Genomic DNA, 69,387 nt, shown 5'->3' on the forward strand with positions numbered 1-69,387 from the left:
CAACATTTTAAAGTAAAAAAAAACTCTTTAGGAGGCCTTTAATCAGAGAGAAGAAATGCATTCCCATGAAATTATTTTGGAAATGTTATTTTAAGGTTGAAAAAAACTCTTTAGGAGGTCTTTAATCAGAGAGAAGAAATGCATTTCCATGTATAGTCGTCAGTACAATGATGAAGGGATCTTTGACGAGTCAAACACAACATGAGTGAAGTTGAGTGAATGATTAAAGTATGTACACAGACCTCTGTCTCTGAACAACGTTTCATCATGGGGCAGAGTAGAGGGACATGAGCTTTTGCGGTGCTTCACTCTGTGTTTACTGATATATTTGATGAATAGGCCATGTCTGTTTCTTGATGTACAGTAGTATCTATCTAATAATGCTAGGTTCTTTGTTTCTGTTGGATGTCTGTTATTGTATGGTATTAAGGTGTTTTCCATATGTGAAGATGATTTTATTATTACTTCTTCATAACTTAAGTCACACTTTGGACACTTCATACTTAAGTCAGTCGAAAATCCCCTTGGCATAGTCCCCTTGGTTGTATCACAAATTAATTGTGTGAGAAGCAGTCACATGAGTGACAATTTGGTCAGTGACTCTTCTGCTTTTGATATTGATGTCTCCAAGGTCAAATCATTATTTAAACAAACCAAGGTTAGGAAAAGTCCTGGCCCTGATAACATCAGTGGTCGAATTCTCAAGTCTTGTGCTGGTCAGTTAAGTGAGATCTTCAAAGTGATTTTCATTCAATCTCTCCAGACTCAAACAGTGCCAAAGATTTGGAAACACTCTACAATCATTCCTGTGGCTAAGTGTAAGAACCCCACATTTAGTGTGTGCAGGATGACTTTGTTTTACCGGTGTTTTATTGAATCAGTCTTGACATTTTGTATTGTGGTGTGGTACAGTACAGTGGTCTTTCAATGACCAGCAAATGACTGTAGGAGTAAGTATGAGAATAGGCACTGCATGGAACAAAGCTGGTTAATGAGGTGGGGCATGGTCCTAAGGTGGTTGGGGTCAACAAGACTGAGAACACAGCACAATGCTCATTCAACATTTATATGATAATAGGGTCAGGGGTGTAAAAAAGGCTGACCACATGTGCAGGTATACGGTGTTTTATTGAATAATAGGGTCAGGGGTCTTTCAATGACCAGGCTGACCACATGTATATTTGATAATAGGGTCAGGCTGACCACATGTATATGATAATAGGCTAAGGCTGACCACATGTATATGATAATAGGGTCAGGGGTAAGGCTGACCAAATGTATATGATAATAGGGTCAGGGGTAAGGCTGACCACATGTATATGATAATAGGGTCAGGGGTAAGGCTCCAACATGTATATGATAAAAGGGTCAGGGGTAAGGCTGACCACATGTATATGATAATAGGGTCAGGGGTAAGGCTCCAACATGTATATGATAATAGGGTCAGGGGTAAGGCTGACCACATGTATATGATAATAGGGTCAGGGGTAAGGCTCCAACATGTATATGATAAAAGGGTCAGGGGTAAGGCTGACCACATGTATATGATAACAGGGTCAGGGGTAAGGCTCCAACATGGATATGATAATAGGGTCAGGGGTAAGGCTGACCACATGTATATGATAATAGGGTCAGGGGTCAGGGCTGACCACATGTATATGATAATAGGGTCAGGGGTAAGGCTAACCACATGTATATGATAATAGGGTCAGGGGTAAGGCTGACCACATGTATATGATAATAGGGTCAGGGGTAAGGCTCCAACATGTATATGATAATAGGGTCAGGGGTAAGGCTCCAACATGTATATGATAATAGGGTCAGGGGTAAGGCTGACCACATGTATATGATAATAGGGTCAGGGGTAAGGCTGACCACATGTATATGATAATAGGGTCAGGGGTAAGGCTCCAACATGTATATGATAAAAGGGTCAGGGGTAAGGCTGACCACATGTATATGATAATAGGGTCAGGGGTAAGGCTCCAACATGTATATGATAATAGGGTCAGGGGTAAGGCTGACCACATGTATATGATAATAGGGTCAGGGGTCAGGGCTGACCACATGTATATGATAATAGGGTCAGGGGTAAGGCTAACCACATGTATATGATAATAGGGTCAGGGGTAAGGCTCCAACATGTAAATGATAATAGGGTCAGGGGTAAGGCTGACCACATGTATATGATAATAGGGTCAGGGGTAAGGCTCCAACATGTATATGATAATAGGGTCAGGGGTAAGGCTGACCACATGTATATGATAATAGGGTCAGGGGTAAGGCTGACCACATGTATATGATAATAGGGTCAGGGGTCAGGGGTCAGGGCTGACCACATGTTAAACTGCCCTGATCACCCACTTTATGGGGAATTTAATCTGCTCCCCTCAGGGCGCCGTTTTAGGTTCCCTCTATTAAGAACTAGACGTGGCAGGGATTATTTTATTCCTGTGGCTATCAGGAACCTAAATTCACTTGACTGATTTCTTGTATCTTTTATACATTATGTGATTATTTATTTAATTATGTATCCTGTCCATGCTGATAACGACAGATGTACCTGTGTAAGCTACTGTCCAATTGGATTCGGTCATTGTTTTTTTTAGGGGAAGGAGTGTCTTTATTGTTGTTGTGTGTCCTGTGCTGTGCTGTCAATGTTGTTGGCATCTGCCGGTGCTTTTACTGTGTAGGCCTATGTGTTTTAGACACCCTGCTGCACACTAAATTTCCTTTTCTAAGGATAAATAAAATGAAAACTTGAACTTGAAAACAAAGCTTTGGTTCTCTGATGTCAGCTGTCTTTGTTATTTACATGATACAAGGATACAAGGATACAAGGAAGTTTATTGTCACATGCATATAGTTACTGGAAGTAAGAAATGCAATGAAATTATGTCTGGTGTCAGCCTATTTGTGCATTTATGGGGGGTAAAAAGTGCAGTAGAAGGGGTTTAGTAGATTAAGTGGCAAGGGCTGCATAAAAAAGGTGGGGGAGGATTGGGATTGGGCGGGGGGCACCAACAAGGAGCACCCAAGAGCAACAGGGGCAAGGAAAAACTCCCTCCCAAGAAACCTTGGGCAGATCCACGGCTCAAGGGGCTAACCCAACTGCCAGGGGTCTTGGTGTGTGTGTTGGGGGGATGACAGGGGAGATGGGATAGTGTGCTGTGTATGTGTGTTGGAGAATGATGATGTTCATGTAATAATTCCATTGGTAGGACATCCCACCATCCCTTTAAGTTTAACTTAAATGACAAGGGGGCGGGGGAGGGGGGGGGGGCAGTTGACTACTTTAAACAGGGGCTGTAGGCATCACTCCAAAATGTGCCCCCAACTCAGTAATACAAAGACAAGACTCTTTACATATTGATGATCACATCAAAAAGGAAAGTATATCTTCATGAAACAACAAAAGGAATAAAATTACATTCACATCTTGAATTCAACCTACACATGGCACATATGTATCATCGAAGTGAGGTCTAATTCTTCTCGGTTTGGTTACAAATGTATTCATTTATTAATGCTGGTTCACTATCAAGCACGTTATATTGCATTGCATTTCACACATGTAATTGGTACCATGGTAGGCTATACATGGACTAAGCATAGCATTCTGATAGGCACTCTGTAGAGTGTAGAGATTTTCCTTTCACACCAATCACATGTTGGGTAGACCATGGATGGGCTCCTCTTGAATCTGACAAGAAAGAAAGACATGTGTTGTATAAACATATTAGTGGTGTAAAAGTTGGTATGTGCTGTCCCTCACAGTTGTAATTCACATTGAATATTCAAATATTTTAAAAAGCTAGCTAGGCTACCCACAAAAAGAGAGCATAAAGCATTCATAATAATAAATAGTTTTATTAAACATTTAAAATGGTTTTATTTTTCAGCATTCAAGAATGGAATCTACTGTAAGTGAAAGATCTGCTAACTCCAACCTTGTGTTCAGACCAGAAGAGATAGGCCTACTCACCCATGTAAGGACTTTCATTCTCTTCTTCAACTAGTCTGATACTGTAAGAGAAGAGAACTTATTTATTGCTGAAGGAGAGAAGGAAGCAATTGCAGCCTTTTCCAAACATACCTATCACAGGTTTAGGTCTGGGTAGGCTACTGTTAGTGTAAACCTTAAAAAATGGTGGCATTTTGGTGGCAGCCGTGGCCTACTGGTTAGCGCTTCGGACTTGTAACCGTAGGCACGGCTGAAGTGCCCTTGAGCAAGGCACCAAACCCCTCACTGCTCCCCAACCGCCGCTGTTGTTGCAGGCAGCTCACTGCGCCGGGATTCGTGTGTGCTACTATGGCAAGCCATTTTAACATTTACCCGCTAGACTGGATATGTAGGCCTATTGCAGATATCTGTAATTCAGTTTTGCCTAGTCAAAACGAACATTTTAGATATCCGCAACTACATTCTTCCTATCCATAATTGTCATTTCAGATATCCACAAAGACATTCTTCCTAGGACAAATGATGCCACATTTGCCATTCATTTCTATGGGATTTATCATTACGGATATCTACAATTCAGTTGCAGATATCCACTATGTGAATTACGGATATCTGCAATTGAATTGTAGATATCCGTAATTCCAGTTAGAGATATCTACAATTTAATTCTGACTAGCCATAAAGATATCTTTAATTCACCTCAATTCAAGATATCTACATGTTCCTTTTCAGATATCTTGAATTAACTTTTGACTAGGCAAAATTACATTGTAGATATCTTGAATTAGAGTTTTGACTAGGCGAAATGACTTGATGAACAATGTTGTTGTTCAAATCATTAAATCACATAGCACCTGTTAACTGTTAACTTTGTAATTAGCACTAATTAGCCCTCTGGCTGCTCTGACATGGTGCTAATTACAACCCGGTCTCACGGCTTATCGTGAAGTCATCACGAAAATGAATGTATTCAAACGTGCTGCGATCACGATAAAGGCCCTTACAGTATTTCGTGATAGGACAACGGTTCCCTGCTATATGTATTTTAATGGGCAGTGTGTAACACCGCCCCTATCGACGCTATCTGTGGTGACTGAGGGACAGATGTATGAGATAAATTTGTGGCCTAAAAGAGATATTTTCACCGTCTTTGCATCAATTTAATGCGAATTTGCGTCGTAAAAATCTACCAGTGGTTTTGTACTTCGCCTCTGCAGCGGTTTTGGCCTGTTTTAAGCCATTTCTGCAGGCCTAGGCCTGCATGCAGATTGTGCCTTTAGTTGCCTTGTTGACGCTTTTTTATTGTGAAAATAGGCCTACACATTTCCGCTATAAGTACAATAATAATGGCTTGATTCCTTGTCGTTTTTGTTTGCTCAGCTTAGGGTTGAAACAGGTCGAAAAAGCCGTGAGACGGAGAAAAGTCGTGACCTGATAACGCTGGTTATGATGTCGCAACAGTGCATGTGATTTTCACTTCAGTTGTAGTCTATGAATGAATAAATGAGTGAATGTATGCAATAGGCCTATTAGAAAATCTTCATCGTTTGCAAAGGTGGGCATGACATGTTCGTTGCGTGATGGTGGTAACGTTAGCTATCACGAAAATGAATCTATTCTATCGTGATACCATCACATTATTTCGCAGATTTTGCTGACTAAACGCTCACTAATCTTAAATAAACAACTGTATTTGCTTATTGTATTTTCTTACTGTGTTAGACTGTTACATTCATTGGTGCGGTGACCTTCTTAGGGTACATTTTCGTGGGACAGAAACTCTTGTCTGAATCAACTTGAAAAAAAAAAATATATATAGGCTATAAATCATTTTAGGCTACATTAAAATGACATTATAGGAGTTACAGGACTGCATATTTGTGTAGGCTTTAAACATGCCTTAATTTAGGAAGGATATTTTATAATTGTCGATAGTATTTAAATTTACAATGGCAAGTTTGCCTTTCTGTACTTGGTTGTGTCTCTAACGTTCTCATCCAACCAGCAATGTATAGCAACCGTCGCTATGGGTAAACAAAACCTCATGGTGCGTTAATGAGCAACTGGGAAGTGGGAGGTTATCTAATTATTATTAGCTTATCTAATATTTTTTTGTGTAGTTATGTTTTGTAACTGCAACTCAAACCAGCTGCAACTGCAAGGATATAAAATATTAAGACAGTACTTTTTCATTATGATTGATATTTTGGCGCAATTTTGTGCCACGCGTCACTGACGATCCCAGAAACCATTGCCCAGCATGACTCCACGGTAAGTACAGCCAGTGAATGTCTAATAAGGGGAGAACTGTCACTCTCGGAAAAGGAGCTGTAGCTTGTTGAGGTAAGACAATACCGAAATAAGAGTGCTTAAGAAACTCTTGGCCTTTTCTCATTTAGCCTAGCCTACCCTACAAGAATAAAATAGGCCTACAAATCAATGAACTCTCTGGGCTTATTTTGTTCCAACAGTAGACCTAATGCAGAAACCTATAATGCCACAAGTCTGAGTGAATATGAACAAAATAATTGGCTAATAATTTGTGCATCGTTTTAGCAGCAAGGGCCAAATTATTATTTAACATTAAGGAAATCCCTTCATCAAAGGTAAGGCTACTCTACAGACTATCGTTGCTGTTTAGGAACGCTATAAGCAGAGAATGTCTAATAAGGGGAGAACTGCCACTCTCGGAAAACTTCCGGTTTCTGAACTGGTTGCAGTTCCTTCTGTTGTTCCACAAGAGGGCGCTCGTCCACGAGTGCAGAATGCATGGAGGTCTATGGAGCTGTACCCCTCAAAATCCACTTTTCTCGGGATATAATTTTTTTTCAAGTAATTTGAATATTGTATTCGAAAGGGGAGGCAAAGAAAAGACACTTGGTTGAGTATTATATTTTTTAAAGTCACTTAATTGTTCTAAAAAGCCTTTCAAACGTGTCAGTGACGTCATTCATTAGCACAATGCTAGCGTGTTATGGGCAACAACGACCCAACCTGTAAGAAAGCAAAAGGACATAAGTACTCGTTCATTCAACTTTTGACCTATAACCCATGTTGAAGTTATACAAACTACAATCAAATCTGAGATTTGTCAACGACAATCAGGTGAAAGAGACAAATCTAGCCGTCTAGCTCCATTGATTCCCATTCATTCTGCACTCATGGTGATCGCCCCCAGTGGAACTCTGGTGGAACTGCAACCAAAATTCGGTACAATGGGACTTAATACGGAGTGGTCAGGCTCTCCGTAGACGGGCTCTGGTACAGCAGTCAAATAAGCAAGAGAAATGAATAAGCATTTATGTCCAAAATGACGAAGTTATGGGCAAAAAACTCTCCCAAACATGTCGTATTTGTTGATTTCGACCCCCACTGTAAGAGCTGTATTAGTAAGAGACTGAGATAACACAACTTTGTTGCATCAAAATGAAATGCAAAGTAGCTAGCCAGAGCCTTTGTTAGCTAGCTAGAATAGCTAATTCGGAGCTCTTGGTTTATTGATGTTGATTTGGACATGTACTTTTGGCATTGGCAGATATTACATACATATATATATGTGTGTGTAACACATTTGCACCTCATTTCTGCGCCAGTGTTTAGGGCTCAACATGAACTCTTTGAAGTGGTTGCCAACTGGACAACCAGGCATGGGCTTTTGCTAAATGGTTGACATCCTGTTCATGTACTACTTAGTTAAACGCTTTAAGTCTGGAAAGGTAAAGTACTCTGATTACCTTCTATGTTGTTCCTGTTCGTTCATCAATTTGAATCATCCAGACCAAAAGGATGTGTTCAAAATATTATGATAGAACCCCTGCTCACACAATGACTTCATTTTAAAGTCATTTTGTATGATATTGTGATTGCCTGAATGAACAAGAGCAGCATTTACTTAATTTCTTAGCCTAGTATTCATATTCTAATATGTAGTTTGGTGATCTATTCTATTTTTATTTGTTCTTCTCTTTCTCTGCAGCTTCCTTAACCCTTGATCTTTTCAAATACTTATTAGTCACATCTACATAACATAAAAATATAGTACTTAATATAGTTGTAGCCTATAGTAGCTCGAATTAAATGTAAATGTCTCACTTTGGCCTATAGGACACTGACTGGATCTGCTCCTAGTTATTTTAACTCAAAAATGAAGGCGTATATCCCCAACTGCCCACTGCGGCCTTCTGATGAGCGTCTGTTATGTCGACCAGTCTTAAACACTAGGTCTAATTCAAGACTCTTTTCCTTAGTGGTTCCATTTTGGTGGAATGAGTTGCCCAGTGCTCTCCGTTCCTGTGGTAGTTTTGGGTCGTTTAAGAGGGGTCTAAAGACATTCCTGTTCAACATGCACTTAGTTCTTATGTGTTATGGTTTGTTAAATATTGTTTTATTTCCTTTAGGCTGTTGATTAACTTGACATTATTGTTTATTATTGATATTCTCCCTAATGTAGTCTTACCATGTTCTTGTTTTTTTTATATTATTGATTGAATGGACATTATTGTTTATTATTGCTTTTCCCCCTCATTTTCATTGCTTACTTTATTAGGCTATTGATTGAATCGACATATTATGTTGTTTTTTGTATTTGTGTGTCGCTTTGGACAAAGGTGTCTGCAAAATCCCATAACCACAAAGACTTGTTTTAGAGCCATGTTTGTCTTGTATGTTGTTACTCTTTTTACTGTTGTATTGTGTCCTCTCTCTCTCTCCTGCTGTCTTAAACGTCCCACATACTCGACGCACCTGACCTGTAGCGCGACAATGTGACGTCACAGAAACCCCATAACCATTTATACTCGCGCGTGGTGGTCGCGACACTAGTTACAATATTCTCCTGAACAGAGGTGTCGCTAAAAGACTAACGCTAACTACCTTACACAGCAGAAGAAGCTGCAGTAAGAAACACTGGTAGCTACCTAGCTAGCCCCTGTGATGGTACTTCAGACTTTGGTTGCTACTATTCACAACTACCATCATCATTATTAGGGCTTTGACTTTTGCCCAAAAATCATATCGATTTGTTTATTAATATTAAAATTAGAATATATTCGAATATGTATTAACAATATTTTAACCATTAAATGTCTTCAGTAAGACCGATATTGGTATCAAATTTAAGTTCTATTTGTTCTGTCCACCAGAGGGCAGTGTATCAGTCAATGTCAATAGACTACGTGCACGAAAGGCTGAGTATTTATGCGTGTGTCAAAATTGTTATTATTGAGCATAGGGCTGGGCAATAAAACGATAGCGATATGTATCCCACATGTAATCGATATCAATAAAAAATACGTTCGATAGAACATTCATAATTAAAAGCAACACACACCTCCTGCCTATGTTGTCCATAAATAAAATAGGCTAAATATATCTTGCATTGTAGTATGTCAAACTCTACCAGAGTAGGCGGTAGAAGTAGGCCTAATGTTACCTCAACACAGACTCTCCTTGCCCCGTGCACTCTCTCTCTCTCTCTCCCTCTCAACAGGCGCATCCCTCCTCAGCATGCACATGTAATCCAAACATTAATCGTGCAAGACGACTGGCTAAATTGCTATTAAATCCGGTTAGCATCATTAGCACGCTGCTTAATTTGTTCAAAACTACTGCATTCAAATTGACTGCTAAATTCTAATCATCTCAATCCCAATGCAAATGGAAAAGTATTTTCCAAGACTCAAACGGGCCTGTCCCAAGGAGAAAAAGTATTCAATTGAAACTTAAACACACGTGGGGAAACTGAACAGTCTAACCATAGACTATGATAAACTAGCAAATTAAGCTAACGTTACTTTGTTTACAATATTTCCAGGCTTCAACCAGTGCTGCTTTTCATTCAGACTTATCTGCACATTTATTTATTTGAATGTTTTTAATGATTGTGTTGCCATTTCTTTTCCCTGTTTGCTTTGATTGATAACTAAGGTGATTAAAATCAGAGGAAGGTTAAGTTTAAAATAAAAATGTCTATGTGGGAGCTGAGCTCACTAAGCGCGAACCAGCCAGGATGCTAACCTACAGGAGCCCAGATGGCCAATAATAGCCTTGCTAATGAGCTCGCGATTTCACTTCAGAAGGCGTGAAAAAACCTCGGAATCTGAATTGAAAACAACGTTTAGGCTACAACCAAATACATTTACAAAAAAATATTTCCATAGGCTACAGGTTCGAATATTAAGAGATACCTAAAATTCGTTCGAATATCTTTCATTTTTAAAATAATCAAATTATATTCGAATAACGAAGTTCGGAGTCAAAGCCCTAATCATTATCATCTAGTTTCCAAGGTGTGTGCACAGGTAGATAGATAGATAGATAGATGGATATATATATAGATATCTTTGTCATCCCGAGGGAAATTTTAATAATTTAAACAGTGTAGTTAGCTGGCTAGCTAGCTAGCAGCTGGCTGAGTTTGTTTAATTTCCTGAAGTGGAAAGAGATTTTGTTCAGGCCTTAATAGATATCCTTTGTTTGAAAATAAATCGTTTCTATTACAGTATTTCCTCTTAATTCCATGTGTTGCAACTCTCACTAGTAACTTTGTTAACTTATCCAGCAAACTATTAACAAATCACGACTGCAACTCTCACTTGCCCTCGAACTAGTCCATCTTCCTGTTTCCGCCTTGTCGCGCTCGTCTGAAAAAAAATGAGTGGTGCGCTACCTCGCGCTACCTGGCTTCAACCCTGGCGCGCCAGCAAGATTTACATCATTTTGACGTCACGTTGTCGCGCTACCGGTCGGGTGCGTCAGGTATGTAGAAGCCCTTACTCTCTCTCTCACCCCCTCTCTCCCTCCCTCCCTCCCTTCCCCCCTCCTCTCTGTCTTGTCTTTTGTCTGTCCCTGTGTGTTTGTAATGTGTTTATATTGTGTGCCATGTCTGGTGGACTGTCTCCTGAAGGTGCAGTGCAGTCCAGTGTCATCGCAGGACAGTCCATAGTTGTGGTTACAATGAATGGTAAGAAGAACACTGTAGAAGTGGCTGCAGAATTTCATCCACAGCTGTTTGCTGATCACACCCCATATCTACAGTACTCCCTCTCACTTTCTGTCCCAACTATGCACATATATAAATCATGATTATGTTACATTCATACATGTTACATTGTGGAACACATCCAGAAGTTTTATTTATCATAGCTGGAAATCCAGAGGTGTCAATAGGTTGTGTGTTGATTAGATTGGCTGGGCCCACCCATGAACCATTGTTTGAATAGAGATAGTTAATTTGCCTGACAAAAGTGTGACTTCCAATGAGTGCCTTACAAAAATGTTTGTAGGAATGTCCTCCTGATCCATCCTTAAGTCAAAGGTTCCCATATTAGTGTCCCTCAGTCACCACAGATAGCGCCGATAGGGGCGGTGTTACGCACTGCCCATTAAAATACATATAGCAGGGAACCCTTGTCCTACCCTTGTCTCCCATGAAAGAAGGGCCTTTATCGTGATCGCAGCACGTTTGAATACATTCATTTTCGTGATGACTTCACGATAAGCCGTGAGACCGGGTTGCAACTAGCACCATGTCAGAGCAGCCAGAGGGCGAAGGAGTTTTTAATCGTCTTTTTAATGCTGCAGCCTATGCAAGACAGGAGCTGGCAGCAAGAATTGATGATTCAATGTTGCTTTGATTTTTTCAATTACAGCCAAGTAAGTTTCCTGTAGATGGTGCTGGTGCAATTAGTAGCCTAGGCCTACTAATTTATGTAGGCTACGAAACAGAGATCAAGCCAGTTGATAACGTGAGAGTCCAATAAACCACACGGTGTCCCTGAGTTTTAGTTATTTTAGATGTCAACAAGACATTACAGCCATGACTGCTTCTTCTTCTTCCATTCATAGAAATAAGGAAATAAGCCCACTTCTTCTTCGATTATGTTGGGGAGGGGAAATTAGCCTACGGACAGATAATGTCAAATAAGTAGACGGGCTCTGCTACGGATCTAAAGAGCAACGTCTTGCACAATAATTTGCACTAGTCATAATGACATTTGAGATCTTCACCTTTCATTCTGCCTATAGTCAAAACTGAATTAAAGATATCTGCAATTGTCATTTAAGATGTGTGACGAGTTGAATGTTGTTTTCAATGACGTGATGACAGATATCTGTAATTCAGTTTTGCCTAGTCAAAACTAAATTACAGATATCTCTATCTGACGTTTCGACTAGTCACAATTACGTTACAGATATCTTGAATGACAATTCCAACTATCCAAAATGTAATTGCGACTAGTTAAAAAGACGTTGTTGATATCTACAATGTTAATTCCGGATAGTCAAACTTAGCGGGTAAATGTTAAAATGGCTTGCCATAGTGCTTCACCTCATTGTGTGCTGAGTGTGTTTCACTAATTCACGGATTGGGATAAATGCAGAGACCAAAGTTCCCTCACAGGATCAAAAGAATAGGCTATATATAGGCTACTTATATACTTAAAATCCACGAGAGGGTGCTCTTCGTGTAGCAGGATAATGACGTCATAAATAAACAACTTTCCTTGCTTTCGAACCTCTATTAGGCCTAATATTTAATAATTATAAGTCCTGTCTGTTTTCCCCTTTTGATTACTTTCTGTGTTTATGGGCATATTCGTCATGTTATGTCATATTCAACTTTTTCACGGCATAAGCATGATACACTTTTTCAAGAGCGTTTTACAATGTCTTTTCTATACAAATGGGCCGAACATTAGCCTATACATTTACAATCAGTCGTGTAGCATAGCCTATTATTAGGAAATAGATGCGGGAGAGTTACTTAGGCTATCGCAAACATAATTTCACATAACGCACATAACGGTGGAAGTGCCCCTGGGTGTCAACTATACAGACCTTGGCAAACTCCAAACACGTCCACTCTAAACGAGTGGAAGGGCGGGTACACGCACTTGAGCCCCTGGTCGCATATCCCGCGCAGATCCAATTGGCCGCCACAGTCCTCTCCCTTCACCTTGGCGCAAACATTGCAGCACCCGCAAATACTACGCACCAGCCCCCCTTTGCAATCCTCTGGATCCTTGCATGTCACTTTATGACAAGGAATGCATAACAGAGTCTGGCAGGTTGTCACAAAAAGGATAATAATTTGGAGGATGAGAATGTATTTCGCAAAAAGATGCATGCTGGAGGAGGCCGGAGCAAGCTGTTATAATCCCGGAGATCCAATTTTGTTTTCCGACACAACTTGAACTTCAAAATGCGTGTGTCTCTCTCCCTGTCTATCCGTTTAAATGCAATATGATTGCACAATCCGTCCCTGCCCCCGCCCCGCCTCGCCCCCACCACTTCAGTATTGTCTTGCTTAGTAGAGGAAAAGCCTTTAAGAGTTTAGAGGTAGGCTATAGCCTACTCAAAACAAACATGTTTTTACATTCTTGTCTATTTTATGAAATAAGGCGCTCTATAAAATATTGGTAACACCCACTTTCTATAAATCAACCAGCAGGCCTATGCATAAGCCATTATAAACACATTAATAAAGATGTATATGGCATTCATTAAGCCTGACATGATAGGTCACACATCAGGGACGTCGTTAGGCCTATTTTTTATTTATTATTATTTTATTTATTTTTTTATTTTTTTTTTTTTTTTTTTTTTGGGGGTGAAAATTAACGTTGGACATACATGACACCCATTACTCTTAGTGGTATATCTCACGAACTCAACACATGGTAAATCATATACATGCTATCAGAATAAACAGCAGACCTTACCGGACACGATGATATGAAGCATTCTTCTGTACAGTAGCCTTAAGCCGTTTCCGAGTTTTGAAATTGCAGCAAACTTCTACATGGTATGACTTTGGGCTGAAATTCTAATGTAGCCTAATAGCAGCCCAAAATAATGAACTTGGTTTCCATATCAAAGAATCAAAAGTTGATCATGGCATGCACAAATCAGCTTTTGAATATATATTTCAACCATCATGCTTTAGGTGACATGAATGCAACAATCACGAGACATAACTTATTTTTCCTTGACATAAAGGCTGACATAAGATATATGCACATCATACTTTCCCAGATATGGGTAGCCTATATTGTCTTGAAAACGATATAGCCTAACATAATAGATGGCCCTTACAATGACCCTAATAGTAAAATTACTCTGAAAATAGGCTTCAAATGACTAATATATGACTTATCTGGTTAAAACGTCTCATAGCTTAGTCAAGGGTGCAATTATTTTGGTTTCAATATTGTTTGATGATTGTTTGATTATTGAATGATCACATAAGTTGACAGTAGTTTGTAGTAGCTTTAGTTAAGCACTACCCTAGTTCAACTTAAAGAGAGCACTAATCCAATGCTACTGGAGAGAAAGGGCGGAGAGAGAAGGCAGCGCGTAATTTCTCAATCTGTACATCTGCTTTGTGTTCAATAGTAGCCTATTCAGCAATTTACACATGGATTCCAGTAAGCGATGGCTAAAGAGATGATTATTGTGTAAGTCACGTCAGTGTTCTGTAATCAGGTTTCACTTCACTTAACTGAGATTATCTCACCTTTGCACTCCCTTTCTCGGTCAGATATGTAACCGCATACAATTTTCCACTCTGTAACAAGTAGGGATGTAACAATGCACCGTGAATTGGCTAAAAATCGGTAAAGACCAGGGATGAAAATTAAATATTTTGTCCACCTGCCACTGTGGCTGGTGGATTCCAAAAATCTACCAGCCAGTCAACATGTTTACCAGCCACTAGAGATACGGTATGAAAATATGATATGATTATAGTAACCAAAATGATCACGGTTGTCAGCATTATTGCGATACAATTAAAATGTGCTGAATTTTTCTCTAAACCTACCACCAATGTTGGACAGAACTCATAATTGGCCTGTCCTCCATGTACAGTAGCAACAAAACTAAAGGTCAACGGAACAGCATTCATATGCCATAGTGTCTTGTCTTAAAAGTGGTGTGGCTCCGTGTGAGTTTTGGAGCATCCTATAATCCAACTATCCAACTTGATCAGTTATCTACAGTAGGTGAGATATTTAACATTTACCTTGTATTTGGCATTTTATGAAATCAGCCCAATGTTGGAGACCATGTAGATTTGCTACAATTTCAAAGTCAGATTACTCTGGAACGGCTAATTGTTCAGGGGAATGCTTTACACCTTTGTGTTCAGTAAGGTCTGCTGTTTATTCTGCTATATGGTTGTAATGTGTTAAGTGAAGAGTTTGTGGGATATTCCACCACGATGAATGAGTATGGAGATGTGCGTCCGTCTGTCTGCCTCATAGGTCTAAATCCTCCATCTTCCATCTTAATCAGTGTTCCAAGTGCGGTCTGGGGACCACTGGTGGCCTGCAAGCTATTCCAAGTGGTCCGCGAGTAGACGTGGTAAAACATAATATAGATGAGTTGTTTGCAATATCGAACCAACTTGTATGTAAATCCAAACAGTTCTATAACATTGCCTATGCCTATATATATATATATACGCAAGCATACTTTCCCAGATATGGGTAGCCCCGTCTTTCAATCCGACGTCCCTGTCACACATACAGTACTTACATGCTAAATTACACACACTTATGTGCACGGAGCACACACACCCATATGGAGAACATACACATGCACACAGACACAGCATAGCACACAGATATACCACGAGCACACATGCACACACACTATGTGTGTCTCATACTCTCATATTCCATCACAACCTACTAGCTATCGTAAATGAATCATGATTCCTGCATAGCAACCTTGGAAGTAAAGTCCAATAGTGTGAATTCTCTCCAGTGTACTGCTGTGCACTCTCCCTCTTTCTGTCTCTGTGATAGACTAATTCCATCTCCTCCTGATGAGAGCCTCTCTGAAGACTATTTTGCCGCCTTTTAAGGCCTAAGTGTTTTCCAAACGCACAAGTTCTCCTCGGTGATAGTTAAAAGTGTGAGAGATCTGTTAAGCATGTTTTAATGAGCTCTCCAGGGAAACAGTCCTTCTGAGGAAGGAACTACTTTCGCAATCATCTGCAGAGCAACCAACCCGTGCAAGACAACCCACTTGGTTTCTTCATCTTGTGAACATGAGATATGTGTGTGTGTGTGTGTGTGTGTGTGTGTATGTGTGTGCGTGTGTGTGCATGGGCGTCGGAGCCATTATGTGACGGTGGGACTGGGACGTGTCCCACACACTTTTTATAACTGTTAGTTTGGACCCCTCTTTTTTTGTCAGGCGAAATATTAGTGCTGTTTTAAAACTGTTCATATCATAGCTCCGACGACCATGTCAAATCCATTCCACTTCATTACAAATGCTAAAATGACTCCATCTCACTCTCAGGTTTTCATTGCTACCTGCTTCACTCAACACGGATTTATGCACACACACACACACACGAGCGGTGGTCAAATTGTAGCTACTCAGGTTGGAATATTACATACAGCTCAAAACACTTTGCCTTCTCGTTTTGATTACAGGGGCACTACACAATGCTAGGTAACGTTAAAACTGTATTTAAATTAATAAAACACTGCTAACATTATTGAACAGTTTTTGTGAGTGCTACTTTTTGTTAATATTTGTGAAACTGCGAGTAAGGGGCTACGACCGCACTACCTAGACCAAAACGTTAACGTCTCTCAAAGCTCCCGATTAGCCTCTCCGGGCCTGCATTCAAAACATTAAATAAATTAATTTAACAGATATTTCAACTGCATGCAAGGTTAACTACAGTATGCATATATCATGAGGTTATTAAAGCTGGTTCCGAATTAGTCATTGAGTCAATAGTTTTACTTTGTTAGATAGAAGTAGGCACAACCTGTTAAAATGTACCAGAATTCAGGAAATATCGACTAGTTCACACATTTTTTTATGGGGGAGGACCCCCAGACCCCCTCTAAGTGTCCCACCCACTTTGAAAAACCCTCCGACGCCTGTGTGTGTGTGTGTGTGTGTGTGTGTGTGCAGAGAGGAAAGCTGTAAATAGATGGGTCTACATGGTCTACATGTGCCAGTGTACATGTATCCAAATGTATGCATTCATAGAACTTGAAACAAGTGGAGAAGTAGTTTTCATTATTGCAATATAATTCCACTTAAAAAAACATGCATGTTTAGGCCAGATGGATTGTTTAACATATCCAAGTAAAATAATTATTTCAATCTAATGTCTACATAGTTATTGTTCTGCAGATCCTAGGGTTGTTCTGTTTTGCTACACCACACAGGAAATGAAAGAACTGACAACATGCTCAACAGAGCAGGGGGTAGATACACATCCAGGAGCAGGGGGTAGATACACATCCAGGAGCAGGGGGTAGATACACATCCAGAGCAGGGGGTAGAGACACCCTGAAGCACTGCTGATTCTCCAGACTGAAAAAAGTTCAACACAAGTTCAAGATCCAATTTAACAAATCACTTGCTCTCAACCTTTGTATTGCACAGGGTTTCCTGTGAAGTGATACTCCTGTAGTCCTGCACTGTATATGACTCTAAACATACACACACACATTCTTAAATCTTTACATTGGCTCCCAGTTAATTTCAGAATTGATTTCAAGGTTCTACTCCTAATACAGTATGTCACTGAATGGACTTGGCCCCAAATATACACCAGGTAGAGAGCTTACAGTAGATCTACAGGAACTGGTCAATTAATAGAGTTAAAACCAAGCAAGGAGAAATGGCATTTGGCTATTATGTCACACAGCGCTGGAATCAGCTTCCAATGGATATTTTCCCCAGTGAGTGTTTTAAAAAGATACTCAAAACTGAACTTTTTCATTTTGCATTTATTGATGAATGAATTCACTTCAGATGGGCTACAGTATGTTACTTGATAAAATGACTGCGACATAGTTTTAGGTTTATTTTTATTTTATTTATTTTTATTTTACCTACTATTTATTCGGTCATATTTTCCCCTTAATCTATTTTATTATTTTTACAATTTTAGTATTATTATTTTTATATTATTATTACTGTTATTCTTTTATTTTTAAGCACATTGAGTGACATTCTATGTATGATAATGTGTTATATAAATAAACTTGAACACACACACACACACACACACACACACACACACACACAGGTATTCAAAACGTGGATGTTTATTTCAATACAGATAAGGGAGCTTGTCAAACAAAAACAAAACAAAACCAAAAGCATAGTAGAAGAACAAAACTATTTTAGTTAGAAAAAGTTCCCCCATGAGCCATAATATGGGACAAGGTCAAAAGAACAAACTGGAGGGCAAATAATTACTCAGTATTGTGTGCAGGGCCGGAGTGGGGCCACTTTTCAGCCCGGGAGTTTCAGGCCCAAGACCGGCACACTTTTTTAGTGGTGGTGGAAATTGGATAAATAAGGCAACATTTCAGCTCTTACTATCATGTAGTTTTTATTATAGGCTACCAATATTCCACTATTCCACAAGGATAGGTTGATAAGTTAACAAAAACAGGAAGGAAGAAATAAAGCATTTGAAATGTATCCCACAATTCCACTAAGAGGCATATTGAACTACTGTATTGTTTACATGTTTTTTTCTGCATGGGTCAGCTATCATGTTGTTTGGTGATTTTCTCCTTTACTACACCCACTTCTGAGCAAACAAGGCATATAGGTTGATCATGTAGCCTACTGCTGTCATAGCCTACTGTTCTTACATAAAATAACTTTAATTCATATGGTTAACTCTATTAAGCTTTCTACTTGTCCCTAGTCATAGCTAATTTCGGGCTCATCATTTTTAGCGGGGGACTGGCTGATATGCTGCTCAGAGGCTACTTTTGTTTTTGCCTAGGCTACTGCACACAGATCAAGCTTGAGTTTTGTTATCAATATTTGCATAATATTTGCAAAGTCTATGAATCGCCATATGGGATGATATAAAAAAGCTAATAATTTAATTAAATATGTTGCTTGCGAAGACAACGCTACAACGTCCATAGGCCTATTAGCCCAATAATTATGCCGCTATAATAAGGCTATCTCTCTTTAACAGATGCCACTTATGTCTTCTTCAAAGCAAAAGCTGGAAGCTTGGCATATTTGGCAGCAATACTTTTCGTATTTTTTACCTGGCCTTTTCAGTCCCTCATGGCCTCTTTCTACCACCCACCTCCCTGACGCTTAGGGCCGGCCCGGCTGGTAACTGAGAATTTTTTTTTTTAGAAAAAACGGGCTATATGGACCCAACCAATTAACTCTTCTTGGGAGGGGAGAACAACCCATGCAAACGCTGCGGTGTTAGGCATAGAATGCGAACGTGTGTAGCCAACTTTAAGACAAGATAGATTAACGCGGCAAATGTCAATATTTTTCCATCGACCGGCCCAGAAGTGAAGCGGCCCACCGGGAATTCTCCCGATTCTCCCGATTACCCACTCCGGGCCTGATTGTGTGAGGTAAATGTAATTTTCTCTCCTCGACTTATGATAATAAATTACATAGGAAAAATAGAGTAATACCATACATTATGGGAACTTGGGAAGGGTTTATTGATGTCTGTTAATAATAATGATACAGTAATAGCCTACTAACAACGCAATACAAGTTACAGTTAAATGTTTGCCATCGAGTAAGTTTAACCTGTCCTCAGTGATAGATGAACTATGAAAGGTTAGGCTACGTCAGGATTTGGGAGACTGAAGAGGAAAATAAATGTAAACACTGTCTGCTCCAAAAATGATTAGGCAACGTGTCACTCACTACAATGGGCATTTTATAGGTATTTAAGATAAAGAAGGTAAATATACACTGGAATATTTCTGTACAGGCCTTTTACCTATTTACAAACATTGATAATAATATTTATATGCCTGTTAAGGGTGAAAATAAGCAATTTACTTCAAAATAGCATATTTGCCCCCCAGGGTTACGCTGTAGAGTCATCTGATGTTGGTCTCCAACATGGCGCCCATGATTTGAGTTGGCCAAACTCAACTTTGCTCCTCTCTGTACAGTTTTGTTATAATCCTCACCTGTGACTTATTGATAGTTTTCAAGCTTTGATTGCTCAGAGAACGTGACATCTATGATTGTTTTAACATTATGTCAATGTAGGAAGACCATAGGCAAAATAGTGTAAATAGTAGACACCAATGTGTTCCGTTTTCTTTGAAGTGTATTATTAAATTGCAAACTGAGGGTAAAGCAGTGAGTTGTGTTTACAGTTGTTGAAATAAGGGTCTACAAAATAAAATAAAAAATGACAAAATGTAAAGCAGTAAATGTGCATTCAGTTTGGCAAACTTGGTGAGTGGATTGGCTACAAGTATTAATGGTTTCAGAAATTTTGCTTTAGGAATAACTGTCAGTGTTTAACATTCATAAGAAACTTAAGGTTACTCACGTAACCCCGGTTCTCTGATAGCATGAGTGAGGTATCTCACTATGGGACACGCCCCCTCGCGAGTTCCCCAGAAGCCATTATTTCATTACGCCAGCCATCATTGGCTGGACGACTGACGTATGCAACGTGGAGGAGGTACTTCCTCCTCCCTTATATTCTACGGCGCAACGTCATTGCTTCAGTCTAGCTAACCAACCTCTTCTCGCCACCGGCAAGGAGGGTGGTCTGGTGAGATACCTCACTCATGCTATCAGAGAACCGGGGTTACGTGAGTAACCTTAAGTTCTCTTTCAAGCATTCATTCGGTATCTCACTATGGGATATCGTGACTCCCGGATTGCCAGACAAGCTTGCGATCCCCAACAACATCAGTGCGCCCCCGGCGTCCCAGTGCCTAACACTGAATGTGCCAAAGTCGGGGCAGTGACATCAAGTCTGTAAAACCTGACAAACGTTGTCGGGTTTGCCCAACACGCTGCCAAGCATACATCCTCTATGGGGAAGCCCTGAAATAAAGCCCATGATGTCGACATTCCTCGAGTGGAATGGGCTCGTAAACCGACTGGGGGTTGTAACCCCTTAGTCGTATAGGCCAGGGCAATAGCCGCCACAATCCATTGTGATAGACGCTGCTTAGTGAGCGGTCTACCCAGATGTGACTTTGCACAAGACACAAACAGCTGTTCCGTTTTCCTTAACTCCGCTGTTTTGTCCACGTACGCACGCAACGCCCTGACCGGACAGAGCGCATTCAGCCGCTCCTGCTTCGGGGAGGCGAAAGGCGGTGGGTTAAACACAAATAGTTCAATCGGCCGACACGACAGTGACGGGTTGAAAACCTTCGGAATGAACGCTGGGTTGGGTTTTAATACAACCCTCGAGTCACCCGGGAAAAATGGCATACAGGCTGTATTCACAGATAGGGCATGAATATCGCTTACGCGTTTAGCCGTAGCCAAAACCACCAACAAAGCCGTCTTGAGTGAGAGCACTTTAAGATCCAACTGTTGTAATGGCTCGAAGGGAGGGCGAGACAGAACATCCAAAACCATCGGCAGATCCCATGAAGGGGCCAGTGGTTTAGAAACCGGGCGGAGGCGTCGAGCCCCTTTCATAAATTGACGGATGAGAGGGTGCTGGCCCGCTGTTTTGTCCCCAAAGCCTACATGGCAGGCCGAGATGGCAGCCAGGTAAACTTTGACAGTGGAGAAGGACTTGTTTTTATCCAGTAAGTCTTGCAGAAACGTAAGGATAACGTCCACAGAGTACTGGAAGGCTATCGTCCCTGTTTTAATACACCAGTCATTAAAAACACGCCATTTGCTATCATACAACGTCCTAGTTGATGACGCCCTAGCGCTCTGAATGGTCGCTATGACATTGCAGGGCAGTCCTGCAGCTGTCAGATTCAGCCTTTCACGGGCCAGACCCAGAGGGCCAGGCGCTCTGGATGAGGGTGAAATATTTCCCCGTTCGCTTGGGACAGCAGGTCCCTGCGGGGGGGCAGCGGCCACGGTGGGGAGTGGAGTAACGGGATTATTTCTGCTAGACAGGGTTTCCCTGGCCAGCGCGGGGCTACGAGAATGAGTGAGAGGCTCTGTTCCCGCACCCTGGCGAGCGTTGGAGTGATCAGTTCCAACGGAGGGAAGACATAGAGCAGGACGTGTGGCCACTGGTGTGCCAAAGCATCTATCCCTAACGGGGCTTTCTGATCGCGCAGGGAGAAAAACACCGGACATTGCGCATTCTCCTCTGAGGCGAATAAGTCCACTTTCGCTCGACCCGTTCGCAACCAGATTTGAGCCACAACATCGCTGTGGAGTTTCCAGTCTCCGTAGCGGGGGTTGCCCCTGGAAAATAAATCTGCACCCAAATTCAATACACCGGGGACGTGTGTGGCTCCACGACAGGAGCCGTGTGCTGCTCCATAAGATCAGTCTGTGTGCCAACGTGTGCATATGACGAGACCTCAGTACCCCCTGCTTGTTGACATAAGCCACCACAGTGGTGTTGTCTGTTCTGACCAAGACATGATGCCCTCTCAGGATGGACAGAAAATGTCTGAGTGTGAGCCAAACCGCCATTAGTTTTAGACGGTTTATGTGCAAAGATTGCATGTGTGAGTCCCACACCCCGTTTATCGACCTGCCCTCGTGAGTAGCTCCCCAGCCGCTCAGCGAGGCATCCGTCGTCACTACTTTCCTGTGTAGGACAGCACCCATCGTAGTTCCCTCTGTGAGGAAGAGTGGGCGTTTCCAGGGCCTTAGCGCAGCGCAGCAGGCTGCTGAGATTGTGACAGGGCGATGGCAGTGACGCGAGGGATTCAATCCCAGCGACGCCACCCATCGCTGAACAGCCCTCATGTATAAACGGCCGAGGGGAACGACCACCAAGGCTGACGCCATGAGGCCCAGGAGTCTGAGGCAGACCCTGAATTTCACAGTAGCCCCCCTGCGGAAAAGCGCGAGGCATGCGCGGAACGCTTTGACTCGTTCCGCTGACAGGCGTGCTCTGAATGAGACGGAGTTTAGAGACAGCCCTATGAAGGTGGTGATCTGACACGGGCGCAGCACGCTTTTCTCCCAGTTTATTCTGAAGCCTAGTAACAACAGGTGCTCCGTTAGGAGAGCCGTGTGCTGCTGCGCTTCCTGGTATGAGTACGCGGCCACCAGCCAGTCGTCGATAAAAGTAGCCAGACATAAACCTTTTTCCCGGAGCGGCGCGATAGCTGCTTCGGTGATCTTGACGAAGACTCTGGGGCTGAGCGCAAGGCCAAATGGGAGGGCAAGCCACTCAAAGGCCACACCTCGAAAGGCAAACCTGAGGAACTTTCTGTGGGGCGGATAGATCGGGACGTGTAGGAACGCATCGGTCAGATCCACTGAGGTGAACCAATCGCCCGGGCGCACGAAGCGCATTAATGCGTCGTTGGTTAGCATCCTGAACCTGTACTTTCTTAGGTATCTGTTCAGTGCACGCTGGTCCAATATCGGGCGCAAGCCCCCCCCTTTCTTTGGGACCAGAAAATACCTCGAGTAAAAACCGTGACGGCTTTGCTCGATGGGGACTACCCTGATCGCTTGTTTGGGAACAGGGAAATTATTTCCCCCTGTAGAACACGGGCAGATTCCCCTGTAGTGTGGGATTGTACAATCCCATTGAGCGGGTGGGGGGTGTAGCTTAACTGTAGGCGGTAGCCTTTCGCTATAATCTTTATTATCCAGTCTGACTTCACGTGCATCCGTCAGTACTGGATGCGCTCGGTCAGTGGCGAAATGACGCCATCTAGTGGTGCTAACTGGCGCGACCGAGCTGGCGTGGGCTGCAACGCTAGCGTGCTTATGTTGCCCATCGCCCCCGGTGGAGCTTTGGCTCCGCCTGGTTGTGTTATTAGGGAGTGATTGCACGCCATTGCCACTGAACATGGCTCGTGACTTTTTGTGAGAGCTTTTTGGTTCATTTGACAATTTTTTGCATTCTTTTGACGGATACGCCCTCGGCCCTCGGCCTGGCTGCGCACCGAAACATTTATTTTTGAAGGGGGGCACAGGCACCTTTGAGCTCGGGGGTCTTACCAAGGCTCTGAGTGGCAGTCTGGGTCGGGAGCTGACGTCTCGGTATCCGGTACTGCGGTGGGCGTGCCGCTGCCTCGGAGAACGTCTGTCTGGGTGCTTTGGGAGTGGGGGCTTGTGCCTTTCTGGGGAGGCACAGCTGCAGCGCTTCACCGTCCCGTTTCTTTTCCTCACACCGCTTTTGCATAGTGGCCACGGCTGGTCCAAAGAGGCCTTTGGGGTCCACGGGCACATCTAGCAGCTGGGTCTTCTCCTTGTGGGAGAGGCTGGAGAGGTTGAGCCAGCTCTCTCTCTCTTGAGAGACCATGAGGGCCATAGCCCGTCCCGCCGTTTGCACCGCACACCTGTGTAGCCGTAGGCAGAGATCTGTGACCACACACATTTCGTCCCACACAGCTGGCTGGTTGGGGGCGGACGAGAAGTCTTCCTCCAGCTCGGCTTGGTAGGCCATGAGCAGAGATGAGGCGTTGAGAGCTCTCACCACCGACGCCACTGCTTTGTAGCTTTTTTCAGTCACGGCGGACTGGAAATTGTCGGCTTTGAAGGGGAATGCGGGTCCCGAGGGGGTCATCGCAGACTTCTGGGTGGGGTGGAGATGGGAGGCCAGGAGTGGTTCGACAGGGGGCAGATGAGAGAATCCACTGCTTTCCATGTCTGGCCATTCCAACGCCGCGAGCCCTTGAGCCGGGTTTTTCGCTGAGAATGGGCTGCTCCATGAGCGCAGTGGCTTCCCTCGAGGCACTCGGGAAGACGGGCAGTAGTTGTCTGGTGGAGCTTTTAGCCTTAGGGAGCCTCTTTCCCTCGTAGCGAGAGGACACGGTCTCCTTCTGGGCCTCAGGCCAGGGAACGCCGAGCTTTGCAGCTGCTCTCTTGCAGACGTCGTGAAGGCCCACGCTTGCGGCTTCATCAGCCTCAGTGGCGGTGCTATCACTTCTCCGCCGCCGGGCGCAGCAGCCTGAGTGGCTGGGGAGGAATAAGTCGTCGCCATCTTCATCCCCCAGGGATAGTAGGCCGACGGAGTCATCCTCTGAGATGTGTTCAGCTTCGCCAGTCGCACCTAGCATCCCCATTGGGCTGTCTTCGGTGTCGGATATAGGTGATAGAGCGTCGAGCTGGTCGCCCCAGCTAGCGCCCAGTTCTCCAGCGCCGGCCGTCCTGGGAAAGGGTTGCTGACTCAAGGGGAGGGAGGTCATCCGCTCCTAGCATGGGGTCGTCGTCGGTGAGACTAGCTAGGCGTGCTAGCCTACGTCGGCGAGACCGGAGGGAAAGTCGGGCGCAGTGTTCACACTCTTCCGGGGATGTTAACGCGGTCTGGGCGTGTTGCAGCCCCAGACACGCGGCACACACCTGGTGGGTGTCAGCGGCCGAAATCTTGTTCCCACACAAACACATCCTAGCCGGGGCTTCGCACTTCCTCATGGGGAGGGGGGGCACTGGCGTCGGCATGTTGTTTCGCTACTGTTTGAGGACAGGCTAGCGGTTGCTACTGTTTGGTGACAGACTAGCTTTGGAGCTACTGTATGGAGACAGACTAGCTTTGGGGTTTGGAGGCTACTGTTTGGAGACAGGCTAGCGGGCTACTGTTTGGAGACAGGCTAGCAAGGGAGAGGCTACTGTTTGGCGACAGGCTAGCCAAGTCCAAACCAGTGCTCTTCGAAGATGAAGCGGCGTTAAGGTAGCGTTCGGGGACCGAGTTGTTACCTCGCTCAATGAACAGTTAAGCCACCAAGCCACAGCACCTGTATACGAGAGAGCAAGCCTCTGGGGGCGAGAAGAGGTTTTAGACTGAAGCAATGACATTGCGCCGTAGAATATAAGGGAGGAGGAAGTACCTCCTCCACGTCGCATACGTCAGTCGTCCAGCCAATGGTGGCTGGCGTAATGAAATAATGGCTTCTGGGGAACTCACGAGGGGGCATGTCCCATAGTGAGATACCAAATGAATGCTTGAAAGAGAACTGTATAGGTAAATGCAGTGGATTAGTGCTGTGTGTTGTACACAGATGAGCCACTAGAGGGCAGAGTTAGTACAGAAACAGCTGCATCAGACATGTACTTTATGGTCATGTCACAGTGTCTCTCTCTAACACACACACACACTAGCATGTACAGTATGTATTGGAAAGAAGCCCTTCATTGCCTGATACTGTCTAGAGTCACACTAGAGTGCCAAAGAGAAGAGTTTTGAGTGTGGAGTAGAAAACCTTCAGGGTGTGGACAGGCTATCTGGTTACTCCAAACTCCAAGAGGAAGAGAAGGTCAGAGAAAAACAAACTAACTGGTGTTGTGCGGCTGAGCGACAAGAGTCATAATGTAAGGCTAAGTGTCATGAGTCGACTGGACTGTGGACCTTCCAGTTATCGAGGAGTTTTGTGACATATATAGATATATAGACTTTACTTTACTATTTCTGCATTGTTGCACTGTTGGACTTACTCATTTGCACCATCACCATTGCACTACCACCATGACACTCATTCACACAGAGCACCTTACCATACCTTACTATGCACAGAGAATCACAGGCTCAGTCCCGGCCTCAGTCATTGCAAGCGCCTCTGATTGATTAATCACCACTATGTGGATACTGTTTTTATTATTGATTTAGATTAAGTGTTAGTTAGTATAATTTGTATTTTAGTATATTTAGCATATTCTTTATCTTCTACGGTCCTTATTGCTTAGTTGTGTTTTTATATTATATACATTAATTACTCTGTCTGCTGTTAAAGAATGTGTTTGTGTTGTCTGTATGCTGCTGAGACCTTGAATTTCCCCTGGGGATCAATAAAGTATCTATCTATATCTATATATTATTAATATATCAATCTATGTATCAATCTATTGGTCAATAAATAACATTTCTATAACATCAAAGTTTTTATTTAAGAAATGACTCCCTCGCAAGCATGCTGAGTCTCACTACACATAGTGAGAAGTTTTCATAAATGCAGCTAGTGTCTCTGATTACTAAAAGAATACAAAGGCTCGAAATCAACCAAGTTGTCTTTTTTATTTGAAAGTCCAGCATGAAAAAAAACTACATACATTGACTGCTTTACCAGTGTGAAAGTATTATTGTATAAAAAGGCAAGGAAAAAGCACACACCAATGCAGCCAAATCACACCACATTCTCCCCCACATAAAACTGCAGGCTTCGCAGCTAAAGTTAAAGTTCAATCTAACGAAGAAGGTGGGATTCTTGGGGTCAAAGTTCATGACTGTAATACCAATGAGAGCTAAGTGTACTCGCACGTCTCGAACAGGAAACTTCCCCTTCCCACAGTACACACTCCCATGGTGTTCTCAAGCAGACTTACTCTTATGAGGAAACACACAGATATGCGCGCGCGCACACACACACACACGCCTACACAGATTACACATACACACAGACACATAGTAGTCACACACACATGCACAGATGGTGTTCATGTATCTAATACAAATAGAGAAGAGTTGCATGACACACCCTCAAACACACAGACACAGACACACACACAAACACACTCACTCACACACACAAGCTATTTTGAATAGCTTTGAATGTTTGAGTAGATGATCATCTTGGGACTGAGTGACAATTATTTGATCATGATTTATTCCTTCCCTTCTCTGGAGAAAGCACTAATAAAGAGTCATTAAAGTCAGTAAGTCACATAATATCATTCACATGGGGAAAAAAACAGTAAAAGGTACACTCAAAACAACTTTATGCTTTCTTACTCTTTCTCTCTATCCTCTTGTTCATTGACTCACACTTACAGATACACACACACACACACACAAGCAAGTAGTTTGAGGAGGCAGCCTGTTGAATCCAGTGTGTGTCAGCATGTTGGTTAGAAAGCGTCCCGATATCTCTCTCGCGGTGACATCACTCCTCTCTGACCTCCGCAGTCGTTTTCCGTGAAAACAGACGCCTCATCTGTTTCTCATCATCATGCACTCCCTCGTTCCCTTCCTCCAACTCATTCCCTCTGCTCCCTTCCTCCGACACCCTCTCTCCTCACTCTTCCTCCTCGTCGTCGGCCGTGCGTGTGCAGGCGTGTGCCAGAAGGCGGAACTTAGGACCCAGCGTGTCCAAGAAGTCCAGGGAGTCCTCCTCGATGCCCATCAGGCTCAAGCAGTCCAGCGACCCCACCGACGAGCCCTCCCCCTCGTACCCATAATCCTTCAGCAGATCATCCGCATACCGCCCGTCTGCCTCCTCATAGAAGTAGACCAGTTTCTGCCGGACAACATCAACAACAAAGACAAACATCAACAAAGACAATCAACAAAACAGGGCATTTATTTAGGACTTTTTTGCCCATTGACCCAGTGTCATTGTCCATGATTCATTTTTGTATATTTATTTACGTGAAAGGGGACCTATTTGCAAAAACAATAATGAACACTTTTAAATAGGATAATTAGAATTGACCCAGTCAGAGAAGATAGAATCTTGCCAAGTCAAAACTGTGTCCATTAGAGAATTGAAAGGTCAGTTTTGCCCTCTCAGGCATCATAGAGAGCAAAGAAAGACACTGTTATTGTCGACTTCATCAAACTTGTGACATCAGTCAGTCAACCTCTTATCAACTTTATCACAGTCTGTTTTAAAGGGGAAATCCGGTGTAAAATGGATTTTGGACATGCTTAGCATGATTAGCATCAGCTAAAAACATGCTAGTTTAGAAAGCATCGGATTAGTGTTTTATTGCTCCCCAATGAATGTTCACATCGGATTTCCCTTTTAAATGAGTATGGGATGAGTATTTGTATTAACTGTACAAAATTGTTACTGGAGACTGCAACGTACAGCATGTGAAAGTTTTGCTCACCTTGTCCAGGTAAAGCTCGTTGCTCCTCCACATATCAAGCGCCCCAGAGTAGTTGACGAAGCCTGCATCCCCATAGAACCCCTGGCCATATTGTCCAGAGGTGTAGATGTTGGTATGTCCCTCGGTCACAAACTCCCGGTTGGAGGTCTGGAAAGCGTTCTCCTGGTACATGTGCTGCTGATCCAGACCCCCACCCATACCTCCACCCATACCCCCACCCATACCTCCGCCTATTCCCCCGCCCAGGCCGACCCCCTGCCCCTTTAACTGGCTGTCCACCGCCTCCACGGGACTGGGGCACACCAGCAGAAATGGGTCTGTCTTCTGTTGAATGTGTAAACAACAACAACAGCACAGTTAACAGTCATCAGATAGAAGATAGTGAAGAAGTGATATGACAAAACAGAAAATGTTAATTGTTTTAAAGGATGCGCTTTCCCACATTTTGGTGCTAGACCCAAATTATGATTACAGATTCTTTAACACCAATCACCTGTCAGTACCTACACCTACACCTTCCAGATTCTTTAAAACCAAGAATGTGTGTGTGTGTGTGTGTGTGTGTGTGTGTGAGTGCACGTGTGTGTGTGTTTGTGTGTGTGTGTGTGTTTGTGCATGTGTAAGTGCATGTGTGTGTGTGTGTGTGTGTGTGTGTGTGTGTGTTTGTGCATGTGTAAGTGCATGTGTGTGTGTGTGTGTAAGTGTGTGAGTTCTCTCACCACTTCCTCTCCTGGGGCTTCTATGTTAGACTTTAGCAGCATGCCTCCGCTACCATCATCGATGTACAGCTTCTCCCTCTTAGTGGAACAGATGAAGACGAAGAGCAGGACTACAACATGGAACAATCAGACTGATCATTTACAGTTTTTTTTCAACTGCTTGTGATATAAATCTTTGCTTGTCACACAATTTTCTAAACATGTCTTCCAAACATAACCCCACACCAAATCTGCAAAACCATACACTAATTCTCAGTGTTTGAATCAGTTTTCAATTTACTAAAAAACATTTTGCAAAACACCACACGCAATTTTCTACTTAACACACAAAAATCTAACAGGAAGTAACTTGATTTCATTTTTCAAACACAACCCATCAAAATGCCACACTAAATCAACAGTGCTTCACTCTCTCTCTCTTCACATGTGTAAACACTCATTACGCCATCCAATCATTGGCTTAGTATAGGTATGGACCAGGGCTCCGAACCGATTCAAGGAACGAAAACCGAAAACGAACGGAATTTTACGAGGAGCGGAAACGGAAACGAAAACAAAATGGTCTTCAACTGTTCCGGAACAGAACCGTTATTCTGAAATCCACAAAACCGGTTAATAACGTTTTTTTCCGTTCTCTATATATTTTATAAAATTTCACAAAAGCATATCCTAAGTGTTCTACTCGTTTGATTGTAGGCGAACAGCCTAATAATTTGATTTCTGCAGTTTGAAAAAAAAAAAAACGAATAAATGGACATTTGGTCCAAATGTGTATATTTTGTCTTGCTGTTGTAATGTAACCTATCCGTCTGCCCACGGGATCTTAGGCCAGCTCAGCGTAGCGTAGGCTACTGAAACTGATTTGGAAATTGTTTGTAGCCTATGCGTAATAGCCTATTTTGCCTGTCCACGCCTTGTAGTTTTAAAGTCGGGATTTGAAATGTTTGTGCAATTATAGCCTATTCTATGTAGAAGAGTTAAACAGGAAATTTGAGATAGGCCTTGTCAGCAACAGACAGGTTCGTTTATAAACAGGGTTGGCATTATAGCGCAAGCCTTTGAAGATCTCCATATGGATAAAACTTAGGCTACAACCAGGTAAGGAGTTTAGCACGTATCCAGAAATATTTTTGATAAGAAATTATTTATAGGCATAGGTTAGGCCTAGAGTAAGTCTGTAGGCTATGGGATGGATAGCCCATCTGAATGTTTTTGGATGCCGCCTGTGATTTATTATTTTTGGGCATAGCTACGGTATAGGCTAAATCAAGGGGAAATAATGAGTACGTCTATTCTAAGGTAAAGTCCACAAAAATAGACTTGATAGGCCCGCCAAACACTGGCGGAAGTTTAAGAACGAACAATATTTTGCATTCCGAACCGGTTCAGGACCGATATGTTGGTGGCGGAACGCATGCAAGAACGAAAACGTTAAACATAGGCCTACCTGAACCGTTCGGAACGGAACGTTTGAAAAGTAATTTCGTTTTCAAGCCCTGGTATGGACCCTTTCAATCTCAATTTCCGGTTGAAATGTTCAGAACCAATGCTATACTTTGAAAGGAAAATTGCAGTAATCGGACTTTAGCTTACAGTAATGTTCTACAAAAAGTCGACTTTATGTAAAACGTATCTTTTTTACTCTATTTTTGTTTCTCCCCAAGTTACCATTAGCTCAATACATTTTTCTATAGACCTACCCCGCCCCCATACACACACACAGACACACACACACACACACACTCACACACACTTTTCTTTGGAAGAAGCAAAGTAATTTGATAGTAGTCAGTCATTTCCGTCTTAGGCAAAATCAGCTTTTTCAAAACTCCATTTACATCTGGTGGTCATTGTATTTTGCTTTGTTTTTTTCTTGCTGGCTGTAAAATACTGTATTCGCAACAGCAAATTATTTGGGGGAAATCACTATTTTTGGTTTCAATATTGCTTGCATTTTTACTGTATATTTCAACTTCTCTCGGTAGATACTATAACTTTCACTCTTCTATGGAAATACATATATAATGCCTATGAAAGACAGAATAGCTTTAGGTTTTGAGCAGTGTGTACATGATGTATCCAAAATGTCATATTATGACAAAAGTATTTATAATGTGAGGCGAATGTTTGCTTTAAAGATTTGCATTTCTGTGTTCATGTGTGTGTGTGTGTGTGTGTGTGCTTGTGTGTGCAATGCATTTCTGTGTTCGTGTGTGTGTGTGTTTTGGTGGTGTATGTCTGTTTGAGTGGTGTGTGTGTGTGTGTGTGTGTGTGTGTGTTTATGTGTGTGTGTTTGAGTGGTGTGTATGTGTGTGTGTATGTGTGTGTGTGTGTGTGTGTGTGTATGTGTGAGCTTGAGTACATGTCTCCTGCGAGGGTCACTCACCAAGCAGCAGCAGCAGTAGCAGGGCCAACAGCATGGCCAGCACTCCCCAGCTCCCCAAAACAGCCGACCGCTTCTGCGCTGCACACACCTCCTCTCCCGGCGTGTCTGTCACACACTCACACACTCTCACGTTGACCATCTGGACCTCCCCTACGCCCTGCAGGTCTCTGACCACCACAGGGACGTTGTAGAGGCCTAAGGGCAGAGCCACGGCCTGCTGAAGCACCACTGAAGTGCCTGAGAATGCAGAGAGAGGGAAACGAGAGAAAGAGAGAGCGAGAGAAATAAAGAAAGAAAGAAAGAGGAGAGTGATTGATTATTTACAATCTGTCTTTCTATCCATCATGGTCACAATCTCAGTCCAAAAGACTGTGTCATCTGGTGAGGATGGTGGATTATCTCATGGCCAACTGTTTTTATATGGAGGGCAACAAGGTCCCATGTTGGCACACTATATACTCTATTTCCCTGCAGTCACAGGAGACAAAGACAACCAGCAACTTGCTGCTGACTGGGTGTTCCTAGCTTATAAACAAGACTGTGCAGATAGATGGCAGATAGATCGTAGCCTGGCCACGCCTACCTACTCTCCTTTTAGGGAGATACTAGTCTGTACTAGTCTGGAACACAGTTCACTAATGCTTCCCTTAGGTCAGCAGACTACCTGCCCAATCAGCGACAAGAGGAGATGACGTTATAGATTCGAAACCGAAAGAGGTTGTAGTAAAAGGTAGTAGCAACGCCTGCAAACATCAAAAATTGCAGTGGGAAGAATGTGTACATTTATTTACAGCAAAGGTAGGCTCACATTGATTGTTTCCTGACTACCAATGGTGTTTTTTGTCTGTTTGTAAAGTTTAGGCAAAGTAGGAAGTAAAGTCAGGAATCCCTGATCAATGTGATTAGTATAGTATAGTATATATACTTTTTTGATCCCGTGAGGGAAATTTGATCTCTGCATTTAACCCAATCGGTGAATTAGTGAAACACAAACAGCACACAGTGAACGTTCAAAGTAAACAATATGTCTACACCTGTCACCATGCTATTAAACGATTCAAAACGGTCCTCTACTGACCAGATTATACTGACCTCTATTCACTGAGTTTGGCTTGCCAGGCTAGATAGATTGTACATCACGCCCGACATATTTTTTGTCATAGTGCTTCTTTCTCGCTAATTTCTACAAACCCTGAACATATTTGTTTTATATAGAAATGCCACCATCTATGAGCTGCTCCACCATCTTAGATAATTTTTTTGAGGTAAGTTTCAAGCAACGTACGTCATGTTGTCTTCACTTGGATTGGCTGTCGCATCGCTCAGCATTTGCATATAATACACTTGTTGAGATTATGGCCCTGCCTAGCTGGTGAGATACACTTGTTGAGATTATGGCCCTGCCTAGCTGGTGACATACACTTGTTAAGATTATGGCCCTGCCTAGCTGGTGACATACACTGGGCACACAAATGAAGCATTGTGTTTGCGGAGTGAATTAGTTTGCATGAATTAGTTTCAATTACAATCAATGAAACTGGCGACACCAGATGTGAGAGCACTGCACACATTCAAAAACGATTTTTACGCTTCACAAATGAAATGCTTTTGGAATGTGAATGGAATTGAGTTGTATGCCCTGTGTAGATTGTTCCAAATCATATGAAATGTAATGTCATTGTTGGACAACAAAAAATATGTGACCGAATGTAGAAGTCACAATGTCAAAGCTTCTCATCTGTTTGCCAGTTTGTCAAAAGGGCCTAAATCAAAACTTTGCTTCCATGGTAACCTGCAGCTTACCTTTGGCATCCTTCAGTTTCCACTTGCCATCTGCCTCCTCTCCTAGTTCAAATGTGAAGGGCTCCCCGTATGGTCTGGCATCAGCATCCTCAGCGTGAAGTGTAATGGACCCGAGCTCACCCTCCTGCTCACATAGAATCTGGTCCGGGGCGGTGATCTTCGGGTTGTTGTCGTTCACATCGTCAATCACAATCAGCACTGTCCCAATGCCTTGTTTTTTAACTGAGGGAGAGCGCATGGCACGTAAAGAACAGGGAGTCCCTTTACTCTTATCACTTTGAAACAAAACCCTTTCATTTCACCCCTTATAAATGTCTTACTTTTGACCTTAAAGCCCTTCTATAATTAAGTAGTTTTTAAAGTAGAAATGTGCATAGATTAAGGGTGATTAAGGAGAAAAGCCTACTGAATTTACCCCTTACTTTTTTAATTTCCCCTTAATATTCCCCCTTAATCAAGGAATCCCTGAATCAACATATACATCTTAAATTGTCCTTAATTACCCCCTTAATCGAAACAAATAAAGAGAACCCCTGACTTGATACCTTATATATAAGATTAAGGGGTTTCACACTTACACTTTAAAATGGCATTTAAGGTAAAATTAAGGGCCTGTTTTACAAATAAGGACTTTGGTCCTGGTTTGGTATGTTTTCACAGGTAATTTAAGGTAAATTTGAGTACATCAATCTTCGTAGTGTGTTACAGGTGTGTCAGTAGGAGGTATCACTAAGTGGCATTATGTCAACACCCAACATAAACAGGAATAGCCAATCAAGAAGCTAAAATTATGCATAAGAAGATTCTTGAAAGATGCTGAACCTAATTTATTAAACAAAACAAAAATTTGAAAGTTAAACGACTGCCCATGAGCATAATTTCAAAAAGGATAAATAATTACATAGAAAACGTTATTGCTTTTTGTGGCCCGCCTTCATCACCTGGAGGACAAATTGAACTAGCCAGCATTTTCAAATGTATTTCTCCACAAACAAATGAAATTGTTTTACAGCGACAACCACACCACACCTCTTAAACACCTGACAGATTCTGGAAAGAAAAGACACAGTCCCCTTTGTTTGTGCTCTGACAGTTTTACAAGGGGCTGACCCTTTTACACACATTCTAGGGCTGAAACGATTCATCAAGTTACTCGAATAACTCGATTACAAAAATTACTTGAAGCAAAAACCCTGCCTCGAAGCCTCCTTAAATTCCTATGACGCGCACTATACGCGCAGGGATCTGATTGTTCCACACGGACCGTTGTTCAGGAAGCACACCACTAGCGCGTAAATCGTGATACATCTGAATTATTATTAGCTGGCGCGATTGCGGAGTCAAGATGTCCATAAATGTCAGAGAATGTGTAAGAGAGTTGCAGAGAAAGTTTTCAAATAAAGTTTTGGGATCATTACATACTCAAAAAGGAAAAGAACAAGCATCTGAACCGAAAACATCCACTCCATGCTGTTTCACCAAGCGTCAATAAAGTAGGCTATCTATCAATTTATCTAGCCCAGTGGTCCCCAAACTACGGCCCGCCACCTCATTTTGGGTGGCCCCCCAAAACATGTCCGTGGTATATAGCAACCGGCCCGCACGGGAGGACGACATCGTCAAACTATAACCTCCGCAATTTCCCCCATTCATTCTCTATGGCGAGTCTTAACAGTACACATGTAATACTCCTTTTGTCCACTGGTGGTTGTTTTGGCGCTGTTTCGCGTTTGCCATCAAAAACGGAATGAAGTGTAGGCCTATCTGCAAACAATGTAAGAGGCCTATGCTGACTGCATCAGTGCTCAAAGTATTCTAAAAGTTTATCAATGAATTGTTAATAACTAACTAACTTATATTCAAGTCATTTTTCTGGGACTTTCTGGGATAATTATTTTTATTGGTTCAAATGTTCATACAATGTTCACAAGTTCAGGTGAGTGAAAGTTAAAATGGTGGTCATTTCAGACCACTTCAGCACTTCATAAAATTCAGAGTTCACACATTTTTAATTAAATATACTTTTGGGACTACCTGCTAATACTTTTGGGAATGCAAAAGTCTTTTTATTAGTATTATTTAATTTGAGTTACATTTTACACTGATATGGCATGACGGCAATATAAACACAGCTAACAATGGTATTAAATTGCAATAGCCTATAGATTAAATGTAATGGAATATTCAACTAAGGTAGACTGCTGTTGTTCACAGCACTAAGCTATTTATGGTTACTGATAAACTCTGAGTCTCTGGCCCTCTCTTACAGCCAGGCATAGTAAGCTGGCCCTCGGAAGAAAAAGTTTGGGGACCACTGATCTAGCCTATCTATCTATCTACTGTACGTAGCCTATAGCCTACATTGATGTTGGCTGATTTTAATCACATACTGTATTTGTAGTGATGTCGTGATATAATGTTTAGCTTTGATGCTTTTAAGTAGTAAACTTATTCACGTTCAATTGCAAGACAGTAGCCTATGACTAAAAAAAGAACCCCTTCTTATACACATGCATGTACCCTCATCTTCCCTCACGCACCGCACGCGTACACACACAGGTTGCTAGGTTACCATAGCAAATAGGCTCACTCCAGAATTTTTTTTTAGTAGCCTAATGGTAAAATTATTTGTTAGTAGCCTAATGGTAGGCTATTTTTTAGTAATGGTAAAATTATTTGTTAGTAGCCTAATGCCAAATGCTGCAGGTGTAGAAATCGACATAAAACAGATATTTACTTTGATGTCAGGAAACAGCATGAAAAGTCATGCACAAGAGGTTGCAATTTTACAGAGAGCATTTTGAACATTATTTAATTGTTGGCACTGGCACTTATAAACACTAAATGGGTAAATTGCAATAAATGGGCTTAGTTTTGGAGCCCTATGTTGGGAGTTAGAATAAATACCTCTGTGCTAATTGCTTGATCATTTTACAGCAATGTCATTTTCATTATGCGTTATTTGTTTTGGTTGTTTAAAAATGCAAAAAAAAAAAAAATATCCGATTAATCGATCAATAAAGTGCTAGATTAATCGATTACAAAAAGAATCGATAGCTGCAGCCCTAACACATTCCTTACTCACTTGTGTCCACAGCTCGCACCGTGATGTTGTACATGCCGTTGGAGACAAATTTAGACTCTCGGTCGATCGTGTTTGTGGTCTTCAGCCCTCCTGTGTTCTCATCCACACTTATCCATGAGGCGGGATCGGTGTCTTCATAGTATCTGATTGGACAGGGAAATTAAATCACACCAGTAGTTAGTGATCTTGACCTATAAAAAAGCATATGGTTGAAAATGTTCACAATTAAGTGATTTGTGTTCATAAGTGATTTTGCATCTCGACATTGCTTGGCAGAAGAATGATTATCTATGAATAAATCGTTACATTTCTCATTGCCATTCCTTTATTCTGTGAAATCTTGCCTGGTATATGTGGTATCCGTTTTAGAAAAGCAATAAGCAACTCGAGTCTGTAGGTTCCAGTGATTTTTAGAAAAGCTAAGGGGGGTTTTAGGTACTGACAAAGCCCCTTAGCTGTTTTAAAATCACTGTAACCTACGGCTTCTTGGGGCTTATTGCTTAAATAGAAGATAGAATATCATGATACGAATATCATGATCATGAATATTCCACAATGATTGATACTCTGTCCCCTCAAACACACACACACACACACACAGACACACACAATCTTTACTCACACATATCCTACACACTCTTTCTCTCTCCCTCTTTCTCTTGCTCTTCCTCTTTCTCTCTTTCTCTCTCTCTCTCTCACACACACACACACACACCACACACACACACATCCTTACGTGATGCCATTGCTGTTCCTAGTCTCTGGATCTACGGCCGTGTAGGTGCCGATGAGTGTGCCGTTGGGGATGTTCTCCTGGACTCTGAGACGGAGGAGGGGCGGCGAGAACACAGGCCCCTCGTCCTCGTCCCCCACCGTCAGCTCCACAGGGACCTGCATCCAGGCACCACTGCCCACCAGAGGAGCCTCGTTCTCGGCCACCATCTCCAGCATAAGTTGACCTCCTTCCTCATGATCCAGAGGCTAAGAGAGAGGGGGGCAGAGGAGAGACATTGGGGGTGATAGAGAGAGAGAGAGATTATATGAGAGAGAGATTTTATATGACTTAAATATTTTATATGATGTAAAAATGGAAGTGGTGAACATTGCCAAAACAATTCATGAACAAATCAACAGGAACCCAAAGTGTCACCGGCATGTATTGAAGATAGTGAATTTCACTTTTGATGAACGAGCTGCCATGCTATGGCATCCTGAGCACAGCAGTGAGAGCAGGGTGTGTCTGTGCATCTGTGTGTGTGAGAGCAGGGTGTGTCTGTGCATCTGTGTGTGTGAGGGCAGGGTGTGTCTGCGTCTGTGTGTGTGAGAGCAGGGTGTGAGAGGTGAGCTCATTTCAGCATGCACGTCCGAGATGAGAGGACCTATTAATAACGGGTGTTCTGAAGCCATAACAGAGCTGTACATTCGTTAGCTGTAGCCAGCTAAGTCAGAAACGCAAACGGTGATTAAGAGTACAGACAGTACATTAGAGATAGGCAGACAGTCACAGCTGAACAGGGCTTTTAACTGCGCAGGTCAACACTGAACCAGACCCCAAATCAGAATTTCCATCAAACCAGAAACTGTAATTCAGTAGTAACTTTTGTGTGTGTGTGTGTGCGTGTGTGTGTGTGTATGTGTGTGTATTTGTGTGTGTATGTGTGTGTGTGTGTGTGCATGCGTGTGCATGTGAGTGTGTGTATGTGCATGTCTCACTTTGATGACGTAGAGCAGGCACTCATTGGTTTTAGGGTCTGTGTCCACCCTGAAATATCCTTTTTCATTTCCTTTGACGATCTTGAAGACTACTTTCCAGTTGGGTGTTCCCTTCAGGTCCTTGTCCTCCACCGGGATCCGCAGAACCAGTATGTTAGCTTTGTTCTCCTCAACTCGGGCCTTGTACTGTCAGACACACACAGCGCACACAGAGATGTGAGAGTCAGATAGATAGTGTTGTCAGATAAATGTCTACTCTGAAACCAATTGTATTTTCTAATTGTTTAATTGTATCTCCTCATTGAAAAAGCTTCTTAGCTTATCTGCTAAATGGCTCTTTCAAATACAACACAACAATGACAGTGTTGCCTTCTGAAACCAATTATGTCCAATGGCCTGCACCACACACACAAGGATGGTTTGACGCTGCTGTTTGTTAAACTTGACCCGCAGGATGCTGTGGCAAGTAAAATTTTGCAGCAAACCCAGTAGCCAGTGCAGTGTAAATCACTGACTCTGAAAGTCTATCGGCTGACGGTTGATTATGCCTGCAGGTGGTCCAAATTAGCAAATTGAAATGGATGGCACAGTAAGAAAGATGTCTAGGGTTCACTTCCTAAATCTCCATGAGGGAGTTTCTATCTCGACTCTTTGTTGAACACACAATAATATTATTGCATTGCATGTAAATGCAATGGACTATTATCGCTGTTCTTCTTATTGCATTGCATGTAAATGCAATGGTCTATTATCGCTGTTCTTCTTATTACAGTGCATGAAAATGCACTGTACTGTTCTTCCTAGGCTTCTTCTTCTTCTTCTTCTAACGCAATTAATGCAGCTTCAACCGCATAACGTAGAAACTTCATTCAAACTTTAGACACCCGGGCAATGAATTTTTCATCTTTGTAACTTTTATACTTTTTAAACTATTAATTAAAAACTACCGGTACTCAAAATTTCCCCATAGACTTAACATTGGCTGATGACATCACAATAGAGCCGTTAAGCAATTAGAATCCTATGGCAGGTGTTCCGGCCACCTGGATCAACTGCCAGTCTCAGGCTTTAAGCATACAAACTGGCCCTATTTAGACTACACATCCTGTTCAACTGCTTCCTCTGTCAAAAAACTGTTTCAAAATAAAAGTCCGCACTACAATATTTCACTGTTAAACAATTTAACCCTTTAAACTACTGAACTTTTTAACTGTTCAGCCATTGTAACTGTTACTTGTCATCAACTATGACTCCTACCCACTGTAGCTAGTTAGCGTAGTTAGCATGTTAGCATTGCTAACATTGTTAGCATTTTTAACAAAACTGCTAAAAATGATTAGCTAAGTAACATGGTTAGCATAGTTAGCATGCTAGTTAGAATAGTTAGCATAACTACTAAAAATGATTAGCTAAGTTAGCTAAGTCATATGGTTAGCATAGTGAGCATGTTAGCATGCTAGTTAGCATAACTGCTAAAATGATTAGCTAGGTTAGCTAAGTAACATGGTTAGCATAGTTAGCATAACTGCTAAATGATGGGTCACAAATAACTAAACTAACGTTATAACGTTAGGTAACGTTAGTGTTAGTGAAATAGTTGACGTTAGCACCTTGCTACGTTGATATGTATTATGTAAGGAAACCCACTGTTAATCAACGTTAATATGTCGTCAACTTTACAGTGACCGATTAGCTGTAGGTTTCGATAGCTAACGACAATCAAACGTAATGCACTAAGATACATTTGTTCATTAGGCCTACCTACCAGGAGCGTTTTAACTAGAACGTTAACGTAAACCAGAGAAGTAGGCTTACAGATACTAGGCTCTGGTTCTATTCAACATCAGGTCACTTTCCACAGGTGTATAGAATCAAGCACCTAGAATAGATTATGAATGCAGACTTCGTGGTGCTTGATTATAGCCTAGGGCTAGGCTGTGTGAAGGGACCTGATGAAACCCATCATGGGTTTCATTCATGGCATGAATAACGTTAGCTAACGTTACTTGTTGATGGTCATAATGTTATAGCTTCTACCGTTCTCATTTTAGTTAAAGTTAACAAATATATGCTCCTGTTTTTATTTTAACAAATGTTTAACGTTGTACACCGCTTGTTTGTGTATCAAATAGGCCAGGCTACGTTTCATTGTCTATTGATGGGTTTCATCAGGTCCCTTTCAACAGACAATCAAGCACCTAGATTATGAATGCATTGGTGCTTTATTAATACTCCTGTGGAAAGGGACCGTATGAAATCCATGAATAGGCTACTGCTAGGAAATGGACAATACGACTAAAGTCTTGTTAAAACACATAACAGAAGTTGAGCTATAATGTTTGTGTTGTCAACATGGGCTACAATGTTTACTTGGCCTACTCATTTCTGCATTGTTCTAGTCTATAAATTAAAGTGTAGCCTGGCACGTGAATCAAACTTTCCAGTTGTAGTACATTGTAAATCTGTAGGAAAAAATGTGGCTGACAGACCTAGCAAGCTGTTTAAGTTATAGCAGTTGGTTATTAAGATACTTAGTATCAGAATGATCCGTCCTTACTCATACGATTATCAACAGCAACAACAGACCCTTTACTAAAACTGAAAACAATAAAAACACAGAATTCTGCTTTGTTTGCAATTTAATATTATAGGCTAGTATTTAATTACCAGTAGCTTGATGGTGCAACAATTGTATTGTAGGCCTACTCTACCTTTTTTTTTAATTGTCCTAGAATTGTTGAGATAATTGTTTAAAAAGCTTAAACTGTTTACCATGTTAGTCATTAGGTTAAAAATGTGTCAGCCTAATGTAATGTAACAACTTCACTTAAATAAATGAGTTGTATTAAACAATTGTACAATTGCAGACATTCCTTGTATTGTTATGGTATAACTGTTAAACTTGTTTGCTTTTGTCTTTTAGGTTCCAGACCAGACCAGTGGTGATGGCCGTGTATGACATTTTGTGTGTGCCTGTCTGTGCACACCTGTCAACCAATCTCTGACAGTGTTGCTAGAAACATACCTACTAACATACATTCTTACAAACATGTGACCATATCTCAACATATCTGTGCACATACCATTTAACCATACTGAGACTTATCCAAGATCTACACTAAGACATTCTGAGAACTATATTGTTGTGTGAGGACTATACTAACTATATGGAACTTGTATACTTGTGAATCATATTTGTCAACCATTCATACCTTTGAATCATACCTGTGCTGTAACATCTGTGAAACTTAGCTGTGCTGTTAGTCCTCTGTTTTTAGACCTGAGCTGTGCTGTGTGAACATTAAGATTCTAACCTAAGTTCTGTCTAAAACGGATCATCTGAAGGGCTGACTCTTTTATTCTTCAGTATAGATCACCATCAAATTTGACCTATTATCATTAACTGAGGCCTCTAGCTGTTGCTGCCAGTTCAGAATTAAAACTGATAAATAGATCTGTCTTAGGATAGTATGATTGGCATCATCAAGTTATGTAAGAATGCAAATTCAGACATCTGGTTTCTCCCTTATCATTATTGGTTTTAACTTTAAAATTGGTTTCAACAACTTTTTTGACTTCAAGCTTGCATTGGTTGTTAAGTGTTCATTAGTGTGTTCTGAGTATCATTCTGCTGTTTCTGCAGTACTGTATTAAAACAAAGAATTGTTGATCAATATTGAATTGACAATTTATTTGTACTGACCGTCATATACTCTAAGCTAACATCTAACCAAGTAAGTGGTTTTCAAAAATACTGTAAGTCTACATGTATGTAATCTGAATAATCATACTGTAAGTAATGTTATACACAACAGTTTTTACATTTACATGCAATGGTAATTCCCTGGAATTACATTTTCTAGTTCAGAACTGCTGTTTGTGCTGCCAACCAAAACTTCACTGAGAAATGCACACAAATCAAGATATGACACAATGCTGCAATAAACACAACTGGAATGTGTTACCACACACCAAAATGGAATCAATCCAATGTACTGTTCCTGTAATCTGAACTGTTTTGACATGAATGCCCTCAGAAGTAATTATAACTCAAAATGCCAGCTTTCACTCAATTTAAGGGTTTCCTTGACACTTATTAAGCCTAGTCCTAGGGTTAAAGATCTTCACTCTAATTCTCCTATATGGTCTAGGACCAGCATTCTTCCATGTCCAGGAAACAAACCACTTTCAACCACAGAATGTTTTTTTTTTTTTTACATTTCATATGGTTTGATTTTTAAGTAAGGTTGTGATACTAGGCATGAGAGCATCTCTATTTTTCTTGTAGGTGTATTTTGACGTTTATGAGGTGTATCTACTTACCTTTGTCTCAGAAAAAGTAGGGGCGTTGTCGTTAATGTCTGTCAGTGAGATGGTAGCAGTCGCTGTGTTTGACAGACCGTTGGATGCTCCACCCATGTCTCGGATCTCCACGGTGACCAGGTGTTTCTCCTGAGTCTGGGACAGAGGAACAACAGGACTGGGAGTGTAAGCACACACATATTCATCAATCAGCTTCTGGAAAACTCTTTTCAAACAGACAAATGTGTGTGCTTATTCAAGATTCATGACTTGCTTTCCATGTCACAGAATTTTGTGCATTTGTACAATAAGGGCCAGCTCTGGAATATTCTTTGAGTTTTCTCTCCAGGTTATTTGACATTCTCAAAGTCAAAGTCAAAGTCAAAGTCAGCTTTATTGTCAATTTCTTCACATGTTCCAGACATACAAAGAGATCGAAATTACGTTTCTCACTATCCCACGGTGAAGACAAGACATATTTTACCAATTTAAGTCCACAGACAAACATAACATTCAAGTAAACAAAAAAGTAAGTAAATAAGTAAATAAGAGGGCACATATAATAATGAAAAAATAAGAGCAGCAAAATTTGGTTGAAATTGTGCATAGACAGTCAATAAAATACTAGTGCAAAGTCAGGCCAGTAAAAGGCTTGGGTAGTTCTGTTTGACCTAAGTAATAAAGAAAGTGGCATAGTGGTGCAAGTTATGTAAGAGCAGCAGAAGTGTTGTGTTTTCAGGACAACAACACCAAGTTGTAAAGTGTACAAGTGTGCAAGTGTGCAAGTGGAGTAGTGCAGGCGGCCATTGTGGGTCCAATGTCCAGGATGTTATGTAGCTGAAGCTGTTGGTGAGTCTGGTAGTGCGGGAGCGCAGGCTTCTGTACCTCTTCCCAGAGGGCAGTAGATCAAACAGATTGTGAGCATTCTTTTTCTATTCTTACGCTCACTTGGCTTTGGGTTGGGCTTTGTGCTCACTGTGGTGACTACATTACTGTAAGTGCTCTTCTAAACTTCTGTGCACTATGTGGCCAGAGTTTTTCCCCCCGTGGCAGACACAAAAGAATTCAGAATCATGATTATATTATGTGTTTGATTTTAGCTTGTGTACAGACAAAACTGTTTGTGTGTGTGTGTGTGTGTGTGTGTGTGTGTGTGTGTGTGTGTGTGTGTGAGAGAGAGAAAGAGCGAGAGTGTGTAAGGGTGCGTGTGTACCTCTCTGTCCAGAGAAGCTGATTTGATAGAGATGATTCCGGTGAAGGAGTGTATGGAGAACAGATCCGTGCTGGACAACAGGATGTATCTGATCTTGGTATGAGACGTATTGGGCTCATCATTATCAGTGGCATTTATTTGGCCAACCACAGTACCTGAAAACACACACACACACACACACACACACACACACACACACACACACACACACACACACACACGGGATTATATATGGAAACATGATTGTGCTTGAATACTCAGTAGATGGTACATTTCGAGTTCTCTTGCATATGTGTGGGTGTGCATGAAAATATTTATTTAATTTTGTGCTATGCGTTGCCTTGAACAAGGTCTCACCGATTTTACTGTGTTCTTCTACACTGTAGAGTAGGGACCCAACAAATTCTGGTGCGTTGTCGTTGACGTCCTCGATGTGAACTGTGATGGGCAGGGGGAGATCTGTCTCCTTGCGGGTAAATACGTTGAAGACTCGAGCTGTAAACTATGGGAGAATGAGATGCTATTATACAATAGCTCTGACAATGCCACTATACAATATCACATGAACTATGGTGTTAACAAACTCTGAACTTTTTTCAGCTTTCAGCTTTTCCTGTTTGAAACAGTGGGGATGCTGAATGCTGGGGTGTTGCTCAGATAATTACAAATATACTATATGTTGTCTAATGTGCTTTAGTGATAACTTCAATTAGCAATTCAGTCAGGACACACACACACACACACACACACACATTCATTTGATCCCCAAGGGGAAATTCAAGAATCACACATCAATGGCAGCACTAGACACTGATAAGTCAGATGTATGGGGTGGAGGTGGGTTGCAAAAAGGCTTGCAGAGAAAGTGGCAAGACTAGGCAGGCTACAGCAGCTTACAAAGGGCGCCCTGAATGATGTCCAGCAATAAAAAAGTGAGTGAAAAGCGGTGGCCTGCCTGAACTCATGCTATGCTCCATTTGTTGAAGATGACAGAATTGAGAATTTCCACATGGCAGATGTTCAATCAATGGGAATGTATTTCCCATCCGTATCTCATTTTGTGTGTGTGTGCGTCAGCACACTGATTTGATTCAGGTATGGAAGCAGTGAACAGAAAACATGCAGGGCACTCCTAGCAGTGACAGCACTTTATTCACAAAAACCCAAAACACAGAAGCACACACGCACAAACACACACATGTGGACACACACACACACACACACACGCACAAACACACACATGCACATGCACACACACACACACACACGTTTGAAATAGAGTTAACAAAACATGATACAACTCTTACAGTAAAATAAAGACACAACACATTCAACGCAGTGGGGTGGTGTGTGCGCGTGTGTGTGAATAAATAAAAAAAGAGTCTCTTTCTCTCTCCTGCATGTGCACACACACACACACACACACGCACACTGCACAACACAACTTGCATATTTAGCTGGAGAGTTAGCTTAGAGATTCATTTGAGTGAGAGAAGGGGTGGGTGGGGGTAGAGGCATCCAGTCTTAGCAGCAGAATCAGAATCTGGAGATGGGACGCAATACTCACGACAACCACAGGGAACTCCTCACGGTCCAGTGGTCGGTGGACCCTCAACAAGCCGCTGCGCTCATCGCACGAGAAGACGTCCTTCGGGTGAGTGGTCACGCCCGGTCCGCTGATGGTGTAGTACACTGTCTGGTTCTGACTGGAATCCGACCCAATCTGAGAGAGAGAGAAAAACAGAGGGAGAGAGAGAGAGAGAGAGAGAGAGAGAGAGAGAGATGGGGAAGTTTAGATATGTGTTCATTAGAGTATTTTATTATTATTTTTAAAAAGATGTTAGTGTCAGTGTCAGGCCATTGTATAGCACCATTTGAATGAGAGAATGAGAGAGAGGGAAGTGGGTGAGTAAGAAAGAGCAAGAGAGAGAGAGAGAGAGAGAGCAAGAGAGAGAGAGAGTCTCTGACTCAGCTAGGAGTGTTGCACATTCACTTTCACATGTGCTCTGGAAGACACTGTTCACAGAATGACCTAAAGTGCACTGATGTGTCAGGAGGGCTAAACCACTGACCCCAGCAAAGTTAGCCAACTGTTGCTAACACTGAGTGACACTTGAGTGACAAATACAAATCTCAAACAACCACAGACAACCACACAACACAAGTAGACAAATCCAGCAGTGCTATTGCTCCAGGTTGTTACTGTAAGCGTCTGTGGTAAGGCTGGCTGTGTTGGTCTCTCACCTGTTCCAGGTCCTTAGGGTAGGGAGGCGGAGCGTTCTCCTGTAAGTAGATAGGAGGAGGACTCCAGCGTCTCCTGAAGCGCCGCAGAACGCCAGTCTTCTGCTGGGGCACGTGAGGCTACACACACACACACACACACGCACACACACATACACATCAGCACACACACACACACATAAATATGTGGGAGTACAGACAATAACACAACACACATGTGTGGGTGTGTGTGCGGACATACAAAGGGAGACATGCATAAACACAAATAGATGCAAAAACATGCAGGCAAACAACCACATGCAAACATGAGCATACACATGTGTACACACACACACACACACACACACACACACAAAAATACACACACACACAAACTCTGAAGTTCATACATACACACACACAAATCGTGTCACTGCTTCTAACAAAACATAAGCTCCCCTGCGTGTTTGACACACACTTGCATATAGTGCCTATGGCATATGGTCTTGGTGTCTAGAGTTAGTCAACATCAGCAATCTCTCCATAGGCTGAGCCCAGGGAAGTTAATCAGTGGCAGATCTATAAATGTGTTACACATGTGCTTTAGTGAGCTAAGCGCTTGGTGTTGTGCCTACAGGCAAAAAGGGACTGCAACAGTTTCTACAGATTGGAGCCCCACACCTCAGTCTTAAGGCCAACGTCCACTGTTAACACCAAAGTTTAAAACTTGTTCTATCTCTTGAGCGTCAAATCCATTGACGAGAATGCCGCCCCCAATGGGCGTTGGCCCTTATCTGTGTGTGTTAAGGTAAAGTCTTTAGGAACAGCATTCCTGCCATACCTCCCACTTTCCCTCACGGCGGTCTGGCCAAGCAGACAAGCCATATAGCTCCACTGAGTCATGTCTCTTCAAGCCCCCAATCAATCTATCTATCTATCTATCTATATGTCTATCTAGTGTTAAAGCATTGGCTGTTTTTTTTTTTTTATTTGCAAACATCATTGACATTACAGAAAATGCAACACTACGACATGCACATGAATACTACATACGACAAACAGACGTACATTACATAAACACATACTGTAACTTAACAAGACATCACATTGACTTGGCTTCCACAAACATAACACAACATAACATTAATAACAGAAAGGCTAAGGATGATTTGCGTCCAGGATGATTACAGATATGATTATCAGGGATGAAATTGATGACCGGAATGAAAAGAAGGGGGGATGCGGATGGTAGCTCTACGAGTGTGAATGAGGTGGTGTTGGGATGGGGGTGGGGATGGGGGGTGAGGGGTAGTGAGTATGTGAGGATGTATGTGTGGATGTGTGTGTATATGATATGTATAAGGCTGGCTTGCTGTTGGGCCAGGAGGAGAGAAGCTGGAACATAGAGAGGGAGGGTTTCAGAGGAGAGGAGTTGTAATTATTCTATTAATGATAAGTATAATAATAGGAATAACTGATTGCCTGGTTGATTGCCTGACTGATTGCCAACCTGGGCACCCATTAATGGCCACAGTTCCACCCAGCCCCTGCAGTTATACTGCGACGAGCTGACAGAGGGGAGGACCTGTGTGCCACCCATCGCCCCAGGCCCCCAGCATATGCACACATCCCCCACTACCACGACCAACCACACCTCGCCCCCAGACCTTCACCCAACACGCCACTCTTGACCTAAATATGTACAGTATGTGAATGGCTAGGTTGAGGGGTCTATCTAGAGTGTAGCATTAAAAGAAGTGGGCATGCATGGTGAATATCTGTCAGGATTTCCCCATGCACACCACACTTACCCTGTGTAAGATGTATGCCTCCTCAATGTGTGCATTAAAATAAGTGAGGCATGCAGATAGACACCTGATGAGGCATCTACCTGCACTCCACTCTTACCCTAGCCTGTTTTGTAGTTTTTGTTTATGTATGTCACCTAACATGTAGTGCGATTAAAAGAGAGTAAAGCGTGCTGTGTGCTTCCAGGACAAGGCGTGTGCATGAGCCGCATGAGGAGGGTGCACACGTGGGGGCCCAGGGCCAATAGATAACCCACAGGACCCAACCAATGCCAAAACCACACAGCGACCCGCCAGGACCAGTCTCCCAAGCCATCCAATGGGGCCCCGCAGAATAATCCACGGGAGAGGCAGAGAGAAAGAGTGAAATTAGTAAAGTTATCAGAGAATGTAAATAAAAGGGGGAGGGAAAGAAGGGGATGCTATTTATATTACTACTACTACTACTACTACTAATAATAATAATAATAATAATAACAACAATAATAGTTCCAGCTACCCTCCCCAGCCTAGTGTTCGATGATATGTGTATCTGTTGATGAAGTGTGTTATGATCGTGTGGAGATGGAACTCAGGCAAAGAGGGTCAGGACTGTAAGTAGGTGATAAAGGGGTACCAAGGAGAGGTTGTATCCTGAGTATTGATTAAGTTTGTAGTTGATAGGTTTTCTAATGATATATAGTCTGTTAACAAGTTTTTCCAATGAGTGATGTGAGCTTTTTTTTCTTAGATTTCCAGTTCATGAGGATTGTTTTCTTGGCGATAGTCAGCGCTACCAGCAGTGTTTTATTGCAGGAGTTGCTTAAATTGACTGTGGATGTATCACCAAGTATGCATAAGGAAGGGGATGCTGGGATGTGACAGCCAAAAATGGAAGAGAGAGATTTTGTGACACTCACCCAGAAGTGGTTGATTGGAGTGCAATGCCAAACCGCATGAATGTATGTATCTGGGTTATTTTGTGTGCAGTGAGTGCAAAGATCCGAGCCAAACCCCATTTTAGCCAATTTATGTGCAGTGAAGTGGAATCTGTGAAGAACCTTGTATTGTATTAGTTGTAGATTACTATTCTTTGTCATGAGGTAGATGTTTTTGCACATTTTGGTCCAGAAGTCGGCACCGGGAGTAATTGATAAGTCTGATTGATAAGTGATATGGCAGGCCAATTGTTTTTTCTGAACGAGATATAATTTTGTAAATTTGGGAGAGTATTTTTTTGGGAGAGGGAATATTAAGCAGCTCTGAGATTGGTGGGGGAATATCATGGTTAGCTGTCTGGATGTTAATTTTTCCTAGGATAGATGATTTAATTTGCAGGTATTGTAAGAAGTGTTTACTCTCGATGCCGTGCTTCTGGACCAAACAGGAAAATGAGGCCAGATTATTGTCTTGAAGAATGTGTTGAAGGTGAGTGATGCCCTTTCCTATCCATGTGTGAAAGTTAAGTGTTTTTTTTATTGACGGTGAAATCTGGGTTATTCCAAATCGGGGTCTGAATTGATGGTGCTATAGGTGAATCAGTGATGTGGTAGAATCTCCACCAGGCTGTCAGAGTAGCTGAAATTGTTGGGGCTTTGAAGGATGGATGTTTTTTGACCGACTGACTGCAGAAAGGGAGATCTGAGATTTTAATTTATTTCTTTACAGATTGTTTGTTCTAGGTCTAACCAGGTGTTGTCTGAGGGGGTGGGGGTGTAGCCATTTTTGTGGATGAAGTGGAGCTGGTTGGCCAGGGGCATAGTGCTGGAAGTGTGGGGCCTCTAGTCCTCCCATTGCTTTTGGTTTTGGAGAGTGGCGAGTTTGATCCTTGGGGTCTTATCTTTCCAGTAGAATTTAGTGATTAATGAATCGAGAGACTTAAACCAGAGGGTGGTGGGCTGGGTTGGAATCATAGAGAATAGATAGTTTATTTTGGGCAGTATTGTCATTTTGATTCCTGAGATTCTGCCCATGATGGATAATGGGAGGTTCTTCCAGCGTTGAAGGTCATCATCTATTGAAGTGAGTAGAGGGGAATAATTTAGGCTAAATAAGTCTGACAGCCTGGGGGAGACTTTTATCCCTAAGTAAGTGATATAGTTAGTGCAGAGTGGGATAGGTGAAGAGTTGGCTGTCACATCCCAGCTGTTGGGATGTAATGGGAGAACTGCAGATTTATTCCAATTGATTGAGTATTCAGAAATTTTAGAGAATGTGTCAATGAGTTTGATGGTTTCTTCTACTGATGTTGTGGGGTCTTGAAGAAAGAGAAGAATGTCGTCAGCATAAAGGCTGATTTTGTGATGCATATATGGAGTCTGGACACCTTTGATGAGGGGGTTCTGACGGATGGCAGCTGCTAGGGGTTCAATGAAGTTTGTAAATAGTGAGGGGGAGAGTGGGCACCCCTGTCTAGTTCCCCGGTGAAGAGTGAAACTTTGTGATGTTAGTCCATTGGTGATTACTGTGGCTGAAGGAGAGGTATATAGAAGTTTAATCCAGTTAATGAACGACTCCCCGAAGCCAAACCTCCCTAATGTGGAAAACAGGAAATTCCAGTTCACCCTATCAAAAGCTTTTTCTGCGTCCAGAGTTGCTATGATGGTATTATCTTGAAATTTTGTAGAGTGATACATTATATTTAACAGTCTCAAGGGTGTTGGTGGATGAAATTCTACCTTTAATGAAGCCTGTTTGGTCTGGGTGGATAATGGATGGGGTGACCTCTGCTAATCTGTGTGTTAGCATTTTTGCGATTATCTTATTGTCCACATTGAGGAGAGAAATTGGTCGGTAGCTGGATGGCAATGTTGGGTCCTTATTGGGCTTGAGGAGCAGTGAAATTGAGGCTGTGGTGGAACTAGTTGGAAGACGTCCTTTCTGTTTTGATTCATTAATCATTCTGATGAAAAAAAGTGGAGCTAAGATGGTCCAAAATTGTTTGTAGAACTCAGCAGGAAAGCCATCCGGACCTGGTGCTTTATTATCGGGCATCTGTTTCAGGGCATCAAACAGTTCTTGTTGAGTTATAGGTGATTCTAGGTTTTTATTTCGGTCTCATTGAGTTGTGGTAATTGATGCTGTTTAGGAAAGAGTCTATGAATTCCTGGTTGGGGTTTATTTCTGAAGAATATAGTTTATTGTAAAACTGGTAAAAAACATGATTTATTTCTTCAGGTGAGCTGGTTAGCTTCCCTGCTGAGTTCTTTATGACGGGATTGTTGATTTTTTTTCTTTGTTACGTTGGATTTGATTTGCTAAGTATTTACCTGATTTATTGCTATGGTGGAAGTTTTCCTGCCTTAGACGGTGAATCATAAATTGAGTGTGTTTATTGAGTATTTCATTAAGTTTGAATTTATGTTTCCTAAGTTTTGCCTGTGTTTCTTCAGTTGGGTTGCTTGCATTGGTTTCTTCTAACTGTTTAATTTTATTGTTGAGTTCTACTTCCTGTTCTTTTTTTCTTTTTTTTTTGTATACTGAATATGAGATGATTCTTCCTCTGAGTACTGCTTTTCCTGTTTCCCACAGAAGGGAAGGAGATGATTCAGGGGAGCCGTTCATTTCTAGAAAGAATGCCCACTCTCTCCCAACAAAACTGTTTTTTATTTTATGATGTACACAAGTGATTAGATGATGTAGAATTTCAATTCAGATCTGAGAAGTGCACCAGATGGACAAAAAAATTGTAATGAAGATGAAGATGTGCTTGATTTTCAGAAGCTTTTTTTCTTGAACCACAGCTTTTTTACATTTTTTTTGTCATTATGCATTAATTTAATGTTTATTAAGATGGTTTTAATGTTAATGTTCCAATTCCTTTGCTCCCATTGTGATGAGCCTGATGTTTGGTATTGACAAAATCCAGCCTTGGAGCACACGTAAAAAATGGGGGGAAATCTTTATAATGTTATAAAGAAAACACTGCTTTGGATAGAAATGTAAGTATTTCTCATTAGTGCACCATGTTACAGTAAATGGATCACCTCCCACGGCTCTCATACCTGCTCAGTGTGAGTGAGAGTGACATCTACTTTCCAGCGGTGGTGCCTCTGGTCTTGGGCCCACACACAGAAGGACTTGCCCTCCGAGGTGACCCGCGTGACCCGTGCCGTCACAATGGTCCCGTCCGGCAAGACGGCGAAGTCAGGGTCACAGACGGAAAAGTAAAATCTCCTTGCGCCGCAGTCACCAACATTGACTGCCCACAAAAATACACACACACACACACACACAGACACACATACAGTACATACATGTGAGAATGTCCATTCACAAACTCTCACTGAACTAAACAGACACAGATCTGAAAATAGTATCAGTTTCAAACAATGGATCCATAGTATTCAGCTGTGCTTGAGGGCTGTGAGAGCAGGTTAGGGTGTTTGAGATGTACCTTTAGAGACGACATAACCTGCCTTCACCTCAACTGGCACCTGCGCCTGGATAGTGGAGGGAACACAGCATTGTGCACACTGGATCAGGACCTGAGAGAGAGAGAGAGATAAGACAACAGAATCAGTAGAGTACCAGTTTTGTTTCATTGTTCCAGGCCTATGTCAAAAGCAGGCTCGGATGAAGCTGGGAAGAATTAAACACATAGTTAAACACACAGTGTGCACGTCCACATTAAATCCATTCCACTCACGTTATCTGTACATATATATATGTGTGTATGTATATATATCCTCAGAAACATAATATGTGTATATATATATATATATATATATATATACACATATTATGTTTCTGTGTTGTTACTGTTATACTGTGATATAGTGTACACCTATGTATATGTCTACACATAGACACCTAGTTTTTCTGTGTCTTATTCCATTTTCCCTCCATACTTTGTATGACTGCTTTGGCAACACGATTGTCTTATTTGTCATGCATTTTGAATAAATGCATGTAATAAAGCATTTTGAATTTGAATTTGAGAGAGAGAGAGAGAGATAGTGGGGGTTGAGAGAGAGGTAGACAAAGGAGGAGGACCAGCAAGAGAGTGATGTTATATCATATGACTTAATGTGAGTGCATCTAGCAACGATTTGAACAACTCATGACAGCTTTAACAGCACAGTATTAGACTATACATTTACAACACAGATCACTGAGTCAGAGGAGCCACTCATTTATCAGGGTGTAACTGCTCTTAGCTCAGACCTATCAGCAGATAACATACTGTAGGGAGGGAAATGTGACATTGAATTTCTCAGTCACAGGTTTTCCAATTAACACATTCACACAGGGCACAGCTCCTGATGCTTGCATAAAAACATTCATGCACACACTGGTGCAAAGCATACATACACATACACACACAGACACACACACATGCTGGTATGAATAGGGATGTAGCGAATACCGGTGAAACGGTACACCACGGTAAATGTTGACGATAACAATCACCGTTTTCATTTCAAATATCAGAATTATCACTGTTAATTACCACGGTGTGGAAACTGTGTGTTTAATCCTTCCCAGCTTCATCCGAGCCTGCTTTTCACATAGTCCTGGTACAATGAAACAAAACTGGTACTCTACTGATTCTGTTGTCTAATTGATGGATTTAACTGCGATTCGGATTAGGCTACAGCTGCTTTTAAAAGGCGGAACATTTTCACCGCAAAACGTGCGCTGTATCATGTAGCCACTCTGCGTCTTTTTATGTGCGCATCCACATTAAATCCATTCCACTCACATTATCAAGAGAATACAATAGCCTAAAGTTTTATTTTGAACACTTACTGGGTCTCACTCATTGGATCCAAATAACAGAAATAGCAAACTTCATGTCATGGTAGGGTAAGTTAAGATGTAAGCACATAGTCAATTAAACATGACCAAGGAAGAAGTGAACGGGACAACACACAAACGTTATGCTATGTATTAAGAATGCTCAGCTCAGCCAGGTTTGCTTGTGCAGTCAGGATGTAGGCCTATGATTGTGACCGAAAATATGCCCTTCTCCAGTAGCAATAGGCCACATTAAAATGCACCAGAATAAAGGCATCACATCTACTCAGTAACAATTTTTTCCCCCAGGTGAAAATAAGTTCCAGCGTCCCTGGTTAAAAAGTTGCTCTTTTGACAAGGTTTTGCCTATTTTTTGGTAAATATAAGCAAAAATAATTTTGGTCACTATAACCATGAGGTTACATTTTCATACCATTATATCCCTAGAATGAACACACACACACACACTCACACGTTAGGACAGAGCGACATACACCGCCTGTCCTTATAAGGCATTTCCTTATTAGCTGTCTGTCATGTTAAAAAGCTTAAAAAACTTCAACATTTTCTACCTCCATACTCTCACACAAAACATACTCTCACAACAACCATTAGCATATCCAAATTCTTCTTTCACTACACACACAGACACTGGTTAATAAATACAAATCCTAAAGCCAAACAGAGGGAATGGAAACTGACGGCATGCCTTTAATGTTGGTTGAATGAAAATAATACAGGCTTAATCTACTCAATGAAATCAGCTACTATGGGAGCCCCTATAAAAACTTCTTTTGTCTCTGAAGTATGTACCTTTCTATTCAGGCCATTCTTTCATGACACTTGACAAAGTCAAAGGTAGCCTGGAAACCAGACTCTCTGACTTCGCAGAGAGTCTGGCCTAGATCTATAGGCGTTCGTTTATTTCCGGGTGGGAGGGCAGAGTTTTGAGGTTCAAAATCATTGGAGTTCCTTTGAACCGCTTTGAACCAATCACTAACAACCGGCGTTTCGTCATACAGAGAAGTTTCTCTGCAGCACGCCCACAACAAGCACGGGTGCATCTTATCAGCAAACAATCACATGTTTCATCTGCGTAACTCTCGCCAAAATGCATCATTTAGTGTTTTGTGAATGTACCCAAGTCAAACTTTCATTTAAATGCATAAGTACGTCCAAAGCGCCACTTTTAAGCTTGTATGCGTTGTCGTTTTCGGGTGAAATGACCTTTTGAATGGGATTCCTATAGGGCTACTACTTTTTTGATACAATCGCGTCAAAATCGCTATTTTTCAAATACTATGAAGGCTCGACACAACATGAAACTTTGATCGAAGTATCATCAGTGTCTCTACACATGAACTCGAGCATTGAGAACATTGTTGGTGTACACAGAGTTTACTAAAAGAGAGGTTTTGAACAACTCACTTGTTTTTCCTGCTCGCTGCCATCTTGCAAGGAGTGAGTTGTCCAAAATCTTTCTTTTTTAGTAAACTATGTGTACACGAACAATGTTCTTAATGCTCGAGTTCATATGTAGAGACACTGATGATGCTTCGATCAAAGTTTCAAGTTATGTCGAGCCTTCTTAGTGTTTGAAAAATAGCGATTTTGACCCGACCATGTAGCCTACTAAACTACAGTTTGACTCGGAATGCGTTAAGAACCTTTAGTGACAAAATCTATGACTAAAGTTTAGCTGACATATAACATCCTACTCCACTGTGACTTCGTTCATGACACTCCTGTTAATAGGCTAAACTATTATTTACATTTGCTCAAAGATTTCATAAGTATAAGTCATTTTCACTCCCTACGTTGATGTTTTCCAAGCGATCTGCTTCAGGGGCGGGGACGTAGTAATTGAAACACCATGCCTGGGTACGTAATCGCTCTCAGGGACGCCCACTGTTCGCTGGTTGGTCGGCTGCCCAACTGCCGAAGTAAACGAGCGTGAATCAACCTATTCCAGACGGAGTACTGTAGGGAAAAGAAATCGACCGGAAGTACGTAGACAGGCCAAGGCCAGGCTAAGTCAAAGGCACTCCTTAAATGAAAGTCTTTACTGACTGGACGTGTGGACTGATTACCTGTGTGCCTTGGTCTGGAGACTTTCATCTCTCTTTTATTTTCTTTTGTGCCCAGATGTGCAAAGCATGCATGCATACACACACACCCACACACACTCTCTCTCTCTCTTTCTGGTAGGACACACCAGTATTAACACACACATGATAGGAGACAGAGTGACATACTCTGCTTGTCCTTAAGGCCTCTCCTTATTAGCTGTCTGTCATCTGTTAAAAAGCAAGGTACACTTTCTCACAGCCTTTTGTCATTCATCAAAATTAACTTTATCTTCTGACAGAATGGCGGCTACCTAAGTATCGACTGAAGGAGTCCTTTACAGACAGATTATCTTTAATTGAAGTGTCTTGGTCTGAAGACTTTTATATCTATTTATTACTTTTAACTCATAATTTTGACTCCAAAGAGCTGGTCCGGCAAGACCAGTGAAGACAAAGACTTTTTAGGACTGAGCATGCCGACAACCTTTGTCTCAAGTAGCTTTACTTAAGCTGTCTATTACTTAACTACACTTTACTTAAACTAACTATTTAAACTAGTTTACTGTAAGATAGCCTGGGGTGAACCCAGACGAACCTGTTAGCAAATCTGAATGTGCTCTGCAGGTCAGCCTGGAAAGGATCACTTTGATGTCCATTCCCGAATTACCAAAAACCCAGGATCCAATCTCAATGGTGTGCATTCGACACAACCAGTGGCTGTGCTGATGGCGACAGATATGGACGTGTATTTTATTTGGAATTCAGTAAACAACTGCGTTTATAACCTTTACTTACAAAAATGATGTGTTGCACTTCTGAGATAATTTGGTTTAGTCTAATTTACAGAGTTTAATGTACCAATCTAAGTTTAATTTCACTGCTGCTTACACATCTAAGTCATACAATGTGAAACCGGAGTCAATGAGATCCTTCCCAGATAGACCTGTAGAGCTATTTTAAATTTAGTTCATGTTGGGTTCAGGTTTGTGTAGGTTCACCCAAACTGATTTTAAGCTATATTTTAAAGCTATTGTCCCTTTGAGGCTTTTATTTTTTATAATTATTGTTTTTTTTTATATATGAAGCACATTGAATTCCCTCTGTGCACTACATAAAGGTTGCTTTGTCTCACTTTGCTTTACTCCCTATACCCTCACCCCTAAACTCTGGGCACAAGCCTCTTAAACTTAAGCATCTGGACTTTAAAGCAGTTGCTCTAAAGCAACTGGACTCTAATTTGTTCTGTAGCATTAGGTGTGGAGCCAGAACAAGCATTAGAGACATGGACAGATAAGGTTCACCATGCACAGTAAAACACAGAGAAACCTGGAACACTGCAGTCTATTGTTTAAATTGGTTTGTGTGTGCGTGTGTGAGAGAGAGAGAGGGTGGGGGGGGAGAGAGGGAGAGAGAGAGAGAGAGAAAGTATGCATGCAGGAGGTTTGTGTGGTTATGAGCATCTGTCATTCACTGTAAAAATCAAACTAATATCTTCTGTGTCTGTCTGACGTGGTTGAGTGTGGGGGCAGGTAATCTCTTACAATATTTTTCAGATTATCTTTTTGTCTACAAGTCTACAGCTTGTCTGCTTGCATGCCTGCGCATGTGTGTGTGTGTGTGTGTGTGTGTGTGTGTGTGTGTGTGTATGAGAGAGAGAGAGAGAGAGAGATAGAGAGAGAGTTCTGTAAATTGGATAACTTTTTAGGAGAATATTTTAACAGTGTCTTATTCTTCCCATCATGCTACATTCAGTTCATTGTCACACTAAGACCCAAGCTGAGCATAGACTTAGCTGCTACATGTCATCTAGAATGAATGATGTCATCTGACATGCTTTGATAGTATTTCACAATGATACCGAGTGTGAACGTATGTCTCATAGCTCACCTCGGCTTGTCCCCTGCACTCAGAAATCTGGCGCTAGTTAGCCAATGCTACCAACACAGTGTTTCATTGTGGTGCCTCGGGCATCGGCCTAGCCATGCAAATAAATCACTGTTTTACACCATTTACGAGGCTCAAAGTAGCTCCATACTTCATTCCAAAAATAATTCCGTAAAAATGCATGGATTCCAGTTGCTGCTACTGGAAGCAACTGAATCCATGCATTTCCACTGAATTATTTTTGGAATCTGATCCCTTATCATACCTGTTCGTTAGGTGCTTAAACATTTCGACTTATGGTGACTAAATTCAAGATGGCGTCGAACGTAAAATTCCTTAAGGTACTGTCTGTATAAATCGTCTTGTAAATAAACTACCAGTGCTTTTTCAAAGTTCTCCATGTCTCGTTTTAAATGTCAAGGCCCTCGGAAGTCTACCGATGAAGTATGGAGCTACTTTGAGCCTTTACTGACTAAGCATCAACATGTAAAAGAATGATGATACAACCATGCAATAATAATGCTCTAGTTTTACCATTTGGACTCTATCTCTCTCTCTCTCACACACACACACACACACACACACAAACCCAAAATTAGTTCATGAGGAAAAAAAAACACATTCAAAATAGTTCAAAACACATTCATATACATTCTGGAACAGATACCCTGCATCCTTTTGTATCTCTAAGAGTGCTTCAACGACTTGCACTGTTGCTCATCATAACTAGCCTAGAAATCTAGACGCGCCCCTAGCGGCAGCAAATTACATTTGCTGTCAGGGCTAGTCTAGCAACTCTCCGTTGGCTTGTGAACTCCAGAAATCGAAACTCAATCAGGCCAATGCAATTGTGTATAGAGTCGTTAGGTGGGCTTAACATAATGATTGATGGCAGAGTTGCAACGGTTTGGCTTGAATTCCCTGCTAATTCCTGCAAATAAGATGGATGTTGCTGTTGCGAACAGTTTGAACAGTTTGACGTTTGAACTAGCCAACTAGCTCTGCTTGGGAAAGCCGTGGGACTCTCTATTACTTGCACTGTTGCTCATCAAACGTTTGAAAACTAGCAAATTACATTTGCTGTCAGGGCTGTCTAGCAACTCTGCTGGCTTGTGAACTCCAGAAATCGAAACTCAATCAGGCCAATGCAATTGTGTATAGGGACTCATAATGATTGATGGCAGAGTTGCCGGTTTGGCTGTCCCTACTTGAAAACAAATAAGATGGATGTTGCTGTTGGCGAACAGTTTGACAAAGACAAGTTGCCAAATTATCCCAACTAGCCTGCTGGTGGGAAACGCTGGGACTCATAGCCGCTGTCCTATTGCGCAACGATGAAAGACAACTGGCCGGACTGACCCGATAGTGGCCAGACCCTATATTTTAATGTGGGTCTGGCTCATCAGGCTACATCATAACACGAGTCTATCAGAATAGCGTCACCCGTTGGCACGTAAGTGGTTGAGTAGCCCGTCAGAAAAGCATTATAACAGTCCAGTGTTACATTCCAGTCCATCTGAAACATCAGCAGGCCAGACCTGGCCACTCTCCAACTGGAGGTAGGTAGGCTACTTTCCAGTGTGTCCAAACTTTGTAGGGAAAACGCAGTTTAAGATTAAAGTGGACAAGCGGACAATTCCTACAAAGCTGACAATATCTAAATAACGGCCACAACCGTAACAGGATAAAAAAAAATGCCCAGTAGTTTCCCAAAGTGTACTGACCGGACAAATAAAACGGCCAACGTAGCCGACGGGTAGCCTACAGTTCTGTGATAAACCATTAATTTAAAACAAGCTAAACATTGACCATTTTAATACGAACTCGTTAGTACCAACCGCATAAACTCACCATATATATCAGAATACTGTAGAGTATTGGACCCGTAGACATGTTGAGGACACCACCATACACCATTTGTCTAATAAATTCCTAAGCATAACAAAACCGTTGCGAAGTATCTCTCAGGCTGAAGTCCACTGGGCGACGTCCGGGAGGGGAGGCGGTAGGCTTTTCAAGCCATTCCAACCCCAAGAGAGGGTGTGGTGGAGACAGAAAGCTAGTGCCGGGGGCGGCAAGACAGCGGAGTGGTTACCTTCAAGGCCTGAGTAGACTTTACAGGTTCAGCTGAAAACTGTCTATCTCTAAAGTAAACTCCACCCCCATTCCGTCCACTTGCTCTCCCTCGGTGAGTGTGTGTGTGTTGTTTCTAGACCCGGCGGCAGACACAAATTCACGGACGGGCATTACACCTTTCGGGGGGGGCACGGGAACTTAAATTGATTACGGTAGTTGCTTACACTTGACAAAACATTGTCATATGAAAATGTAGATGCAATTGTTGTAAAATGGTGCAGCTCCCAGTGCGTAGGGATGGAGAGAGAGAAAGCGAGAGGGGATGTGTGTAGAACTGAGATGCATGTGGAAAAAGTAGACGTGCTATTGAGACTGGAGCTAGTCATATTCAAAATAATGCAAAAATAAATCCGCAGATAAAACCAAAATCCTCGTTCATTTGCTAACCACTTTCAGATAGAGTGTTAGGGAGTTAGCCCCGAAGTTACGGATAACTTCGGCCCTGGAGTGGGAAAGCTCCCTGTTCTCCGACTAGGTCAGAAGAAAAAACAGTAGGCCTAAAGGTTAACGCTATCAAACAAACCCAGAAACTACTAGGCCTACTTCTACTAACTACGATATGAGATATAGCCTACCTGCGAGCCGATAAGCCATATTTGTCATCGGATGACAGGGGTTAGTGCAGAAGTGAAGTAGACTGCGCCATGTAACCTCTCCATTTAGGTGATGGGCTTACCTAATGTTCCTGATTGATTAGCTACAGAATATTACAGATTTTACAAGTTTTATTTGCTACTTAAACATTGACAAACGTATAATATAGGCCTACATTTAATACGTGTTCAAAATCAATCTATGGGATTGGGGTTGGTTGGTGCAGCCAAGCTCGTCCAGGGCGGGCCTGGCCCCCCAAAGACCCCCCATGACGCCGGGACTGGTTGTTTCTACAGTGAGTCAATATCCCCACACTTTGTGTACAGTGTCAGTTTCAAATTCATCATTGCAAATGAGAATTTGCTCAGAGAATTGTAAAGCAATTGATACATATCCAAAAGCATTTGAAGGAGAAATTGCTACTATGATGTGCACAAATGACTAAATGTTGTGGAGGTTGAACTAATAGTCATGAGAATTTTCATTCTGATCTGAGAAAAGCACCAAAGCGACTGAGAAAAACTGTGACAACCTGGCAGATATGTCCATGGCTTGGGTCATGAATACCTACAGTATACAATGACTCAGATGCCAGATAACGTATTTCAGTCAGATAACAGGGGGTGAAAACAGGTTGTCGCTGACAGATCGAAGAGACTCTAACAGAGTGTATCATTATATCATGAGGGTGGGAAGGGCAAGACCATGACAACCTTGAAAAAAACAAAGGAAGAGTCTCAAAATCAGCTCTGGAGGTTACAGGAAACCTGTGAAGGGATTTAAAGATTGGTGTGACGTGGTTCTTTGGTACGTTAGATGTCAGAACTTTGCTAGCCACATTTTGAGTCTGTTGTCAGTTATCAGCAGGCCAAGGAGAGCTCATAACAGTCATCTAGCCATGTGTGTAGAAGTTGATTGCATAACTGTATAATAATTGCAGAAGGGTTCCCTTTTCCTTGTATGGGAGAATATCTCCGTTGGTTTGACAGCTCCCCTGTATATGGGTGTGTCAATGCTCAGGGCATAGGGTTCAGAAAGAATAACCTCACATGCCATCTGCAGGTTAAACACTGAAGCACATAACTTGCATAATAAAAAATATTATTTGTCATAAATCTGAGGAGCAACCATCAGTTCTGTTTTTGGTTCTGTGGGTCTTGGTGGAAAGATTGACATGACCTTACTTACTTACTTACTTATCTACAGGGCATTGTAATTTTATGAGTTTGGATATTCAGTTCATGATTTACGTAGTTACTCAGAAATTCAGAGAAACTTCCCTTCAGTATTTAGGAACGTCAACAGAAGAGTGAGAGGGTGTGTGTGTCTGTGGATGTGTGTGTGAAAGAGACAGAGAGAGAGAGATTGGTATGAGAAGTGACCACATTTTAACACAGAGGTCAGAGATAGCATAAGAGCACAGCAGCGGCTATTCATAGCACATGGGGCTATTGAGCATGAGAAGCACACACCCTTAACCACAAGGGTCTGGAGTTCTGTATCAAAATGCTGTCTCTCAAACTTTGGAGCTCAGACCCATAAAGAAATCAACACACTATGGAGTACAGAACTTCTCCACCCTCTCCACGTTTGAGTACTGACTGCCCACTACTGCTTTACTACTGTTTTACTAATGTCCACAGCCTAATGTTTTTACTACTGTTTTCCTGCTACACTGTTTTTCATGCTATATTAGCACACATGATCAATGGCTTCTGCTACAATACTGAATGGCTGTAACCCTATTACCTCAACCTGTTCTTGCACTGACATAGTTTTTTATATTACCTTGTCTACATTATACTTTACTCTCCTATTTGTCCATATTATTTATGCTGGTCTCTAGACCTTATTATTGCACTGTTGCACTGTTGTTACTAATGTTGGACTACTTTTTGCACCTTCACCATGACACTCACTCGCTTGAGCACCTTACCATGCACACATAAGTAAAGGACTACTGTTGGACTACTTTTTGCACCTTCACCATAACACTCACTCTCTTGAGCACCTTACCATACACACAGAACTACAGGACTACTGTTGGACTACTTTTGCACCTTCACCATGACACTCACTCTCTTGAGCACTTTACCATGCACACAGAACTACAGGCCCTGTCACTACAAGCGTCTCATGCTTGATCACCCTCAAGCACACTGGATTTTTTACATTTAATTTATATAGTATATTTAGTATTTAGTTTTGTTAGTTTTTCTTATCTCCTACTGTCTCTATTGTACAGTGGAGTTTGGTTATTTGTTTATACTTATACTTATATTTACCATTTCTGCTGTAAGTGCATGTTGTGTGTGATGTCTCTCTATGCTACTGAGACCCCCTGAATTTCCCCCTGGGGATCAATAAAGTATCTATCTATCTATCTATCTATCTACTTTGTTTAGGACACATTTTGACTGTTGTGTTACAAGTCCAAAGTTCAGTTCCCCTCCAAACACACACACACACACACCCACGCACTAGGGGTGGGCGATATATATCGTCTGCGATAATATCGTGATTGTTGTTTTAGCGATGTGCAAATTTACATTATCGAGTTAAATTACTTATGGGGAAAAAAACACTCAAAATCACGCATTGAAACCCCATACATTCACTAAATCCAGGAGGTGTATGCAAGAGAAGCCCCATTGCAGCAGAGCAAGTGTCACAGGATCGCTAGTGGGTCCACGTTGTCACACGCAGGCCTAATGTTTATTTTGTGTAGCGAGATCCAGACGTAGTCTACTTGGGATTTTGTGCAGCTACTTCTGTTCACGTAGCATTTGAGACAGTCACATTTTTTACATGGTATTATATGGAGAGAAAACATTTGCCTTTGAGTATTTTAATAGTCAGTTGTAAACAAAGAACTCTTCTCATGTAACCCTTTTGTAAATGGACTGAAGTTCGCTCTAAATATCTACGTGTATCGATTATGCTAACCGTTCTCTATGGGATTTCTCATATCTCATTCTCATCTCTATGGGATTTCTCATATACATTAGCCATAAGCTAACGCATTAGTTTCTATTCTGTAACTTGGAATCCTAGCCTACATGATTTCTCTTAAACAAAACATCGAAGGAAATAACTTAGATGTACTCTGTTGGTCTGCTTAGTTTTACAGTGAATCCTAAGTAAAGGTTTTTGAAAGGAACTTCAGCTTCAGACTTTCTCTTGGGAAACTGTTAGGCCTAGTCATCTTCTTTAATGTAGCTGGCTAGACCATGTCATTGCCACACACACACGTGGGCAAAATTGGAAATGTGTCATAGAGTGACAATGCATTGGTTGATTTGGTTAAAAGTCACAGGATAGGTTATTGGTTATTATTGTATTGATGCTATTCATAAATAATGAGCTGTAAAGTAATTCAGACTTCTACAATTTTTTTTAAAGGATAGACTAATTATCGTTATCGTCAAAATCACGAAAAATATCGAGATATTATTTTTTGTCCATATCGCCCACCCCTACCACGCACACACACACACACACACACACAAACAAACAAGCAGCATAGAGAGAGAGAGGGAGAGAAAGAGAGAGATCCAGAAGTCTCCTTAAAGGGAAAGTTAGTAAAATCAAAAAGGAAGAGCAGGTACACTACAGTATATTTAGTTCTCATTGTGTTCCCATACTTCATTCACTCTCTGCAGCAGCAGACTGCGGAGAACTCACCCCAGGCTGGAGGGAAGGAATGTTTTAGATGCTCCCTACGCCAACTCGGCAGAAATTCAGAAATGTCACATAAATAATTTGATATTACAACATTGCACTCTGTGTGTGTGTGTGTGTGTGAGGTTTGTCCTCATAGGGGTGTCGAAATATCAGTGAAATACTAGCAACACAATGAGAGTTCATCCCAGTGATCTACAGTAATAACACCATTGCCAAACTGGCAGACAAAGCGAATGAGAGAAAGCACAAAGAGAGAACAGAAGAACAGCATTGGAGGCAGGCCGTAACGTCACCCTGCTCCTCTAGGTATTTGTGTGTGTGTGTGTGTGTGTGTGTGTGTGTGTGTGTGTTTGTGCGCACAAAACACCTCTGGTGTTGGTACACAGTTTGCAAATAGAAAAATGGAAAACTAACAAAGTAGCTGAAATCAAGTGCGACCAAGTTCCTTCCAATCGACACATCACTTTATGACCACAGAAGGAGAATAACACAATGCACAAGGACAGTGCAATTATGGGATGCAGTGGGAGCAGACTTCCTTGTGTGTGTGTGTGTGTGTTTCTCTCTCTCTCTCTCTCTCTTTGTATGTGTGTGTGTGTTTTTCATTTCATTTAAGTAATTCAACTCTCCCTCCTAAAATAATTATTTTAATACCCCTGGTGGCTAAAGACTGACTGCAACATTCAACCAATGAGGTCAGATTTCAGTCTATTCCTTCTGAGAAACTGAACATGAACTGTCTGTTCTAAAGTTGTGTAAACATAAGTGATTTATCTTTTTAGGACCCTCCACAAACCAGAGCTTTACCAAAAAAATGCATCTTAGCATTCTTTCTCAAAGAGCCGAGAATTGGCTCCCGGCAGTCATGCAGTCAACGCCATTGCACACATATGTACACACACACACACACACACACTCAAACTCTCTCTCTCTCTCTCTCTCTCTCTCTCTCTCTCTTTCTGTCTCTCTTGCATCCACCCCCACACACATACACACTTAATATACATTAGTTATTGCTCTGAAACAGAGTGATGGCACAAAACGTAAGTTATTCACTAGCATCCCAATTTCACACACTCCTGCAACATACACACCCAAGGCAGATAAAAGAAGACGAATGAGTGGGTGTGCATCATGCTACAGATTTGGGAAAGGTGACCAATTAGAGACAACAGAACAGAATTCAAGATCGCTGACTTGTGAGTTAGTCATCCCAGTACTCTCACCCACAGACTGACACACACACACACTCGTGTTCACACCTGGGTTTATGAGTGACGTGTCTGAAATGCGTGTGTGTGTGTGTGTGTGTGTGTGTGCGTGCGTGCGTGCGTGCGTGCATGCGTGTGTGTTTTTGTCTGCCTAAGGGAAGACAATAACTACTGTCTGGTAACTATTTGTGATGAGTCTCTGCAATTAAGTCATGAATGAGTCATGCAGTGACACAAACACACACATACAGGCAGACACTGTAACTGTATGCACCCCCCACACACACACACAGACACACCTTTTCTTTCTCTGGGGGTCATAGGCAGTTCATCTTCCTTTAAAGTTTACAGTACAGAAAAAAGATCACCATGGAGAGCTTCTTCACTTATCAGGGTTTCGGTAACTCTCAGCACCCCCCCCACACACACACACACACACATCCATCCCTTCCTCTCCCACTCACTCTTCCTATTCATGACTCTGATATCTTTTCCGTTTTTTTCTTAGGGTGTTCACCGTTCCTTTTCTCTCCCTCTTGGCTGTCTATGCCACCTTTTCTCTCTTTCTCTCCCACGCCCCCTATCCTGTGGACTCTCTTTCTCCCTTTTGGTAGAGGGTGCAAAGCCCATGTGTGTATGGGAGTTTGTTTGGGTGAGAGAGAGCTCAAGTTTCACTCTGACCCGTTGCTATGGTGAGGTGAGGTTTGTTTTTGCTTCAGTGGTTAACAGACAGGTGGCTACAGGGAAAGAGAGAGAGAGAAATGGAGAAGGGGTAAGAGAAAGGGAGAGAGAGGAAAGGAGAGAAACAGAAACAAAAGACAGAGGGGGACGGACATTAAATTTGTAAGATGTAAGTCAGACTGACAACAAATGAATGGAACCTATATAGAGAGAGAAAGAAATTAATGGAACCTATAGAGAGAAAGTTGAACAGAAAAGCTGAGGAATAGGAGAAGAGGGGAGATGCAGATAAGGGAGAGAAGAAGTCAATACACACAAACAGGTAGAAAAGAGAGAGAGATAGAAAGAGAAATAGTGAGAGAGAAAGAGAGAGAGAGATGTCAATAACATGGTAAGAGATAAGGAGATAAGGAAATATCTCCTATATATACTATAAGTATATACTATAAGAGGAAAAAAAGGAAATAAAATATATGGCCACAGACTGACAAAAACACTAAGCATGTTTTTATTTTCATCTTGTTTGGTGAAGTATAGTTTCACCAGTAGATGGAGCCACAGGTCATTAAGTAGCATTCAGGGGGGAAAGTACTGTACAAGGAATTTACTGTTCTGTTCTCACACTATTAACCTGATCCTGTTTTTGTGTGTGTGTGTGTGTGTGTGTGTGTGTCAGTGTAAGAGAGAGAGAGAGAGAGAGAGAGAGACTTTTCCCATGAGTTCTTTCTGCGTGTCCATTCTGATCTTTATACTGCAAATGTTGGCAATACCATAGTTTTTGTGTACTTGTGTACTGTTCTTTTTGAAGTTTACTTTCATTCCACACAAATTAACTTGCGACATGTAAATTTGTGAACAAGTCAAACGTCCTTATTTGGTTGTTCTTCATTAGGTCCTATATGGAAACCAACATTGAAGGAAGCAATTAAGTACTCAATACTGTGTGATACTATGTGGTTCAAATTATTATTGTCTGCTAACTGAAACTAAAAACTAGGTATGAATCAGAACAGTGTCACCTTGTGATGACATTGTCACCTAAAACTGTGAAACCACTCAAGGTTATTAACATTCCATCTGAGTTCCGATTGAGCAACCTTCTGACACAAGTAGGAGTAGGGTTGGGAAAGGACATCACCACAGCTGTCATTCGGCTGCAGGTACAACCCCTAACAAAAATTATGGAATCACTCTATCTCCATTTTTTCACCAATCTTTTATGTTTGAGAAAAAAAGACAAATCAAAACTGTGAACAGATGAACATGTTGGCTTTGTGAAACATAGCATATATATATATATATATATATATATATATATATATATATATATATATATATATATATATATATATAGCTATATGTGTGTGTGTGTGTGTGTGTGTGTGTGTGTGTGTGTGTGTAATTATAGACAATTTATTTTTCAGGTCATGTAATGAAAAAACAAATTTCACTCAATCCAGAGGAAAAAATTATAGAATCACAAAACCTAAAATCATCATAACTAGATGTACCGCAGAGCGGTACAAAATATGACCGCCGCCCAGTCCAGCACATTTTTTCCACAAAAAGAAATCACGCTGAAAGGCCTATATGATTCTAACTGTCTCACTAAATTGCATTATCCACACTCAATTCTCACTGGTATCTGCTAGACAACAAGTACCAAAACATGATTAGTTCATAGATTTCACATGTAAAATTCATTTTATACAACCCCACCTCCATCTTGCCTGTTCATAATTCTGAGAAATTCTTGATTGTTTGTGTTATGTTTATGTTATGTGTGTGTGTGTGTGTGTGTGTGTGTGTGTGTGCGCGTTTGTGTGTGTGCCTGCATGTATGTGCCTGTGCATGCAAGCCGCATATGTCTACTGTGTGAGTATGTGTCATAACGCATGATTACTGTGAATGTATGTGTGTGTGTGTATCTGTTTGTGCACATGTGTGCACATGAAATGGGTTAACATGACCCCTGGAGGCAAACATATCGAAAAAAATGGTCATCCTAGGGCCCTACAGTTCTCAAGATATTCACAGAGAACTGTGTCTGCCCTACCCTCCTTTCGGGGTCCAGTCCAGCGGGGGCTACAGATCAAAACTAAAAACGAAAAAACGATGGTTCCATGCTATCCATGTGGGGTTACATGCCCACCAAGCCAGGTACCCGGTCTTTCAGTGTCCCAGGAATCATTGACGGAAATTTGGGCATAAAAAAAAAAAAAAAAAAAATCTGACTAAACCTATATGACCGCCGGCCAAGCTGCCGGGCGGTCATAATTAGTACTTTGTTGCACCTCCTCTGGCTTTATGATAGCTTGATTTCTCTAAGGCATAGAAGGCTTCACTAATGTAGAACAACAGTATTCTTCAGATTTCAAATCAGATTTTAACTTTAACACAGGTTATGTTATTCACCCTCTGATATTTGAATAGGGCCCCTCAATCATATACCTCAAGTTATTATGACCGCCGCGCTTTTTTTTCTTTTTCGCATGCCCAAATTTCCGCCAATGATTCCCGGGACACTGAAAGACCGGGGTAGACAAAACTTGGTGGGCATGTAACCCCACATGGATAGCATGGAACCATCGTTTTTCGTTTTGATCTGTAGCCCCCCCCGCTGGACTGGACCCCCCGAAAGGAGGGTAGGGCAGACACAGTTTTCTGTGAATATCTCGAAAACCGTAGGGTTTAGGAGGACCATTTTTTTTGTATGTTGATCTCAAGGGGCCATGTCAACCCATTCCATAACCACTCATTTCATGTATAGCCACCTAGTTAAACACAAAAAGTAAAAATGAGGTGTTGTAATTGAAGGTATCTGTGACCTAACATAGTCAAAACTGCACGAAATTGGAAGTGTAGGATCATTATGACACCCTCTGTATGCACGCCAAGTTTTGTGGAATTCCGTTCATGGGGGGCCACACAATAAATTAATTTATGTTACTATACACTAACTGGCCTGTAGGTGGCCGGAGACAGTTTTCTGTGAATATCTCGAGAACCGTAGGGCTAGGAGGTCCACCTTTTTTATGTATGTTGGTCTTAAGGGGGCATGTCAACCCATCCCATTACCACTTATTTCATGTATAGCGCCACCTAGTTAAAAATTAAAAAGCAAACAATTAGGTGTTTTCATCACAATATCTCTGGCTGACAAGGTCAAAACTGCACGAAATTAAAAGTGTAGGATCATTATGACAACCTCCGAATGCATGCCAAGTTTTTTGTACTTTCGTTCATGGGGGGCCTTACAATAAAATAATTGATGTGTACATTTAGTGATGTACAGTACACCAACAAGGATTCCCGGGACACTGAAAGACCGGGGTACACAAAACTTGGTGGGCATGTACCCCCACATGGATAGCATGGAACCGTCATTTTTCATTTTGATCTGTAACCCCCCCGCTGGACTGGACCCCCCGAAAGGAGGGTAGAGCAGACACAGTTCTCTGT

The 69,387-nt window shown here is 41.8% G+C and overlaps 1 protein-coding gene and 1 long non-coding RNA gene across 2 annotated transcripts; both read right to left on the reverse strand.

The window, feature by feature from the left end:
- Nucleotides 1-3,499: 3,499 nt before the first annotated feature.
- On the reverse strand, nucleotides 3,500-13,179 carry LOC125300864. The gene is made up of 3 exons (XR_007194616.1): nucleotides 12,803-13,179; nucleotides 3,986-4,026; nucleotides 3,500-3,703 (listed from the first exon to the last, which is right to left on the reverse strand). It is a non-coding gene; the product is annotated as an uncharacterized LOC125300864 (long non-coding RNA).
- A 13,687-nt stretch (nucleotides 13,180-26,866) lies between these two features.
- dsc2l (desmocollin 2 like) lies at nucleotides 26,867-59,776 on the reverse strand. The gene is made up of 16 exons (XM_048253155.1): nucleotides 59,471-59,776; nucleotides 52,324-52,414; nucleotides 51,932-52,128; nucleotides 46,165-46,281; nucleotides 45,488-45,643; nucleotides 44,278-44,422; nucleotides 43,921-44,075; nucleotides 42,729-42,863; nucleotides 38,406-38,591; nucleotides 37,429-37,673; nucleotides 36,693-36,835; nucleotides 33,608-33,829; nucleotides 31,805-32,041; nucleotides 29,419-29,528; nucleotides 28,700-29,023; nucleotides 26,867-28,104 (listed from the first exon to the last, which is right to left on the reverse strand). Exons 1-16 carry the CDS (start codon nucleotides 59,534-59,536, stop codon nucleotides 27,883-27,885), a joined length of 2,751 nt encoding a protein of 916 aa, XP_048109112.1. The 5' UTR covers nucleotides 59,537-59,776; the 3' UTR covers nucleotides 26,867-27,882.
- Nucleotides 59,777-69,387: the final 9,611 nt, after the last annotated feature.

This window comes from Alosa alosa, chromosome 9, assembly GCF_017589495.1.
Source record: "Alosa alosa isolate M-15738 ecotype Scorff River chromosome 9, AALO_Geno_1.1, whole genome shotgun sequence".
NCBI classification, from domain to species: Eukaryota; Metazoa; Chordata; class Actinopteri; order Clupeiformes; family Clupeidae; genus Alosa; species Alosa alosa.

Excerpts from the sequence above, each read along its gene's own strand:
- dsc2l (XM_048253155.1), bottom strand. The coding sequence starts at position 59,536 with ATGGTGTATGGTGGTGTCCTCAACATGTCTACGGGTCCAATACTCTAC. Across the intron at positions 52,415-59,470 it reads ACAGTATTCTGATATATATG|GTCCTGATCCAGTGTGCACA; the intron begins GTGAGTTTATGC and ends TCTCTCTCTCAG. Across the intron at positions 46,282-51,931 it reads CTCTCACTCACACTGAGCAG|CCTCACGTGCCCCAGCAGAA; the intron begins GTATGAGAGCCG and ends GTGTGTGTGTAG.